Source organism: Paramormyrops kingsleyae, chromosome 4 (assembly GCF_048594095.1).
Source record: "Paramormyrops kingsleyae isolate MSU_618 chromosome 4, PKINGS_0.4, whole genome shotgun sequence".
Classification (NCBI taxonomy): domain Eukaryota; kingdom Metazoa; phylum Chordata; class Actinopteri; order Osteoglossiformes; family Mormyridae; genus Paramormyrops; species Paramormyrops kingsleyae.
In genome coordinates this window covers 31,931,278-31,992,225 of record NC_132800.1, presented here as the reverse complement: position 1 = coordinate 31,992,225, position 60,948 = coordinate 31,931,278, and the positions used below count along the sequence as shown (strand labels likewise).

At 45.7% G+C, this 60,948-nt stretch overlaps 1 protein-coding gene and 1 long non-coding RNA gene across 4 annotated transcripts; one reads left to right on the top strand and one right to left on the bottom strand.

Annotated features, from left to right (window-relative positions):
- Positions 1–533: 533 nt before the first annotated feature.
- Positions 534–12,347, bottom strand: LOC111845897 (uncharacterized). Of its 2 annotated transcripts, none has more exons than XR_002838765.2 (3): positions 12,207–12,347; positions 11,915–11,978; positions 534–3,685 (listed from the first exon to the last, which is right to left on the bottom strand). It is a non-coding gene; the product is annotated as an uncharacterized lncRNA (long non-coding RNA). The 2 variants fall into 2 exon arrangements; XR_002838766.2 differs by having other exon boundaries at positions 12,211–12,347.
- Positions 12,348–12,443: 96 nt separating this feature from the next.
- On the top strand, positions 12,444–53,875 carry adcy8 (adenylate cyclase 8 (brain)). Of its 2 annotated transcripts, XM_023815597.2 has the most exons (19): positions 12,444–12,513; positions 12,657–14,436; positions 24,987–25,136; positions 27,460–27,590; positions 28,181–28,292; positions 30,555–30,682; positions 31,377–31,535; positions 33,327–33,597; positions 40,085–40,282; positions 42,070–42,170; positions 43,053–43,254; positions 44,042–44,131; positions 44,901–45,073; positions 45,612–45,693; positions 49,541–49,699; positions 51,033–51,179; positions 52,688–52,780; positions 52,907–53,021; positions 53,292–53,875. In XM_023815597.2, the coding sequence occupies exons 2-19, from the start codon at positions 13,567–13,569 to the stop codon at positions 53,777–53,779; spliced, it is 3,669 nt and encodes a 1,222-aa protein (XP_023671365.2). In that variant the 5' UTR covers positions 12,444–12,513; positions 12,657–13,566; the 3' UTR covers positions 53,780–53,875. The 2 variants fall into 2 exon arrangements, with proteins under 2 accessions (XP_023671365.2, XP_023671366.2); XM_023815598.2 differs by lacking the exon at positions 40,085–40,282 and having other exon boundaries at positions 12,478–14,436.
- Positions 53,876–60,948: the final 7,073 nt, after the last annotated feature.

Genomic DNA, 60,948 nt, shown 5'->3' with positions numbered 1-60,948 from the left:
CTGGAGCGTGTACAGAATAAACCCGGAGCGTGAATAGAATATACCCGGAGTGTGTAGAGAATAAACCCGGAGCGTGTACAGAATAAACCTGAAGCATATATAGAATAAACCCAGAATGTGTACAGAATAAACCCGGAACATGTACAGAATAAACCCAGAGCATGTACAGAATAAACCTGGAGCGTGCACAGAATATACCCGGAGCGTGTACAGAATAAATCTGGAGCGTGTACATAATTTGCCTGGGCGCATGTAAAGGGTGATCATTCCGGAAAATGGAGTCTGCAGGTCAGGAGGCGAGCTATACTCCTCAGCAGGAGGAGCAGAGGCTGCGGAGTAACCGTGTGTTCGTAACGGAGGTCCCACTGGAGCCGGGTGTTCGTAACGGAGGTCTCGTTGGAGCCGGGTGTTCGTAACGGAGGTCCCGTTGGAGCCGGGTGTTCGTAACGGAGGTCCCGTTGGAGCCGGGTGTTCATGACAGAGGTCCCATTGGAGCCGGGTGTTCATGACAGAGGTCCCATTGGAGCCGGGTGTTCGTAATGGAGGTCCCGTTGGAGCCGGGTGTTCGTAACGGAGGTCCCGTTGGAGCCGGGTGTTCGTAACGGAGGTCCCGTTGGAGCCGGGTGTTCGTAACTGAGGTCCCATTGGAGCCGGGTGTTTGTAACTGAGGTCCCATTGGAGCCGGGTGTTCGTAACTGAGGTCCCATTGATCACGTGACTTGTTCCTCTGAGTGTGTTACCCGGATAATAATGGCTGCCCGCGGATCATATTCTTCACCAGCACGACGCACTCGCTACCTGCTGGTGAGACAATAGCGCGACTCTCGAAATGGAAATCCCATCTTTCAGAGTGCGGAGCCGCCATGGTAGCTGCGAGAACGCTGCCAGCTCTCGGGGGTGGACTGCGTGGCAGAGTCACAGCTTTAAGCAAAGCCCAGAGTCTACGCTTCCTGTTAACAAAGCCAAGCATGTCCAAACAAACAATGAAGTCTTTTTTCATTTTTTTTTTAACAAATTGTATGTGGATCATAACCTAAAAAAACAGAAAGCTAGTGGAACACCTGATTAATAGATTACTTGCACACATTCCTACTAGCAGAGTATAAAATTCATATTAAATTTCAGCCATCTGTCCTTTGACCACTTATCCGGTTGTGGAGAGCCGGGAGCCAATCACAGACAGCAGAGCTCATCGATCACATGACACATGCACATGGCACAAAGTATGGGCCACCTGGAGACACCTATTCACTGAATTCCGTGTCTCTGAGCTTCCAGAACACCCAGGGGAAACCCCGACAACCAACAATGGATATGTTTGGGCGGTTTCTCACAAATTCCATTATTACTACTTTTATATGCTGAATACTAAGAAAACATCTTACTCTAAGAATACTTTTATATGCGGAATACTAAGAAAACACCTTACTCTAAGAATACTTTTATATGCTGAATACTAATTAGTCACATACTACTAGAATACTTTTATATACTGAATACTAAGAAAATACCTTACTCTAAAAATACTTTTATATGCTGAACACTAAGAAACCACATTACTCTAAGAATATTTGTATATGCTGAATACTAAGAAAACACCTTACTCTAAAAATACTTGATGAAAACTCACTGCATTATTACTTTACCGAACGCTAAAGCCCAGCCTTCCTCTTATTGTTTATTACTGCCTTCTCAGCTTCGTCTCACAGCACAGTGAAGGTCACTCCCCCAGTGCAGGTCTGCTTGAAACTTTGCTACTTTCATTAGAATTGCAGATGGAGTGGGGAAAGGATTATAAATAATTTGTGTATCTGTCTGCTTCCTCACAAGCGTCCCTTTAAGCCCTTTTTAAATGTCCGTTATGTCAATACGCCGCGGTTTTTAAAAGTGTTAATGCTTCCAGATTGTTGGGATATGGAGGAGGTGCAGAGACTTTGAGGCCAGCCGAGGCTGGGGAATCAGAGGGGGCAGAGTGGCTGAAATCTTTATCTGTCATCTGCTCTCCCCCCCCCCCCCCCAGACTGCCTTGGCCACACAGGTCTGAATGGCTATTTGTCTCCTTTAAATGGGAGAATCCCCCTCTCCCAGTCAGCTTTAGGCTGAAGGGGAGGGGGAATTGATTATTTTTGGCTCTTGGTTTAGCAGGGGGGGCAGTTTAAACAAACCAGTTTGAGCACATGGCTCACTGGCCAAAGCACGGATTTGGTCATCTGCCGTCACTCTGTCCAGGGATGAATGATACACGCAGAGTCCACACAGCTGGCCGATTAGCCAAGATCAAATAAATGTTACCTGTCTCCCAGAGCTGTTTCGTACCTGGTAATTATATGGACAGCTTGTTAAGTGGTGATCTGTCACTTTGGGGGTCAACTAAAATTCTTCATGATGTCTAAACCCAAAAAAGGAGAACTCGAAAAAAAATATGTGTGATAAGTGTGTGTGTTTGTGTGTGTGTGTGTTTGTGTGTGGTCCAGGTATACCTTACCTTGTGAGGATCAAATGTCCCCACAACGTGATGAATACCCGTTTTTCTTTTTACCTTGTGGAGACCATTTTAAAAAGCTGTGACTGTAATGAAAAAAACTAAAAATGCAAAAACACTTGCATTTTGTTTGGTTACTTATGGTTATGGTTAGGGCTGGGTAGGGGTTAAGGTTGTGATAGTTAGCGTTAGCATTTTTCCCATAGAAATTAGTCAGCGGTCCTAAAAAAAAGGATGATTACACGACTGTGTGTGTGTGTTGAACCAGTGCTGGAGTGGACAAACCATGCCTGAAACAGACAGCACAGAAGCAGGTAGATGTATTCACCATGTTTCTCAGTAAAAAGATACTTTCACAGAGCTAATGTAGCAAAAGCAGCAGCTCACTTAGTACCAGATTACTGGTAACACATCACGTAATTCCCAAAGATTAACCAAGAGTTGAACATTTATCCAGGAGACAGGTTCGGAATGGCGAACGTAGACTTTACTTAAGGCACAATGTATGAAGCATGCAGGTCACATGGTTTGCATTCAATTTTATTTATAGCACATTAAATTTGTAAGTACAGACGCTCCTCTACTTATGAATGAGTTACGCTTCGAACGGTCGTTCGTAACTTGAAATGTTCGTAAGTAGGATTTTAGGGGTATACACAAGTACAAAGAACTTGGATGCTGGGAGTACGCACGCTACGCTGCTGCGCGGCGGGAGTAGCGGCCAGAAGGCGTACTAGGCGGAATTGGCGCCCAGAAAAAAAAATTGATGTTGCGGACAGGAAACGGGAGCCTAAGGAACACAATTTGGACTTACAGTCCTCTTCATTCATATGTCTGAAACTTTGTAAGATGGAAGTTCGTAAACAGAGGAGCGTCTGTATAAAAATTCCAGAACTGCCACAGCTGGTAAAATTAAAAGCAAAGTTTGACAGAAGGAATTAACTTTAAATGTATAAATGCCCCCTTAACTCCTTCGACATGCCGATATTCAACTTTCACCTCATTTGCCTGGACAGAAGGCTTTTCCAAATGAGCAAACAGCAATAAGAGCGGACGGAATGGACCAGGAGCGGAGGATTAATTCAGCGTTAGACCCCTTACTTGGAACTGATTTAATCTTCCACCTGTGGTTGTGTATCAGCAGTCACTGTGAAATGCACTGCGAGACTGGTGCTGAAATAGCAGTTCATCATTCCACAGGCTCTGTAAAACATAAACACAAGGAAGGATTTCAATTAGACGGCCACATGGACCTGACCACCTTAAACAAATGCGGGTATGGCCATTGCCCTCCCTCTATTCGTTTTTATTTGGTCTTTCTGCCTATTCCAGATAAAACATCCCTGCGCAGTGAGAACATGGTGAGGCCCAAAGTTGCAAGAATCGATGAAGAAGATGAATCCACACTATGACTTACAATGAGAAAATGATGGAAGGTACGGTCTTCCTACGTGACATTTATATGTGAGGTACAACTGCTTCTCTTAAATCAGAAACAGCAATAAAGATATTGGAGCAGAATTTTAAATATTTACATAGCAAGATTCACTTTGATTTCGCGAATTAATTGCCTGTTTTAAATTCCTTTCAGCTTCATAATTACGGCGGTGACTGGAAATGAACTGTTTAGTCATGCATTAAAACGGCCGAGAAATATGTTAGAGCATTAGTCTTTAATGCAAAAGTGAGAAGATGGTCGAAATAAAAGAGAAATCAACACTGCAGAACCTAACAGATGGTTATAGAAAAAAAATCAGGCAAAAGGCTTTCAGAGTCCATGAAATCTGTGAGAATTAACCTTGAAGGAGCATCTACATACAGCACACACCGATATACTTTATGCAATTCTTTACACTATATACCCTGGTTGAGCCACTTTGAGGTCACATTTTTCATATGGGATATCATATAATGTGTATGCTGTAGGCCAAACAAGGTACTGCCTCTATTGTTGACATTTAATTGTGAAAAAAGTAACTTCGAAATAACTAATTGCTAAAATGTCATTGGCGCTTAAAAATCCGTTTTCTTCTTTGGGAAAAAGTTGCTGTTGTCAACGTTGCCGTAATTTTGTATCGTCTAACGTCCCCGATTAGTTTTTGTCCCCAGCTGCCACTGCGGCAAACAGGTGACACCAGCCAAGAGGGCTGCCTGCTTCCTTATACAAACTCAAATGGATCTTTTTCATTTGATTAGTAGCCTAGAGGCCTGCAGAACCTCCTGACCTAACCCTTATTGAACACCCCACTAATGCTGATTTACTGTCATGTCATTGACGCTCTGTAGAGATAAATACATCTAGCAGCCATCTTGGGAAGGACCTTGCACAGGAAGTGTTACGAGAAAAGCAGCAGGCTGTCTCGGAATGTTAGGGACCGTGTCATTTTCTCTGCGTTTTTTACTTTATTTTATTTTGTTCTCTGGCAGTCAATGGCTTAAGAGAGATTGATATTGGGGGACACAATTGGACTCAACACTGGGGGGGGCAAAGTCCATAATTATAATATACAGTATATTGGGGAGGGACATCACCCCTGGTATATATTATAATTACGGCCTTGATTTAAATACAAAGGTCAGTTTATTGGGGGGTGGGTGAATGTATCCAAATTAAATATTGTTGGGGATACATCCTCCCAGTCCCTATTCCCCTGGTGACAGTGCAGGCGAAATGCAGCTCTTTGTGAGACGCAGATGATGGCCAGTTAGCGCTGGCATTCCTTCATTATGAAGCACGCCTAACCTCCCTTAGGAGAAATTCACACTTATTTAGCAAATGTACGTTACAGAAATCAGGGTCAGACGGTCCCTGGAGCAATTGGTGGTCAAGGGCCCAGTGGTGATGTCACTCTGCTGACTCTGGGATTAGAACCGCTGATGTTCCAATCGCAGGGATGAAGTCCTAACCTACATAGCCACTCACAAAGGTCGCACTCGTCACACTGGTCCTTGTTTCACGGGGCCACGGAGCTGACCCGAGATTGCTCTGGGGCCAATTCCTCCCGAAGCGGAGCATCCAGGGACGTCCTGATTTTGCCGGGTTCGACATGTCCCTGGGTCAACAAGGCAAGGGCTTGCTTTTCACTTCTTTAACCAATCACAGTCTTCATTGTATGACATCACCAAATTTGTCCATTTTTTTTTTCTGACTTTCAAACCGAGCCTTCAAGCCTCATTATTATTATTTTTATTATTATTATGCAATAAAGGCATGTGCTTATATTGCTCGGTACAGCCTTTGAAGATAAGCAATGTTCCTTTGTTTCGTATCTATGACATGTCCCTTAACAAAAGCCATACACAATTAAACTGGTACTTTATAAATCTGCTCACCTTGCCGGATAACAGAAAACACTAGTTTTAATTAATGTGTGATGTCGTACGATGAAAACTGTGATTGGTTAAAGTGAAACACAAGCCCCACCCTCGTTGAACCAGGGACATGTTGCGATCAGGATGTAGAAGCATCCAGCACGTCTCGGACCAACAGGACTTTGCTCTCCGCTGCAGAAGGGGGGCTGCGTCTTCTCCGAGGATGCCCCTCCACACTGACTCAGTCCCAGGTCCTTACTGAGTGAGTCCACAACAGATGGGCTATATTTAGCACAGTTCGCTAATTAATAACGCAGACCTGCAGAGGCATGAATTTTGCATGAGAGGGGATCCCAAGCTTGTTATAATATTGGGCGTTTCTCATCAGTCTGAGCTATGCTGTTCTCGTCGTTCTTTATAACCTGCATGATGATGGTTTACAAAGGTAAACATCCTGGATAAAATACGTGCTAATTGCTCTTTTTGTGTTAATACAGAAACTTAAATTCCGATATTGTTCATTGCAGAAGATGCACACTGTGAATTTGCATATTGGAAACAACTATAAATAAACTCTTAAATAACAACTTGTTTTTACGAAATTGCATTCCAAGTGACTCAACTTGCTATTCTTCCAGTAAGCCTGGGGGTATGAACGGCCCAGTTCGAAAAACCGCTGATGTAAAGGAGAGAAAAGTGTGGATGTCAGGTAGTCTGGGGAGAAACACACAGAAATATCTCCTAGCGGGGAATCCCGCGCTAAAAGCAGCCCAAACTGGGCATCTCCTAATGTGCCACCATCATTCTCAGCCATGGGGATCAGGAAAGCCAGGGGGGGCAGTTAGTCCCTATTAGCTATTACACTGCAGGCATGTACAGAGTGGGGGGGCAGTGAGTCCCTATTAGCTATTACACTGCAGGCATGTACAGAGTGGGGGGGCAGTTAGTCCCTATTAGCTATTACACTGCATGCATGTACAGAGTGGGGGGGCAGTGAGTCCCTATTAGCTATTACACTGCAGGCATGTACAGAGTGGGGGGGCAGTTAGTCCCTATTAGCTATTACACTGCATGCATGTACAGAGTGGGGGGGCAGTGAGTCCCTATTAGCTATTACACTGCAGGCATGTACAGAGTGGGGGGGCAGTTAGTCCCTATTAGCTATTACACTGCATGCATGTACAGAGTGGGGGGGCAGTTAGTCCCTATTAGCTATTACACTGCAGGCATGTACAGAGTGGGGGGGGGCAGTGAGTCCCTATTAGCTATTACACTGCATGCATGTACAGAGTGGGGGGGCAGTTAGTCCCTATTAGCTATTACACTGCAGGCATGTACAGAGTGGGGGGGCAGTGAGTCCCTATTAGCTATTACACTGCAGGCATGTACAGAGTGGGGGGGCAGTGAGTCCCTATTAGCTATTACACTGCAGGCATTGACAGAGTGGGGGGGCAGTTAGTCCCTATTACAGTAGCTATTACACTGCAGGCATGTACAGAGTGGGGGGGGCAGTTAGTCCCTATTAGCTATTACACTGCAGGCATGTACAGAGTGGGGGGGCAGTGAGTCCCTATTAGCTATTACACTGCAGGCATGTACAGAGTGGGGGGGCAGTTAGTCCCTATTAGCTATTACACTGCAGGCATGTACAGAGTGGGGGGGCAGTGAGTCCCTATTAGCTATTACACTGCAGGCATGTACAGAGTGGGGGGGCAGTTAGTCCCTATTAGCTATTACACTGCAGGCATGTACAGAGTGGGGGGCAGTGAGTCCCTATTAGCTATTACACTGCAGGCATGTACAGAGTGGGGGGCAGTGAGTCCCTATTAGCTATTACACTGCAGGCATGTACAGAGTGGGGGGCAGTGAGTCCCTATTAGCTATTACACTGCAGGCATGCACAAGTAGAGCAAGAGCAAAAAAAAAAAAAAAAAAGCAGGCATGACTCATGCTGGTCTGACGTGCTCCCAGGCTGGGGGGCTATTTGGAGAAGCTTTTATTCCCCAAGACGATTGTTTAATATCCATTCAGTGGGGCAACAACACGGCATCGCTTAGATTCACTTTCCCCAGGAATAATTCCAACATTAAACGGCACGTCGCTGCAGAGAGCCGCTTCACGGAGACCCTGTCCAGCCGATCCAGCCGACTCTCGGCAGACGTTACGCTGCCAACGGGAAGAGGAGAAGGGGAGGCTCGACTGGGAGTGCACACGAGAAAAATTAATAGCAATGGAAAATATCCCACAAATGCTTGACGTCCATCCTCACATTTGTGAAATCGGTGCAGTGGATTCCTGCGCAGATCAGCCCTCATAATCTGCATTTCCTGGAAAAATTCATCTCCCAAAGATCTGCTGTCTTCAGACTCAAGTAAGGATGTGTAGCTCAATGGGTTGGAGGTTGCAGGGTCAAACCCTTGGGTTGGTAGAGTCATTTCACTGTTGGGCTCCTGAGTAAGGCCCTTAACTTCAACTGCTTCAGAGACAGGTAGGCACCGGCGGGCACTGGTAGGCACCGACGGGCACAGGTAGGCACTGACGGGCACAGGCAGGCACCGCCGGGCAGAGGCAGGCACCAATGGGCAGAGGCAGGCACCGATGGGCACAAATAGGCACTGACGGGCACAGGTAGGAACTGACGGGCACAGGCAGGCAGCAATGCCTTTGCCCTTGTGGCATCCGCCAGAACCAGTAGTGCTCGTGGTGCCAGGTGGATCTCCCAAGCCTTCCTGTCAGAGGTCGCTGCCATGGTATCAGCTAAAACCTGGCTGGACTTTGTGGCCTCGGTTCCGGTGTTTAGGTGTGAGATACCGCTTTCAGCTCTGTGAATATTCAACTGGTACGACCAGCTGCCACAGCTGAGGACCGAACCTGAATGAAACAACCTATGAAATACTCTCACATCATTATGAATCTATTTTTGTTATAGATGAAGGCTATGGGTGTATAAATAAAATGTTATACAAAGCAGTGCTTCATTTTATCTTCCGCGGGATTCAAATGGCTCAGGGCCAGCGAGTGAGCAGGCTCACGGGCCGAAGGCCGTTGCTGGGTTCAGATCCCAGGAAAGGCACTGCTGTATAGTAGCCTTGAGCAAAATGATTAACCTAGTGGGCTGCCGTAAACACCCAGCTGTACAAATGGGCAGGAGCTTATATATAGACGGAGGCCACCAGGATAAAAGTGTCAGCTAAACGGTGAAATGATTAAAGAAGCGCTGCTTCATGTTTCCATTCACCGCGCTTGAACCCTTTCAGCATCACTGAGTGTGCTGTTCCTCTGCCTAGAGAATATTCCAGAATCTCACAAAATAAAAACGCATCTGCTAATCTGGCAACGATAACAGAGCAGAGAGAGCAAAAGACTGTCGCTCTGATTTGGATTTTGTCTCTTCATTTTTGCTACCATGAAATCAGCCACCAACGGTACCAATACTGGTGTGAAGCTCCTATGATGTCGGCATACAAGCTCCGGGTCTCATGTCTTACACTGGACCTGTGGACGTGAGGCAGCTTCACTGTGAAAAACATAACAAGCAGGCAATCAGGCATTGGCATGACCTTTGACCTGCTGGCCGGGGGTGTTCCCCATGTGTTACTTGCTGTTATGAGTTTTAACTACTCAGCATGCATACCAGCCTGACTGATGACCTTGAAATGTCCTTTGTGTGTGTGTGTGTGTGTGTGTGTGGGGGGGGGGGGGGTATGTTTGTAGGGTGAGTACTGGGGCACCGGAACTTTAACTGGATGAGAGCTCGTGGGTAAAGAAAGATGTGTCAACTTTCCCAGAAACCCCTGCAAGAAAGTGATTTGTTAAGCCTATTATTATTATTATTATTAGAATGACCAACAATTAAAAAATACTTCAGAGGGATGGTGAAGGATGTACTTTCCCTGAACGCTACTGTGTCAGTCCTAATGCCTTTGATTAACGAGGCACCTCACATTTGCATACCCTTTTGGAAACATCCGGGCTCCACAGTAATCCCTTTAATAATTAGCTGCTTGGATTTCCACGGCCCACGACATCGCCGTTTCTTGGGCGAAGCGTGACGAGCGTCAGACCCGAGACAAAACACCACCAAAAATCTACGGATTTTCAAAAGCGGCCGGCTTTATACTTTCCCTGTCATTAAAATGTGCAAAATTCAGAAACTGTTAATTGCTGCAATTCTTCAGTGGAGAGACACACGCGCACACGCACACACACAAAGCACTCCGATAACTTTCCAAATATAGCTGCTTTTAATTGCAATCTACCAGATGGAGCGACGCAGCTCAGCCGCTAGCTGAAGACCCCTCTACCTGGGGCGCGATAAATAAATACTGGTGCAAAAGAGCAGCTTCTCAAGAAGTACAAAGTGCTTTTAACCCTCAGAGGCGTCTTTTCTCCTAAGCAAGTGGGACATCTTTAAGGCGATAGGAAATCAAAGCCAGGTCCTATTCGGAAATGCCTCTGGCGTTGTCTGCTAGCTCTTCCCGTCACGGTGGAGGTGCATTTGTCAGATGCACGTCCTGAGTCTCTCCCTCAGAGGGAGGTATCCATTTCTTTCAGAAGCGGGAGGCCGTGACATCCGTCTGGCCGAGTCTGGAGGGCCCCACGCTGACCTGGAGAAGCACAGGAACCAACTCCTAGACGCCGCGCATCTGAGGAGGCATTTGCAGAAGAATTCTGTTGAAATATCACTGGAGTTCAACTGTCAGCCCCATTAAACACCTGGCCTTCCTTGACTGCCTCCTTACCAAAATTGCTGCCTGCACGGAATTTCAGCCGGAAATACTTAGCTGTCCATTAAGATACTAAAAGTTTTGTTCAGTCACTTATGACTGACCATCCACAATGGCCCCATGTAATTTGATACTGAAACAATTATATGTGATGGAGAATGACAACCGTCACACTATTCTAGAGAGAAGGACCATCACATCACGGACACAGCCATCTCCTGCTAACATACAGGCAGCCATGGTGAACCTGTTTACCCCCAAAGGAATTCAAACCATGAAACTTCCTTTTATATATATATATATATAATTTTTTTTTTTTTTCATATTTCAAGATCTGATTTAATTTAACAGGTGTGTAGCACCACATTTTTTTATGAGAAGAAAGTTCAGACAAGATGTATTTTTAGAAAAATAATGATGCTGGAACAGAGCCCCTCTGCAGATAAGAGCGAGAGAGCTATTCCTGTAAAATTCTACAAGACAAACGGAAAGGCTACACCAACTTCTGAAAAATGCTTCTAGGTTTTTCCTTCAGTTCCTTTTTCTGTTTATTAGTATAACATGCCTTATGTACTAATTAGTTATGAATATAATTAATCCATCAAAGAAAACTTCATAGCAGTTTTCAGAGGATTACAAAGAACGTTGGACCGTTGAAAGACATAGGAAAGACAAACCTAAAGTGGTCTTTCTTTTGACAAGAACTTGGTCATGTGGAAGATGTCCTTTCAGTGACACGTGAAATGGATCGCAAAGAACGATCAACTACTTGTCTTAGGAAAGAAATAAGACAGAAAATCGCTGGGGCAGCCATACAGGCTCGTTACCCGCTGGTCCAGTTAAACCAGCACACTATCGCGGCCTGCAAAGGTTTTTAACTTCCATTTTGAACGGTAACTCAAGATGAGACAAGCAAATGTTCGTTATTTCATTCTTATCCAGCAAATTATTTCCTGTGCATATGTATTCGACATATATGTAATGTCGGGGAAAACAAATATAGCAAATGCTATTTAATTAAAATTAGATCAGTTAAATAGCCATACGTTACACTGAATAGAAGAGAGAAAGACACAGGTGTCCCTTCCCAAGGAAAAAGTTTAGGCATATTTATGACTTTCGCATTTTAAAGAGCTGTGATGAATCTTTAACCGTTACTTGATAGGAGCAGTAGAATTTGTGTGTGTTCACGTCTTTATTTTAGGCCCCGTTCATCGTCTGCTGGGGAACCAGTTTCGAGAAGCAACCGGCACTCATCTCGCAAGTAAACCAAAAGGGATCATGAAAAAAGGCACGTCAAAACAGTAGTGAAACTGTATACATGTCTTCCCAGTTGAAGCAGCACAAGAGTAAATACTCCTCCCCCCCCCCCCCCCAAAAAAAAATACTTCACCTCAAAAAGAAATTGCGGGGGTAGGAGGATGAGTCACTCATCCAACACGTCAGCCCCTCAGCTCCTGCAGAAAGTAGGAATCTATTAAAAAATAATTTCAACAAAGAAATTCGAGCAAAAGTGATACGAGCAAAATATTTTAACTGGGGTGAGGCTTGTGTCTATAATACAATGAAATCTGTTTTATTTTAGAGCGCCGCAGTTTGCAGTGAATCTGGCTCACTGGTTATGAAGGATCTGACAATTTAGGGATGTAGGTAAATTTCAAACTTTTGTTCATTTGGATACTCACGTACATCCGATTTTTCTCGCCTTGATGGACATTTGCCCCCCACCACCCCCCTCCCCAACTCCCTGTCTTATCTATCCCTCTCGGTGCGTCTCTCTCTCCCTCTTTCTGCGCTCCACTGCGCTCCGCGTCCCGTGGTGTCATTTGCGGCAGTGATGAAAAACAAAAGGAAAGATCGGCTTAAAAAAAAAAAGAGGGAATGACGTCAGACGGACCCAGCTGACACCGGTCGCCCTGCCTCCTCCGATCGCGGCTTCACTCCGCAAAATCCACTCCTCTCGGCGCCTTAAAACTAACTCCGATCATCGCGGTGAGGGAAGACGGCAATCGCCGCGCACTTACATCCACAACAGACCAGGCAGTGAAATGCAGACCATTACTCTACCGCCTGGTATTATATGCTCCTTTTAGTTTTATTTTACATATATGTGATTGCACTGATCGTAATTTCAGGATTGATTTTTCATCTGGAAGATTTTTATGGGAACGGAAGGAGCGCTGCCTGCTCGCCGCTGTCCTGGGTCGCTGGGCTGCGTCTGACTGTACAGCCCCAGCCGCAATTTCACCAGGTGAAGCGATGATCCGTCACGCAAAATGAGGTGGAGTCGCAATGCGAACAAGGTGCGGGGCACTTTGCACCTACGGCGTCGCGCCCTGTGATAACAAGACGGCGACGGAGTCAAACGTCCACTTGTTCAAGTTCAAGATCCTTAAACCCGCCAGAAAAATCGTCGTTTCTATAGGTTAATAATGCTGGTATCGTAGAGAAGACCAGCACTTGATGACTGTTTTTTTATTGTTATTATTTATTTGGTCGCACGTTGCACAACAAGAAAACTGTACAAAGACAAGTTGCATCAGCGATGACACGGAAAAATTACGGCATGAATTAACACGGTTGATTTTTTTTTATATGCAAACGTTTATGCACTTAGTGGTGTCGTTTCGCGATTAAAGCAAATCCTGAAGGTATTAAAGGCATCATAGCTGGTTTGCTGTCCGTCGTTAAATCTAAGAAAAATGTAACAGTCAAGATGGAGCACACGATCGACACATGGTCTTTGGAATAAATTTACATTTACTGTCATACCAGATTGGTAGTTCACTGAAAAGCAATACCTTTATCGTTAATCATGGGAGACAAGCGTTTTTCGCAAAGTATTGATGTCAGCCGCCAAATTAATAAACGCTTCTTTTTTATTCTGTAAGAAAATGACCCGCGATTTCGCCGTTTCGTGTCTGCTTGACACACCCCAAGGATACACAGAGCTCGTCCTTGGTCCGGCATGGCAAGTAAACAGCTCAAAACAAACTCTCACCGTTGACATATAAGGCAGATCGGATCGAGAAGAGCTGGGAAACGATGGAATTGTCCGAAGTGCGTTGCTCGAGCGCAAGCGAGGAGCTCTACACCATTAACAAAACTCCCAGCAGCAACAGCAGCACCAGACCCAAGCGGCTGCTGTGGCAAAATGCCGTGAGGCACATCACCGAGCAGCGCTTCATCCACGAGCAGAGCAGCGCAAAGAGCATCACTCCGGAGGAGAGCTACGGGCAGGACCTGCGCAAGCAGTCGGCGGGGAGGACGTCAGTCAGCGACCGGCACAACAACGGGGGGACCAAAGTGTTTCCCGAAAGGGCCAGCAGTGATCTGGGATTCCTCCAAATCGACTGCGCCCCCAGCAATTCCGACTTTTTCCTGAACTGGGGATACACGTACCGAGGTGTCATCTTCCCCACTTTGCGCAATTCTTTCAAATCGCGGGACCTGGAGCGCCTGTACCAGCGCTATTTTCTGGGTCAAAGGCGCAAGTCGGTGGTGGTCATGAACATCTTGGACGTGGTGACGAAGCTGACTCTGCTCATCCTTCACCTGACTTTAGCTTCTGCACCAATGGACCACATAAAAGGCATGCTCCTGGGCTTCTTCACCGGCATCGAGGTGGTGATCTGTGCCTTAGTGATAGTGCGCAAAGACACGACCTCACACAGCTATTTGCAATACAGCGGCGTGGTGACCTGGGTGGCGATGGCCACGCAAATTTTGGCAGCCGGGCTGGGTTACGGACTACTCGGAGATGGTATCGGATACGTGCTTTTCACGCTCTTTGCCACTTACAGTATGCTTCCATTGCCACTTACCTGGGCAATTCTAGCTGGATTTGTCACGTCGGCTCTTCACATTGTTGTTCAGCTGATAATCCCCCAAAGTGCACAAATATCTACAAATCAGGTATGTCGAACCCGTTTTTTTTAGCCCCCGCTGACAGACTGGTTTTTTTTGGACGGTAATAATGAAACCCGTGACGTCGATAGACGAGGAAAAGGTGAGAAAATGTGATGTACGGGAGCGATGGAGTGCACAACGCGCTTGTTCGACAATATCCCAACCATAATACATCATACGCAACCGTATTTGTGAGGGTAAATTTCGACTAACAGTTTGTCCTTAGAAGATGTTTTTCATGCACAAGAAACCCAACCGAGAGGTGTCGTCTTAAACCTATTACTATTTCATGATGATGATCTGCTGTTATTTTATGCATTATTTAAAATAGAATGTTATATGATGTTACTACACTGACTAGTAAAAATGTGGGAAATATAGAAAAGTATTAGATGAGTATATGCAACTCATTATGAATGCTGTTAACCAAAGCCAGCGTGTCTAAGCGCTGTCCACGTGAAAGGTGCTGAAAAGTCTTTTCCTCACTCCTTGTTTGACTCCCCCGATTCCGATAAATGCGCAGCGCCCCCCATCGGCAGCTTTATTAAGCGCTGGGCGTAGCTGCGCAAAGGACGGGGTCCAGATTCGGGGTCCGGACGGGAACGTTTTCCTCGCCGCTCCGGGGGCGCAGTTGAATGGTCTTCTGAAATAAACGCAATTGCTCTAACTGGTGTATATTTCTTGTACATTCCGTATTTATTATTTAAAAGTGTTAATGTGCCCCGTCTTTGCAACCGGGGAGATGAGAACTTCAGTCTGGGAGTGAGCTCACATTCCACACTTTGGTTATTTCGAGTGAAGTAGGTGGAGGGCGGGTCTTTTGCATAACGATTGGCTGTAGATGCACCTGAGGGCACTGATCTAAGACCTATACTAAGGTAATAACCGTGTATATATATATGGCAGTCGTATCAACTAGAGGGTAATAATATAGTCCTATAAAAAATCCCACCAAAGCGGCTGCACGTTGCCTCGTTTTGATCTGTTTTTTTTTTATTTTTAGTTATTTTTCTTCGAGGCTTGGAGGTTTTTTTTTCAGTGATAAATGGTGCCTGTATTTGAAAAACCCCTCAGGGATCCCTCAGTGCGGTGCTGCTCTAAGACAAGACAGGAAACAAGATGTGGCAGCATGAATGAAGGCGACGCTGCCGCTTAGGAAGCGCGACGCCGCGGCTCGTCCGCCGTGCAGATTCGGGGCTTCGGTTACCTGCAGTTTTAACGCCGGATATAAAGGGCCGGATCATGCCGGAGTCAGATGCGGAGCGGCGTGTCCATTCTGCCAACATCTGGAAGAATCCGCCTAAAATGAGTCACCAGCTGCATCACCGCGCCCCTGCCTTGTGGGTGGAGGAGGTATAGCTGGTCGATACGGGCATTCTGACAGGGCAGGACTGCCAGAAGGGGGGCAGGGGGGGGGGGGGCAATCGCTTCCATCCAAACGGTTGGAGACAGGCGCCTGGGGCTTTCTCAAGTCAGGCGGCATTCCTGCAGGCGGACTCGTTAACGGAGCGGATCAGGAAAACCCAGGATAGCCTCGCTATGGGATTCACAACGATGGGGAAGGGCGGGGGGATGCGATCGAGGGGAGTAGCGTGCTGGTATAAGGTCCCCGTAATGTGAGAATATCCCACTAAAAATGTGCTCAAGGTCACAGATAAGAGACTTTGGTCTATTAAACATCCAATACGATAAATACAATTTAGTCTCGAGGAAATGCTGGATTTAACTGATAAAAGGATGGTTTCAACTTTAAATACAAACATTATAATATTCATTATATCCATTATAGGGTAATGAAGAATATTTTAAACATAAATAGGCCTATATACATGCAGCATAAGAATCTATAATTATTTAAAAGGTAATTTGGCAACAGCAGATCCGATGCTAGGAATGTTCTCTCTCATCTGATGTTATTGCAGTGATGTTTATCAGATGTTAGCTGTGCCCTTGAGATACTGAAAGGTGTTTGGAAAAAATCCACAGAACCCCAAAAAGGTTCATTATTGTATAGATATTTCCAGCTGTGTAATAAATGCCCCCCCGGATCCCAAATTCAATCTGAGTTTTGAAATTGATTTTGTGTCGTATAAAATGGTTCACTTATTCTGGTGCACATTGTGGTAATATTAGCATTAACTGCATCATATATTATACAGTATAAACTTGTGAGCTGGAGAGAATGCTAAATTAGCAATAGGACTGTTATGGCGTCTCCCTGCATTTGTCCTCCTGCATTTTTTAATCACTTCCATCTGCGGTCCTTGCAGCCATGCGACGCACGTGGTTCTGCTCGGCGCAAGTCTGGCTGGGTCCAGCAGGTGCCGTTTGCAGGATGATTTATGTTCAGACGCAAATAAAATTCAGGGTCAATCCCGGATCAGGCCCCCCAGCGAAAACCCCGCGTTGTTGCTGTGATTTTCCCAAAAGCAAGTACTTTCAGCTGCACCCGTTTGCTCTCCCCAGGACGAGACCGCATCCCGGGTCCATTCAATGTGCTCCACTGGCTCTCCGAGCGAATCTCTGCAAGATACCGTGCTACAGTAATTTGGTGACCTTGCCCCATTTGTCTAGGCCATTGGGCGCAGTTTAATTGCTGTCAAATGGATGAGGCCACTGTGTAATTATGGATATTGGTGGGAGGCTATGTACAAAAGCTCCAGATGGTGGGAGCACCCCAGTGCAGCCCCTCCCCTGCCTCGATTGGACACGCGGCGGTGCCTTAAGAGGCTCGCTGATCAACACTCGGGGGGATTCAGCTCCAGTACCTCCTGGTTCCTAACTCAGGACAACACTTCAGAGATCTGCTAATTACCTTTCCCCCACCGGGAAGTGATTCCTGAAGGACAAAGCATTTTCACCTTTATTGATGTCATTCGTTGGGGAAAAGCTAGGCTTGCTTGGTGGGTGGCATAGTTGCCTCAACCCTCCAGAACTGTGAGTTTGAATCCCACCTCGGGATTGTCTGTGAGCTTTTCACAAGGGTTTTCTTCCACTGTACAAAGATGGGCAGTTAGACATCTCTAAGGTGACCATAGAGTCATCTTGTATGTGTCTATGGCTGCATCCCAAAACCTTTGTTTGTGTCCTCCTCCCTCAGCGCCTTTCCTTCCCCTCAAAGTTTTTCCGAAATTCCAGATGTTGAAGTGCTATCTCAATACCTTAGGGATCGCGCCATCAAGGGCCGACTTTTGCTCAAATCACTTTGCCAGGGGCCTGTGGAAGTCTAGTGAGAGTTCCCTTTGCGGGAGAGAAATTCACCTTTGGTGACACCCATCCATGACGTAGCATGAAAGCTTCTATTTCTGTGATGACTTCATACATACAGGTGGAGCCTGGTAAGTCACCGAGGACGCAAGTGTGTCCCGATACCGCATTTTATTCGCATTACATTCCTCGTTCACTCGTTCCTTCCCTCATCAGCTTCATGAGCTTTCAGTTTTAGACAGTGAGTCATCGAGGGAGGAAGCCATCAAACAATCAGTTTTGGGTTGTAGCCTATCTGTCCTGCAATGGACTGGCATCCCATTGAGGTTGTACCTCAGCCTTGTGCCCTTTGCTGCCTGGGTTAGTTTCCAGCCTCCAGCCCCCACCACGGTGACCTTGACTAGGATATGTGGTGACAAGATGAATAGACCTATGGGTTTTTGTGTATTGGCAATATTAGTGGTATGATCTTCTTAATCCATGTGATGTGATGCATTACTGGACAACCAGAACACACCAAAACAAAACATTTAGTTTTGAATCGTCATTAAAAGCTTTGATAATGAAGAGGACGTTTATGCTGGTTTGGAATATGCACAGAGGGGGATTGTGGAATTGTGACAGTTTAAGATGAAGTGTGTATCTGGGATATGGCACACTGGAGCACAAATACCTTAGATAGACATTTTTTGGGTCACTCTCTCCGTCAATATCTAGGGGAAGGCACCTTTCGATATGTGTGAAATGTTAACAGCAGGCTGTCGTGCTAGAATACTCACAAGCTGGGGGGGGGGGGGGGGGTGGCATTTCATCTACCCGTGTCCCGTTCATCCCGATTACTGGGCTTGTCACATGCCCACCATTTCTGAATCTTTCCATTTCCAGACTAGGAAGCCCCTGGGATTGCTAAGCTACCTTTTAACCCCCCCCCCCCCCACCATAAAGTGGTTGTTTGTTCAAAGAAATGTCCCCCGGCCATCGCACTTTAAACCAGCCAGAGGAAATGGACCCCCTATCCCAGGAGGGGCACAGTGATGCCAGTGGTCGGGGGGGCTTTTAAGTGAAACTGAGTAAAGAACTTTCGTGTTAGCGGGTGTGCATCAAGGCACCCAACAGGGCACGAGGCATTTCTGAGGTGAAATGCCATCTAGAAGACAACAGGAAGTGACATGCTACTGAACACCAGGACTAATTGCCTCACATCTCATTCCGAATTGAAGTTAATTAAAAGACTACATTATACACCGGAGGAGTGACTCTGCACATATAATTCTTATGTTGATCAAATTAGTATTTTGCAATTTAATCAAAATGACCCATCGGCAGTAAGCAAATGTTAACCTGCAGGCAATAATGGGATCCCTGACCCCAATGACGGCCCAAGCCTGCCCCCCCCCCCCCCCCCCCCCCCCTCCATCCCTGGGAAGCTGTTGACATGCTCGCTCTGCCAACAAGATCAGATGCCTCAACTCATTTGTGGTGGATGTCAGGACTGATGACAGCCAGGGGAGGTGGGGGCCCATTTTATTAAGGTCTGCCTCTTTCAACTCTCTCCCCCCCCCCCATACAGGTTTACACAGATTGTGATCAGGACTTGGATTTCATCCAGTTGCCGATTCATAGTTGGCCCACGTCATAGATCTGCCCGGAGGGTCAGTGTTTAATGAGATTAGTAGGTAGCTTGGAGTTTTTCTCCAGGGTTTTGCTGGACCACCTGCTGACTGAGCGCAGCCCCCATAGGAAAACTGACAGGAACATCTGCGATTTTGCAGGCTGGGGACACCTTCAGAGTACAACACACCAGCAGATCCCTGAATCTCCAAATCCTGGACAATACCTGCCTTTTATTTAATTTAAATAAACCATTTTCCAGTCAAATTTCAGACCATTCCCCTTTTGCTACGAGACCTGCTCAGGAACGGTTCAAAGGTGTCATTTTTACTTGCCAGATTTAGATCTTTACAAATGATGACATCAAAGTGCTTTTTTTTTTATCAACAAATTCATTGGGAGGAGGAAGGATATTTGATCATAAATGAATCCCTTTGATTAAAAATTCAGTAGGGTAATAAATAGTACGGCTGGAACCCTGAGCGGACGGAAGTTATCTGATAAACAATTAAATGATATTGATGAGGAGGGCCGCGGCTTCTGGGGACGCTTGTATGTTTCAAAGACACAGCAGCCCGCACACGCTATGCTAATTCCGCTGCTTCGTGGAACAAAGGGAAGGACATGGAACCAACAGAGGAAAGCGAAGGTCTAGACAGGAACCAACACAGGAAAGACGCAGTCTAGACAGGAACCAACACAGGAAAGTGAAGGTCTAAACAGGAACCAACACAGGAAAGCGAAGGTCTAAACAGGAACCAATACAGGAACGCTAAGGTATAAACAGGAACCAACACAGGAAAGCGAAGGTCTAAACAGGAACCAACACAGGAAAGCGACGGTCTAAACAGGAACCAATACAGGAACGCTAAGGTCTAAACAGAAGAAGTCTGGGGTTGGTCAGGTTTAACCGGAGAGAGGCCAGAATAATATCAGTCAAACCTTCTTAGTGGCTGGCATCTGACTCTAGATGTTGCCAGTGATTGCTAGGGGTTATCTGTTAGCTAGTACTGATTTCCAGCATCTATCTATCCATCGATCCATCTTCCAACTGTGTCTCTAGTATTGGGTCATGGGGAATGTAGAATATAACCTGGCAACTCAGGACACAAGGCAGGAGAACACCCATGGCGGAAGGCCAGCTGGCTTTAGGTATGTGAACGTTGAATCGTTTCTGGCAGAAAAGCAGTTAAACTCAGGGGCATTTATGTAATACAGGGCATCTAGCTTTAATGTTGCTGGTATAAAATGGGGTGATGTCGTTGGAATTAACACTACATCTTGGGTGACTGAGGATCTGGGTGTTCCTTGGCTACCTGGGAACACCATGAGCATGTGACTTACCCAGGGAGTGCCAGCCAATCCCATCGCAGTATTCCTATGAGGAAAGGGGTCAGATCCCAGCATTGAAAAAGGCAGTATTGGACTCAGATTAAATGAATGGCATGAAATTAATTAGTACTAAATGGATGATGCAGCTCTTTTTTGCATATAGTAATATGGCTGTATTCATTTTAATATTCATACTTTATTCATGCAATTTTTGTGTACAATTCCGCCATATTAACTATTCTGCTTTTGAAGTGTAACGTCCAAAAACCCCTTTTGAACCCGAACATCAAACCCAAATGAGTTCCGTGGGACATCTCCAGCAGTCTGGACACTTCCCCCCCTCTGGCTGACACATCCCCAACGGGCCTTCCCCGGGTCTCATAGCAGGAGCTCGCTGGAGCGTGAGCAGCCGGAGGTATCGCAGGTTGACTTCCCTCTCCAGGGAGACTGAGAGACACTGTAAAGTTATACTCTGGGGATTGGGCCTTAACGAGGCAATAATGAGGCATTTTAGATACTAAGGCCTGGGCCTGATCGTTACACTGCGAGGGACATGCGTTTGAGTGCCGCCCGAAATTGATTTTCATTTGCAGTTGTGCATCGTAACAATGAAAATGTATAGTTGCATCCTGCAGGCAAATTGTCTTAATACGTGTGTATGTTATGCACCGCGGGAGCCAAGATTCCAGATCTGTACATGCGTGGACAATAAGCACATCAGACCTTGTTTTGAAATGGCCGCTTTTGATAGACAGATGAGCTTTGTTGAGAGTGACGTGATCAGAGATTACCAGTGGCGTGGTTTTGTATTTAATAGAAATGTGTACATTTTGCAATGCGAATAGCATCAAATTCATGCCTTGAGCTGCCCTATACATAAAACTGAAGCTGACGGAGCACCTGTCCGAGTTTTTAGCGTGTCTGAAACCTGACACCTGCTGTTGTTGGAACCTGAAAACCCAGATGTGCTGTTGTTGGAACCTGAAAACCCTGATGTGCTGTTGTTGGAACCTGAAAACCCTGATGTGCTGTTGTTGGAACCTGAACACCCTGATGTGCTGTTGTTGGAACCTGAAAACCCTGATGTGCTGTTGTTGGAACCTGAAAACCCTGATGTGCTGTTGTTGGAACTTGAAAACCCTGATGTGCTGTTGTTGGAACCTGAAAACCCTGATGTGCTGTTGTTGGAACCTGAAAACCCAGATGTGCTGTTGTTGGAACCTGAAAACCCTGATGTGCTGTTGCTGGAACCTGAAAACCCTGATGTGCTGTAATTGGAACCTGAAAACCCTGATGTGCTGTTGCGATTGTGCTCTCCCCTCCCCCCATGCATCTTGTGAAAATTAATTAATAATGTATGTGACCAGAAAACTGTTCCAAGCATGGTGGGAGTATTTCTGCCTTAAAAACATGAACATGGCCTGACCGGTGACTGTGACTGTTGGTGCATGGCGTGGTTTATTATGGCTAGATATCACGTCACATGTTCAACCAGGTGTAGAGAAGGATCTATTCTCTGGAGTAAGTTGGCAAGAAAAAATCCAAAGGTGAATGGGAATGTCTATCTCGCCGTACTTTCAAATAGATCTGTGTGAACACAGAGGGTGTCGATGTTCTGGGTGAGGGTCAAAGTCCCCTCGACTCACCTGTAAGTGATTATTTTGAGCGTAAAGCAAGTTTCAGAGCAATGGCCTGACTCTCGTGGTTGCAGGTTCGATTTTCAGAGTCAGAGTGCCAAACTGTTTTGTGCATTGCTGGGTCTCCTGCCTAACACATCCTCCATCCCCCATACCTCATGTCATGCAGATCTGTCCAACATCAAGAACAGCTTTTCGCTCTTTACACCAACATATGATATTAATGATATTATTAACTTCTGTATTACAGGATGTGACACAAACGCTGCATTTGTTTCACTAACCAAGGCCACTATACATTGTAAGGTGTGGAGAATGTCTTCCTATTGTAGTCTGTTAACACGCCAATGAAAGGGATCCTTTAGATACACATTGTTACTCTATCTAAAGGCCTCTAGGCTTTGCCTAGTGTCAGGCTGCACCTTTTTACATCGGCTTTTACATACTTGTTCGACCTGTTAGTTTATATTACTGCAATCTAAGGGATGGCTTTACTGAGACAATCTGCCAGATCGATGTCATCAGGATGGCGAAAAAAGAAGTGAATGATGAGGAGGAACAGAGTAAAGGACACCACTGAAATATTCATGGCCAAAGAATGACTGAGCTCCTTGCTGGAGTCTGTGACATGTGCCGTCAGGACATCTTTGTGAAATGGGCAAGCAAGCGCTTAATTATTAATGCAGAAGTCGCTGGGCCGTAAGTCCGATGCCACGGCAGAATCAGAGGGCAGCCGTGGGCGGCAGCGGGTGCGGGAGGGGCGGTGGGTCGAGACCGACCCGACGCCTGTAGGAAGCGAGAGGCCGGGCCTTTGTGTGATTGGGTGATTCATCAGGGACTCATCCTTCGTTCCAGAAAGCGCCAATCTGCCCATATTTAAAGAGCAGCGGTAGCTGTCTGGGGTTCTGACAGGTCAGCTGCGGCAGCCTCCGTGTGGTGAAGACGTCCACGTCGGTTGCTCGAGTCCGCACCAGGCATAAAGCGCTGAAGAATCGGCAGCAAATCAAATCAGCTGTCGCGCTCCCACCCACCACACCCCCCCGAGACTCCCACATGCAGCAGTTTGCCACTGCGAGCGGTGAGGTGGGCTGGGGAAAGGGGGGGGGGGGGCTATTTCAGTCCTCATTACCAGCTCAAATTGTCAGAAGGCCCGCTCTGTACCCCTCCAATCCCACGTGGGCGTTCCGCTAATGTCCACCATGTGGACAGGAGAGCCTCCTTCGATGGAGCGAGCAGCGCATCCCAAAGCGTTCCGGCCAAAAGGGCGTAGTGACAGCCCGGGGTGCGAGCGGGATTCCTCATCGCAGCTTGATGGCGTTTAGCGAATCGCCACAGTGCGCTGGGAGCACGTCAACATCGAGAGAAACCCTCCAAAAACGATTACTGAGGCGGCACCCCGGCTTCCGTGACGCCAAATACCATCCGAGCATTTTCCTCCGCGGCTCCAGCAGAAACGGCCCTCCCTAGCACCCCCCAGCCGCTCTCCCCCTCCCCCCCGCAGCTTGGCACGCTCCCTAATGGACTCATTACGCTCCAGATATATACTGTTACCGCACTTGTTTTGGCCCCAGTTACGCCTTCACGCGTGCTGCCATTTTTGCCGCTGCGCCGGGGTCGTCCGGGCCCTTCGGAGCCACATGCGGTGCCAGGGGCCCTCGACGTGTCCGGACCCGTCCCTCTGCTCTTCCCAGTGGAAAAACCCTGAGTGTGGGGGACCACATGACTGCGGGCAGGCGGACAGGCGGGGGGGGGGGGGGGGGGGGGGGTTGGGGCATGCTGACGCAGATCTGTGGGCTTTGTTAGGAAATTCCCCCTATTTTCAGGAACAGGGATGACGAAACTCGCAGCAAACACCAAAATGGACTTATTTTGCTGAAATCCAGGGCTGTGCCCAGAAACTGATGCCTGTCTCAGGGGCAGAGCAGCCATATTTAATGCACATGGAAAACGGAGGGCGGGTGGAACATGTTACTAATGATTGCACATGTTACCTGACTCTCTGGCTACAGAGCCAGGTGTAGACTCCGCCCCCCACCGCCCCCTTCAGGTGATGCAGTGTAACTGCACGCACTTGATAATAGTCTCCTATAATTTCACCCCTCTGCCCCTCCTTATCCTATTTCTGTCATTTTTGTCTCTCTACAAACACGTTGCAGTTCACTAACATGGGTGCTGTGGAGCTCAGCGGGTTAAGGGACTCTGCCCAGTAGGTTGTGAGTTCCAGTCCCACGGCCAGTAGAATAATTGCATCAGTGGCGGGCCCTTGAGCGAGGCCCTGAACCCCGATCGCTTGGGAGACCCCGTCTTACCCTGATCTCTGATCCTCACTTGTGTGTCACTTTGGATAAAAGAATCTGCTCGATAAATAAAATGTGTCATGAATGCCATTGAATAGTAGCTCCTCAACAACCTGCACATTTACTACAAAGGCAACAGCCTGTTAGTGGCAACTTACAAATAACCCATAAGACACCGAGTAATTTGTATAAAACAAGTAATTATATAAATATGTTTCATACCTTCTTGTTCATGACTATGTGGGTAAATCAGATTAGTTTTGATGAAAAACTCAGACCTGTGTGTTTCTGCTGGTAATGTGATGCTTTTAGATTATTATTATTATTATTTCTCTGTTTTTAATCGATCTCAGTCCATACTGCCTGGGGTTCTGACCCAGGACAGTTGTGGTGTGGCAGTGCAGGGAGCACCGAGGGACTGATCATCTCCTCTGTCGCCTCCTCCCACCTCCCCCCGTCTCCTCCCCCCCAGCTGGTGGCCCAGGCCGTGCTCTTCATGTGCATGAACACGGCGGGTGTGTTCATCAGCTACCTGTCGGACCGGGCTCAACGGCAGGCCTTCCTGGAGACGAGGAGGTGCATCGAGGCCCGACTGCGCCTGGAGACCGAGAACCAGAGACAGGTGATGCTGCGACTCGGGGGTGGGGGGGGGGGGGGTGTCTTAATTGAGCTCCTATGCTTGTGACCTGAAAATGCTGTGAGATACTAGGCGGCCATGTTATAAGATACAGTTATAAGATAGAGTAGAAGCATCCAGTGATGTTTTGGTTCTGACATTTTGACCGTCTGAAGCAGCATATATATCCCAGTGGCAGACAGACTGGTTAATGGAGGGGGTGTCAGCCTGCTGTCTCACCCTGGGGGGCCTTAGAGCAATGGCAAGCCTCAGGGCAGCATCACACCGTCCATGTGTGCATGGGTGGCACGGTCGGGGGGGGGGGCTGTCATTTACGGTGCCACGATGATGTGTCTCGTGTCTCTCAGCGGGCGGGAACACGTTGAAAGCCGGAAAGATCTGTAGCTAATGTGCGCGAATGATCGTCTCTCCTAATCGTGGGGGGATGGGGGATCTGGCGAATAGTCGTGCCCCCCCCCGTTGGCGTGCAACCCCCCTGGCCCACCAAACACCAGCCGCCACACGGGAGCAGAGTCACCGCGGCGAGTTTCACGGAGTCGCGACGACTGAACGGAGACGACTTTCATACTCCCGACAAATTCAAACAGGGTGCAGCCCCACGTATGTGGAAAAGACAGAAATAATGACCGAGCCATCATGGTTAGTCAGGAACATCACTAATTATGACATGAAACCAAGCCCTGTTTGCCGACTGCAACCATGTAGGGGGGAGTTTGATATTGGGGGGGAGGTGGCGAGGGGGGCACCATTTAAATTAAATACAAAGGTCAGTTTATTGGGGGTGGGATGAATGAATCCAAATCAAATATTGGGCTACATTGTAATAATTTAGTTTTAACATCTCCCACTATGCTGTCAATAGTCAGCTATTTATCCAGAGCATTTTGGGGGGTTTCAGGGCCTTGATTTTGCCTAGGAATCAAACATTCAGCCCGTGAATAATCGAGTACGGCGTAGAGTGAAGGCCCTCGGATTTAGTAACACACACTGTCACCACTGTTTATTCTCACAGCATAAGACACATTAACCCTGTGAACAGCAGGCTAACAGTGTTAGTCACAGGAGCGAGCTGTCAGCAGCTGACCCGGAGTCAGCCTCGGTGCTGATTTATAAGCGACGGCTTGGACTCGACTCGGGCGTGTGGCAGCCCCCGGAGAACAGACCCGTCGGGTCACATGGCTCCCAGCTCAACACCTTGTGACTTACCGCTCGCCAGAAGCATCCAAAGAGACTGTTTTTGTAGGCCTCTCCAGGAACGAGGCAGCCCTCCAATCACAATGCAGCTTTGCAAACATCTGGGGCTCCGCCTTAAATCCCAGAAGTCATTACACGCATTTTATAAGCCCTCGTGGCGACACGCGCTGTAGTGACTGGACGTCTTTGTGTTGAAATGGGAAAGGGGAGACGGGGACGATCTGATTTTGCCAAGTTTGACGTGTCCCCCGGTGAACAAGGGAGGGGCTTGTGGTTCACGTTAACCAATCACAGTCTTCATTGTATGACGTCACCGCATTGGTCACCTTTTCTCATTTCTCAACTCAAGGCTTTCAAAACGCTGGTTTTAATTAATGCAGTGATGTCATACAGTGAATTTCGTTGATCGATTAAAGAACTGAAACGCGAGCCCCTCCCTTGTTGACCAAGGGACACACTGAAGTCTTCAAAATCAGGACGTGCGGGAAGAACGAGGGCTCGACCTGGCCATTAAACACGCACCCCGTTCTGTAATCGCTGTCCGGCGTGGGAGCATGAGGTGTGATTTCACTAACCCCCACGGCTCCATCCCGCTCTCCCCCTCCTTCTAGCACTCTCAGAGTGAGAGTTCGCACGGGACACTCGCAAAACACCGTCCTGTCTCCTGGTTTTACAGCGAGTCAAGCGAGGCCAGCATCACCGCGACATGTACTGCTGTTGTTTGGGCGGCGGCCAGGCCTTCCTCTCGGCCTCTGTTCCGGGAATAATAATAAAATAAAGCAGGATGACTACGATAATGCTTACTTGGCAGGGCGTCCGTCTATTTTTAGCAAGCTTGTTGCGGTGAGATAAATTCAGAGTGAATAGTGAACAAAGCATTAAAGGTATGGAACAGGTATGAGGTTATATTCATCAGATCAGCCCTGAGTTAAAAATAGATTAGCCTATTATTAGATTAACAAATATTGCCATCCAGTCAGTTGTAGTAACCTTTCTCCATCTGGAGGTGCTGGTGAGCATTAGCATGTTTTCTGATATTCACCTCCAGGGCTGTGTTGGTACAGTAGTAGCAATGTACAGATGCTAAGATTTTTCTGGAATCCCCCGTCTGTAGGAGAGGCTGGTGCTCTCGGTCTTGCCCCGGTTTGTGGTGCTGGAGATGATCAATGACATGACCAACGTGGAGGACGAGCACCTCCAGCACCAGTTTCATAAGATCTACATCCACCGCTACGAGAACGTCAGGTGAGCGTCCCTGTTGCTGCTCGCCCATTGGAGTGTGTGAGATGTTTCATTCGGGCCAAGGGGACAGGGTCTCGGTCAGATCAGTGGTCCAGGATGATGGTGCCACCTCTTGGCACAGTCTAACGTCCAAAACATCACACGTCAAACTCATCCCCACCACAAAAAGTTTCACAACCCTGCGGAACAAATGTACCTCTTATAATTTTTAAAAACCCCACATTTCATGACACACTACTTCGATTTGCAGTCACGTGATGTAAACAGCTGCCTTTCCACACGTAAATAATTCATCGCATTTAAACATGCGTAAAACGTCCATATTTTCTGCTTAAAGTTATTTACCACAGACCACTTAAAATCCTTTGCGCGAGGGAGCGGCTGTGACTATGGACCGTCTCTCTTCCATTGTCGCGACGACACTGTCGCTCGGCGTGAGGCAGTGCCGTACACGCCCGTGCGTTCTTGTAATTACGCTGACGACGTGTAATGAGGTCATGTGACTCCTGCCGCTTTGCATTTCCCCTTATCATCGGCGTGCAGCTGCTCCAGGGGACCCTGCAATTAATGCGTCGTCTCCCTGCTTTATGCAGCATTCTCTTTGCAGACGTCAAAGGCTTCACCAACCTGTCCACCACCCTGTCAGCCCAGGAGCTGGTCAGGATGCTGAATGAGCTCTTTGCCAGGTTTGACCGACTCGCACATGTAAGTGGGGACCAGTATGCACACAGTAGTGGGCCAGAATATGCTGCCAGTGGAAATAATGTTTATATGATCTACAGACTGCTGTGATATTATGTCAGTCAAAACCTCTCCCAAAATCACCCCAACAGTTGCATGAAACATTCAATGAATTTGTGGATTAGCAAACCATGTTTGGTACCTAATCAAATTATTTAACTAATGAAACTAATTAATTAAGTGAGCTGATGGTGAAATTTAACAAATACATGGAACGGCTGAGGTGCCCCTGAGGAGAGGTTTGGGAACTGAACATTGTTCATCTAGCCATCCAAGAAAATATGTCGCTTTTGGGAGAACATGAAAAATTCTTGAAAAAATTAGATTTTATTGTGCTACTGTAGATTTGTGTATATTCTGATATTAAGTTGTGGTTTTTCTGAGAAAATATGCACTTGCTACCCAGAAAAACGTCTTTTGCACAAAATTATACATAAAAGGCATTGTGAAAGTTTAAGTGATTACACCTGATAATAATGCATAATAGCATATTTTAATTAATAAATTCATCTGTACAGACCTCCTCAGGAACGACACAGTCCAATCACGAGAGTAGATTCTTGAGTTGCGAATTTCTGGTCTACCTCCGAAAATAAGGCCTTTATTCATGAAGCGTATTTGAAAGTGTCAATTAATTCCCGGCCGGTATTTGTTAATTACCTCCATTTTCCCTTCTCACGCAGCTTTAATTGTCCAGCACAGAAGCCACAATGCCTTTCCGTAATAGGGACAGGCAATCTACATAGATAATTACATACTGCATTGTTTACCCTTACATAATAATGACAAATAATGGCAATAATGTAGCAAAAAAACAGTCATTTCTAATACCATGGCAGTAAATATGAATAAATGCATGTAAGTGAGTGAAGGAGGATGTGAGGGGGGGATGCAGATGACGGGGGTCCCTCGAAGACTGGGGCTGCGGAAATGTGAAAATACCAGGCTGGGGCTAACAAAGGCTAACAGAGCACAACAATCCGTGCAAAACACCGGTGGGGTAAATCAGTGCATTTCATAGCAGTCACATGCACCCCCCCCCTCCCAAGATGGCCACCGTCTTCGTCACTCCACCCAAAATCCATTTTACTGGCAACTCCATCTTATTCCTCCCTGCTGATCTTCTCACTTTATCATAGATGCATTAAGGGCAGTAAATAGGCTTTGATGGCAAGCTTAGATTACGGCGCTGATTGACCACAGGAAGAGTCCCAGACGCCTAAGTGTGTAAGCCTTCATTGTTTCTCTATGAAGATACCGACGCAGCCTTAAAATGATCACCCTGCTTTATTTGCTATGGCAAACGCGAGTGAAACAGCCTTTTAGAAACACAGGAAAGGCCCCTCTGGAGCCTGTACCCTAACAATAAATTCACCACACAACCAAACATACTGAGAGGCACAATGCCTCTGTCAAAATAATATCGTTTCCAGGAATATTTCCAGTTCTTGGATAATGCCATATTTTATGCTCTCCTTATTAATTAAAACAAGCATTGCATTGGTGAAGAATCAGAACTTTGTTCATGCGATGAATCAAAGTGAAAGACAAAATCGAGCGTGCCCACAAGTTTACGACATCACGGGATCTGTCAATGCCTGATTTTGTTGGAAATCACGTCAATGCTTTGAAACGCATGCATCGGCCAACCGACGGAAAGACGTAAACAAAAATCCCAGCCGGAGACAGTGACTGTCTCATTAGCGAAAACATGCAGGGATCGTTAGTTACTGGGCTTATAAATTTACATAATGAGGAACTTTCTGTGTCATTTCTGACCTGAAGTTAGCGGCCATTTGATTACGGCCTGATCTTAACATGCCTGCTGGTTCACTTTAATTGCATTTATTCTGATTTTATTGCCTGGTACACGTAGACACGTTTATGCGACGCTTGGCCCATTTATAAACCTGGATTATTTTTAAAAAGCAGTACAGGAGAGGAGCTGGACCCCGTTCCAGACGGTGATGTCAGAGTCTGTTCTGAGACTAGAATCTTCACTGGCTGCAGGGTCACATGCTTCAGTATTTGGCAAACTGTTCGTTGTGCATATAGGGCTGCCGATACAGGAAATGCATTCTCCTCGGTCGCAGGAAATCTTCTTCGGTTGCAGGAAATGCATCCCCTTTAAGTCGCAATACGGGTGTGAGTAGACTGCGCATCCCATTCTTGCACTAATGTGTTTCACACCCCCCCCCCCCCACCCCTCCTGATCTGCGCCCTCAGGAGCATCACTGCCTTCGGATTAAGATCCTGGGGGACTGCTACTATTGCGTGTCGGGCTTGCCGGAGCCGCGTCAGGACCATGCGCATTGCTGCGTGGAGATGGGCCTGAGCATGATCAAAACCATCCGGTGCGTCGTCCTGGACCAGTGGGCTCAGAAAGAGGGGCGGGGCCTTTTCAGAGGGAAATCCAATTTGGCACTGCAGAAAAAGACATAGCTGCATGCTGCAGGAGCTCAGTAAAGGGCACCTGTAGTCCAGAAGGTTGCAATTTAGGCAAGATGAGACTGTTGAAATGTGTGTAAGCTGTAGCTGAGGCAGGGCGTCACCCAAGAACCTGCCTCCGGAAGGTCTGAGGCCGGCTTTGACATTCGAGTAATTTGTGACATTAGGTACAAATCCGACGCAGCAAAAAAGTGCATGTGCATCCAACTCCGATTACATCCGGGCAGCAAAGTCTGCAGCGCCGTTCCTGTAAGACGTCCGGGGCCTGTGCAGAACCCATGCTGCCCGTCGCCACCTGCTCAGCTAGCATCTTCTATGCAAAACGCATTTCAGAATGCATATGGTGCTCCAAATCACAAAAGCCTGAAAGATTACTGCTAAACTGCCGTTTGTATGCATTTATGAATGTGACATTTAGTTGCTAATGACTTACGAGTGAAAAATCACATCGCCGTATTGTTCCTTAACAGAAAAACAAATAGATGCTTGTATAAAATTATACTGGTGCATGAACATTCTACCACCCTATCGCGATTCCTAAATTCAGTTGCAGTTTCAGTGGTCCATCCCTAGCACTCAGTTCCTCTCTCGCGGCTGCAGCTACGTGAGGTCGCGGACGAAGCACGACATCGACATGCGGATCGGGATTCACTCCGGCTCCGTCCTGTGCGGGGTGCTGGGCCTCCGCAAGTGGCAGTTCGACGTCTGGTCCTGGGACGTCGACATCGCCAACAAGCTGGAATCGGGCGGGATCCCGGGGTGGGTCTCCTGAGCGTATAGTGAGCTCCAGTGGCTCAGCGAGTCACACCGTGTGATAAAAATGCAAAGGATGTAGGTTCAAATCCCCGTGAGCCCCCCTAAGAAAGAATCCACAGCCCTTTCATCTCCTGCCAATTGCTTTGGATGAAAGACTGAGATCGATGAATTAAAAGGGCTTCCGTGATAATTTCTTTAAAGACTATCTTGATAAGATTTAGTAGCATATAAAAAATAAACTCCACTATTTCCGATTAACTTGTTTCATTACAATTTATCGCCGTTTTATCTGACGGGTGGAGAAGCATTTGCTACTTTTTTTTTTTCTTTTTATATCTATCTCTCCCTCTGCAAATAGTCCTTTAATTGTCTCTTAAATAGATGGCGTCATAACCCTTAGTAACCTCATTCTACAAAAACACCCCCCCCACCCGCACTGGTAAGTGAATCACTGTGTGTCAGGGGGGACAGTAACGACTGGCCCTTGGTTATCACTCACAAACAAGCTTTAATTACTGTTATTATTGGTGTGATTTCCCCACGGGGCCTCACTTTCCCCGCACCGAATCCCACAATGCACTGCACGCCAGATGGGCCACACGCTTCCCTGGGGTCAATAACGACGCCACAAACATTTGCACGTGTCTAAGAGTCCACCAGCCGTGATTCTTGGATAAACCGCAGGATCTGCCATTTCCCAGTCGCAGAGCAAAGTGACTTCAGAGCCCGTAAGGTGATCTCCTGGTTGGCACGCCAAGCGTTAAGGCCGGAATGGGAGACCCGCTGTGGAAAACAATTAGTAAAAGGTTAGATGATTCGTTGAACACAACCTTTCTTACTGATGAAATCCACGCGCTGGAGGCCGACCAACATAAGCAGGCTTTTGAGAAACACTTTTACCCCAATTAGTTTCAAATGACAATGGATATGATTCATTTTACCTACACAAGTCATTTGCTCTTTTTCCGTCCTTTAGTTAAATTAAAGTGAATTTGATGGTTCATTTTTTAAAGTGAATGAATCTCCTGGACCCATTTTTCAGCAATCCTTTGCTTTTAAGTGAATCAAATTGAACTTATTGTAGTGGGATTTCAGTCAATTTTAGTCCTCTGTTGTGATCCAAGAATAATAGGTAACGTGTATTCAAGCTCTAGGTTCTAGAATTCTGTGTTTTTTTACAGGACTACCAATTTTAATGGATAATGACCGGTTTGGGGGTGTTTCCTATACACTGGTTAAATGTGTTTGCATGTAATATGACCTGGGGAATCTACAGCTCTTGACAGGCAGATGTTGGTCACCAAAATGGCAGTAATATAGCACAGAAGCTCATATAGAAAGCAGTTCAATTTGGTGTCACACCGGTGATGTCAGTGACCTGATTGCTGACGGTTTAACCGGGGCTCAGTTTAGCCAGACTTACAGCTACAGCTAACCAGAAGTCGTTCAGTTAAATCGTGGCCACTCAAACGATTGATGACACCAACCAAAACCCCATGAAATACATCTTCACGACTGTTTTCAAGCTTGTTGGAAGCTGTTGTTGCGTAGCTCCTGCTCCAGTATCGCTTACACTGGAAGCTCAGCAGTACTGCACTGACTCCCCAATAGCCGTAAGTTTGTAATGTGCTCTTTGCCTCACTTGCACCTCACTTTGGAGAAAAGCTTCTACTAAGTAAAATAAATGTCAGAAAAATTCAGGCCGCATTGATGGTCGCATGGCCCTCGAACATCGCTGTTGGCGACACAGCAGGCCTGTCCGTCACGCAGCACGTTTGTGGCTTACCCCCCCAGGAGGATCCACATCTCCAAGGCGGCCCTGGACTGCCTGAACGGCGACTACGAGGTGGAGGAAGGCCACGGCAAGGAGCGCAACGAATTCCTGCGGCGCCACAACATCGAGACGTACCTGATCAAGCAGCCCGAGGAGAGCCTACTGTCGCTGCCCGAGGACATCATGAAGGAGTCGGCCAGCGCCAGCGGCCGCAGGAGCAGCAGCGCAACCTTCACCGAGGGCTCTTGGAGCCCCGAGCTGCCCTTCGACAACATCGTGGGCAAGCAGAACGTAAGCACAGTCCGGAGCCGCCGCCCCCAGCACCCCCCCCCCCCCCACCCCGGCACCACGCGGAGCATGTATGAGCATGTGTGAAAGCCCCCGCGTAATGAAACAAGCCCCCTACCGCTCACCTCACTGCCATCTTCCCTTTCCTCGCTCTCATTTTGCTCCATCCGCATATCTGTTGACCGCTACTCATTGTGAGATATTTGTTATTAACCCCAAGGGGAAATTCTTTTGCATACAATGACGACTTACATAAGGGGCACAGATACAAAAGCATGTACAATATGCGCTTTATATAAACAAAATACAAAGCCAGTACATATAACACAAACGATATTGTTTAGGAAATAAATAAACGTTAATAAGTTGACGGGCGGTGCATATGCAACTTGCATAATGGAAATCCAGCGCAATCTGTTTAAAATTAAATTAAATGCTGATTTGACTGTAGAAAATGTGGGTTGGCGTTGGGATGCGGATGTTGCGTATTGGACGGTCAGGCTGGTTTGCTTACCTTGCTTGCTTCCTACACGAGAATCCAGCTTGTTTTAGGGGGGTCTGGGTTTATGGCGTAACGGCAGGTCATCAAAAGGTGTTTCAGGACTGCTTCCAAGAGCCAGTAAGCGTGAGAATATCAGGACACCAGACCTTAGTTTAGATGCCGTGTGTTTTGCAGTAGCTGGATTAAGGTTAAGATAATTTCCCCTGCGAAAGAACACTAGCAACAACTGCTTTAAAAAAATGGAAAAGGCAGCTACCCGTCACTGCGGAACCTCGGGCCATATGCCACCCTCGATGACTAAGTTAAAGTGATTCCTCGTGCCATTTGCCTTGCTTCAGGCTAACCATCTGCTCCAGCCCAGCGTAAGCATTAAATGTTTTGGCTTCATCACTGTAAACCACCCCACGCATTCCAGTGAGAGAAGAGAATCATTTTTTATTTCAACCCTTAAACTACGCAGTGTCAAGCCATCACTTGGCATTAGATATGTCAATAATACCCCATAGTCTGGAACCTTTCATTTTTGGGCATTGCGTTCCAGGGACATGCTTTAGTGTAGCACACACCTTTCCCATGTGTCATTTTGCCAGCTTATTGGTTGAGACAGTTTCCAAACTGGCTTCAGAATAGAAGAATTCTGATTGACGTAGACCCCAGGCAATATGCAGTACTAATCATCTGTTTTGTTGAAATTTTGTTGTATTTGGATACTTAAGGAAATCAGGATGAATAAGCTAATGGACAAATAATGCCAGAAGTAATGGAAGGACTAATTACACATGTGGCCTTTGCAAAACATGAACAGTAGGCCTTTGTTACTTTGTTTAATGACTAAAGCTGACTTGATCCTTAATAGCCTAAAATGGTGATTGCTGCTTGTTTCACTCTCAAATGATGGAATTGTAAGGACTAACCTGCAGTCACTGTGTCGTTTTATATCTGTCTCCTTCCTCATGGGAACTCGCCAGGACTATAATTAAAAATGCTCAGTCATATAAACCTCCCCCGTGATCACGGCACATTTAAATGAGCCTTTCAGGCTACTGCTGTGGAATGGGACCCCAGAGGGCGACGGCGCCGCTGTCACGCCCCCAAGCTCCGCGCAAAAACGTGGAAAAAAAAAGAGCAGAAGGTGCGTCGTGTCCTTGCCTTTGTACTTTTGATTATCTGATGCTTGGATGATCTGAAACGGTTTGGCGGATGATGCCAGATTTGGTCCCTCTGCGCTTGGCTATCCGATGCTGTAAATACTCGCATTGTGATCTTAGTTATGATTTCAAATCCCTAGGACATAAGAACACTTGCGGAGGGGAGGAGACCTTTCTCATTTGAATGCTAAAACTTTATTCAATGTTGACTCCAAAGTTGTGACTTCAGCTACCCCGCTAGTGAGCTCATCGCACTGCTAGTACTAGCTTATCTCTATTTTTTTTTAGATATAAACAAGTTCTAAGCCATTTTCCATTTGTGACCTTTCCATGACTGTGTTGAATTTCATTATTTTACTGAACATCTTAATATCGCAAAATTATAAATGGGTGCTACTGTAGTGGCACCTTGACTTTTAACATCAATTACTGTTTTCATTTCTTTCCAAATTATGTCGCTGAAGAAACGCAATGCAACAGTGAGGAGCATAGAGGGATTCACGTGGAAATGGTGGCAATCCTTCCAAGGCCTGGTGATATTTGCACACCTTGTTTACTCTGCTTAAAGCAATTTGGTTTCAAAGACCAAGCAGATGTTCAAATCACCATTGTGGACAGAGGTGACACTGCTAACAGAACCTACACGTGTGTCAGGGAGCTGAAGCCCTTTGGGTCTTCTGGTCTTCTGGTCTTCAGGCCCTGGGGTTCTTGCAGATCCTGCAGCCAGCCTTCGGGGGGCTGGTTCTCATGCAGCACTTTCAGCATCATTAGTGACCTTCCTTAGCTCTTTATCTCTATCAAGCCTCATGCTTCTAAAAAGTCTTTCATGCCACCTGCCCATTCGGAGGATTTTCACTTCAAAGCCGCTTCCCCGGATGCAGCCCCCCCCACCCGCCACCCTGAGTTTCCGCATCAGTGTCAGTCAGACAGCCTGGTGTTTGTGGTTGATATAATAAGAGCACAATTATGAAGAGAGAACTTGTTTATATAGGGAATATATACTCCAGGGGCTGAAGGAACTGCTTTGATGGTGACACCTTTACGCTGGGCTTAGAACCAAGTTATGGTGCAGAAATAGTGTCTGAAGCTCCACGCATCTGAGTGCTTTGTTCCTCGTGTGTAGAATGTACCGGAACTGGTTTTTAGGCAGCGTTACCAATCATTGCTCATGCTCAAGCAAACTGTTTTTTTAGACAGCTATATTCTGCGGAGAACTCATCTCAGTGAAGCGATTTATCCTGTTCAAGTATAGATAGCGTGAGGTCTACTCTACTGGAAGACTCTGGGCATAAGTTAGCGGACACCTGGGATACTCACCGGTCTGTTACTGGTCACACAGAAACCACCAGAACCAGTGATGTCTTGGGGTTATGGAAAGTAAGTGAAGTATGTATAGGAGTAGATATGGAAACCACAAGTCGAGAGTTAAGGTCAGAACTGAATCTACCGCCCTAGAGGCTTTCAAACTGCGCAACCCACGCCTACGTGTTTCCTGAAACAAGAACAGAAAAATATCATTTTCCTGATTAAAAAATGCGAAATCCTTTCCAGCCATAAAGCTAATCGTTATACCCTGAGCATGGCTGAAATCCTGAAACCGGTACAGCTATCCAGCATCCACGACAGAGCACTTCTGCGCATTAATTTTGGTGTTTGATGCTGGAAAATTCTGTTTCTCGTTTAGCCTCAACGAGTAGTCTGATAGTCACCCGAAGTGGCGATCCCTGGCTATCATGCCCTTAACAAAGCGGCGCGTTTCGGATAATGCGGCTCCTGCCTGCGCACCGCGATGACAGGTTGGGAAGCAGGAGCGGCAAAGATAAGCTTTTCTTTCCCGGCACTTCAAAGGTGCTGCCATTTTACACATAACATGCTGTCAGGTACTGAATATTCACGTCGCTTTAGCGCTGCTGTGATTCCTATTCCCACGTCGCGAAGGACGATGCGGCAGCAATGCGGTGTTTTCTGACAAATAACGCATTTGAATATCAGTGTTTTTCTAAGCCTTCAAAAGTCATCACAACAGGCTGAGGTGTATCGCTTATTCTGCCTATAAATGTTTTCTTTAATTTTCTAATCCCCGAATCGTGTACCAAAGATGAAAGGGATAGGGTTATTTGAAGGAAAAATATATAAATAAATTACATTTAAATTAATAAATAACTCTGGTAATTAACTCCTGTATGAATACTGTAGTAATAATTAGTTATTATGTTAGTGCTTTTTTAAGGCAATTATATCAGACATATATAAGACGTACTTATAATGCTCGATAAGTACACCTATAAAATCCGGGAGTAGCATGGCGCAGTCATGCTGATTCTCTAGCTGGGGTGTAAGGTACTAACGACTATATCAACAATGGAATATTCTAGCGATTAATGTAACGATTCATGTATTATATTATATTATATTATATTATATTATATTATATTATATTATATTATTATTATATTATATTATATTATATTATATTATATTATATTATAAAGCGACGGTGTGCGGCGACACCACGACCCACCGCGCCAGCCTTGGGTGAGGTGCAATGTGCCGACTCATGCATCTGCAGGGGTGTCAGAGGAACAGGGACACCCTGGCAGATTCGGGGGACCCAGCACTAGACAGGGGTCCTTGAATACATAAAATCATACAGAAAATTGCCTGGGGGGGGGGGGGGGGGGGGCGAGGTGACATTTCATCAGATGGCCCAGAATTTAGTATAGAATAGAATACTTTTATAATATACTTTTCCCTTATCGTTCAACCCTAAAACACACAATACATTAACAGAACAATACTTCTACTACTACTACTACTAATAATAATAATAATTATTATAATAATAATAATAACTAGTAATAATATATAATTATAATAATCAAATATCACGTGGTTATATATGTACCACGTGATAAGGGACAGGGCTAACAAGTTTTAGCAGCGATTGATTTGATATACATAAATCATGGAAAGTAAATTAAGCAAAATAATTTAAGTGAAGGTGATGACAAAGACAGGTAAGGATACTATGAGAAGGTCAGTGGCACGTACATGTCTATACATGGCTAACCTCGCATTACTGGGCGAGTCCATCGAACCCGATTGTGTTCTTTAAGTTGTATCTGCATTGCGGTCTTGCTGTGGGGATATTTATGTTCCAATCTGCAATACTGGCAGACGACTGCATTTTCATTCACTTTTAATGTTACTTGCTTCCATAGAACTGCAGCTTTCACTCTTTATTTAGACCCACATCCGCTATGTACCGTCTCCCTTCCACCAAATCGCCGAGAGATCGGGAAGGGAAACTTTAATTGATGCTTTTTAATAATTGAGTAATCGGATTGTAATTGAATAACTGTGACAGCACTACTGGGGTGTCTGTTTCCTAGAGACTATTTTTAGGATGACTTTGGGTATCATATACTGTACATGCAATCATGGTGAATCACAAGTTTGCTTATATCAGAAAGCAAATACGTGCACCAGTGATGCATATCCGGGTAAAGTTATAGCATTAACGCAAATGTATCAATCAGTCCTTTCTGAAATATCGAAGACAAAAAACAAAGGCAACAAGAATGTTGCCATTACAGTAACATCCGTTTAACTATTCTGTTAATAATTTCCAGGGCAGTTGCAAAAGGTGGGAATCCATTTTAGTGCGTCGTTAGGAATAAAACAGGAAAGCAAAAATAAAGAAATACTTAATAACTACTCCATGTCACATTGACAAGTATCCAGAGTACTACAATACAGTCCATTACTGAATTTTTCCCAGGTGACTTAATTTGAGCTTTAACACAATAACAAAGCAATTAAACTGATGGCAGTAATTAACACCGATTGTTTCTATCTTTAGTAGAAAATCTGATCACCTTTGTGTGGTATCTCATATGTAATAGGGTCTTCTCAATTTGATCTGTAACATACATGTACCCCAGGAAGGCATGAAGTCATAGCCCGTAGGGCAGGGATTGGAAGAAAGTTACAGGTACATTTGTGTATCAATGGTCAATTCATGCATGGAATATATACAGTATGTATTTTTTTTCCTGGAGAATTGGGCTGGTTAAGACATTATACACAGAACCCCCAACATTCATAGTGGAATGTATTTTTTAATCACCAAGCACAGAGGTGGTAACCAGCCTGATAAGACCAATTCAGCATCTCAGATCTGCACTAAAGGGTATTATATTCCTGAAACAAAAAAGCTAAATTAACACATTTCTGCCAAAAGCTTTCCTTGGATTTCAGTAGCATTTCAATTGGATTTTTAAGTATTATTTTTAGCAGTGGTAGAACTGGAAGCAGAGGTGTCTGTGATGTGCATTAATTGTATTTTCTGCCTTCAGAAATGTGGATTTCCATCGATAAACACCGGGGCCCCGTGTGACTGAGTAGCCGTGCTGAATGGCTACGCTAATGAACTTAGCATGTGATCTCGTTCTTGCGAGAATTTTCAGATGGCAACTGCGTGTCACGCGGTTTCAATCTAGATGAATAGATCTTCTGTCCGTCTTCAAACATAATCATACAATATCATTTATTGTTATTTTGTTATGTCTTTGCTTGCTACCATTAATGATCATTAACATTATTATTTCATTTGTGCATATATACTTTTTTTATTTGAGCGTTTGATTGATTGCCATTCTTACCGTAATATTGAGTGAGTAAGTATTTCCGCCATCAACTGCGTCTCAAAGACCCTTGAGTGAATGGTTGGGATTTGCATGCGATGCCATGAGCGAGTCTTTGATCTAGAGCGTTGCCTTGTGTCTGTCCTGGATGGGGACAGGCAGGTTTACTCTCTCTGCATGTGCCTTCCCCCCAGACTCTGGCTGCACTTACGAGAAACTCAATAAATCTGCTTCCAAACCATCTCGCACAAGCTTTGCATGTCCAGTCTGGTCCTGAGGAAATTAACAAGCGAATAGAGAACGCCATCGACTTACGGAGTGGCGATAAATTGAGAAGAGAGCATATCAAGCCTTTCTCACTGATGTTTAAAGATTCCAGCCTGGAGGAAAAGGTAGCTGGGTCTTTCTCTATAAGATACAAAAAAAAAAATCTCTATATATAATATAGAAGCTTGAAAAGAAGAAAAAATTGTCTACCATACTTTTATCATGAGTAAGCTGAAGGATCGTCAGACTCCCAAAATGATCAAATGCTCTTCCAACCTAAACAGGCTCTTCTGTTATGACACATGAAGGCGATTCAATGCGCAATGCAAATACCTCAGATATCACACTTGCTATTGACTTAATTAAACGCATTTGCGTGCCAACATTTGCTGCAAAAATAGTTCACCAAATGCCTGTCGAACATTCCAGAGTAGTTCCAAAATCATTGATTTATTGAAAGTGAGAACACGCACGTCGATTTCTGGACCATGAAGGCTGTGTATAGCAACATTCAGAAGAAACAGACAATTTTTTTGTTTTCTTTTTGGACTCTTTATTGGAGTTGCCACATGACACAAACCCAAACAAGGAAGATTGTGAACTGAAATGAAACTGAAATGTAATGTAAATGTCAATGAAATGTAAACTGAAATGGCAGGTTCTTCCTCAGCACCCAGAAATAACCATGAACCTTGTGAGGGATCTTGCCTGCTGACCTTCTCCTGGGCGGTTCTCCTGGGCGGTGCTCCTGGGCGGTTCTCCTGGGTGTTTATCATGATAGTCACAAGATGCACAGGCAGGCAATACAGGGAGTCAGAGGAATTTCAGCATAAAAGTAAACACCTCATTTCTCAATATGTAACACTGAGGTTTACATTTTGGAATGCATTTGATTGGTGGAATGTGATCATTGCATAGAACCATTGAAATGTACAATTATACATGTATACATAATACGTAAACCAAATGGACTTTGATTTTGAAATACTAATAGTCATTTTTGTTCAAATTGTAATGCTTATTGGATGTTTAAGCGGTACAGAATTGACTTTAGTTTACTCATGACCAAACGTATGCTGTGGACTCGATGTCCTACAAGTATTGTTGAAAAAATTTCAGCTTTTTGAAATTCATTTTGTTTCTTTGCAGTTTGTTTCCCCTTTTTGTTAAACGAGTGAGTCTGTTTGCACCCTTATATTTTGATTTGAATTGACTACTTCCTGTTTCCTTCTCTTGGGTTACCCATCTCAAACTGGTTTTCAGCCCCCATCTGGTTTGGTTCTGCTTAATGTCCCGCCACTTGGTGTTCCAGTTCCTTATTTTGGCGTAGCTGTTACTGACATATCCTCTTGCTAATTTCCCAGTACCCTTCTCTAAAAGAGGCAGAGAGCGGGGCAATACGGGCTGCTGAGGATGGCAGTATTTTTCGGGATGTCCGGTCCCGATGAGATAAACCTGGCCGACACTTGGGTCGTTTCTCAATGCGCGCACTTGACCATACTTGAGCTCTCGCATTCCCACTTGATGTCGTCTCCCATTTCCAAAGACCAGTTCCAATACTAAAGAAGTACTCGGAAATATGGAAGAAGGTAAAAATCAAGGATACGTCGGTTGCATCCTCGCCAAACGAGACCAATCCCATGATGCATTGCACCCCAAGTTAGTTCTTGGGAGGCAAGTTAGCAGGCCGGGACCGCAAGTACGAGCTTTGCGTTCTCGGTATTGGGAAGCACCCCTAGCCTCCTGTGCCATCCTCAAGGGCCCAGAAATGCCCCACACTCTCTGCACCTTTGCCTGTGGACGTAGCATGTCCGTGACTGTGTGTTTGTGGGATGCGGGTGGCCGGCGGCTGCCTCAGCCTCTCGAACCCGTCTTGTCTGTCTGAATTCTTTCCCCCTGTCCCCTCCCGCAGTACTCCCAGATGAGAGATGAGGTCTTCAAGTCCAACCTGGTCTGTGCTTTCATTGTTCTCATATTCATCACGGCCATCCAGAGCTTGCTTCCCTCATCCAGGTAATGGAAGTAGTTGAGTGGGAAGAGACTGCCAAATCCCAAACTGGTTTATGGAAAGGCCCCAGCTTCCCCAGTTAACGTTCCCAGTATTCAGAGAATACGCTTTGCTCCATTATTTACATACCAAGTTCATGGCGATGATTGTTTCTCCGAGCAGACATCCATGAACATCGTATATATAACTTAAGAATTGATTACATTGACTGAAGTATTTTCGAGAAGCCATAGGAGTCTTTCATTGCATTTTCACATCAAGTACACCTACCTATGAAATAAGACACTTTTAGTATTCTGTGTTTTGTTTTTCTGCTTCGAACCTGGTAAGGTCATATGTGAATATATCAGAAGGCCCTTCGTTACTTCGGTCTAATTTTATACTGTAGTTTGCTGCTGAGAAGCAGGGGGGGGGGGCTATTGCCCTCTCCTGGAGCGATACCCCCCCCCCCAGAGCTTAGGTGCAGCCCTAATTTAACACACCTGATACAGATAATCAGATCCTTCAGTACTGAGATACTGCTGAAGCGCCAGATTATCTGTATCGGGCGTGTTAGATTAGGACGGTACCTATGCTCTGCAGGAGCAAGAATAAGCTGCTCTGCTCTACAGGATCATTTTAACGTTAAAAAATAAATAAAATTAAATGTTCTTTGGTGGAGCATTGATGACGGTAACGGGGAGTTTGATACTGGTTCATTTGATTTGAGTGGCAAAGCACGAATTGTGTGTTTTTAGTTATAGTGGATGTAGTTGTAGATTATTTGGCAATTTGATGATTGAACTTGACCCTAGTCAATCTTGGATGAGACGTATTTTTTACGTTAGAGCAGATTGTGGTGTCGGCAGTGTATCTGACCGTACTTCATATGTTTCACGTGTCGACAGGATGGTAACCATGGTGATCCAGTTCTCCATCCTCATCATGCTGCACTCGGCACTGGTCCTGGTCACCACAGCGGAGGACTATAAGTGTCTGCCCCTGGTGCTTCGGCAGGCCTGCTGCTGGATCAACGAGGCCTACGTGGCCCGCAACGTCATCATCTTCGTCTCCATCCTCATCAACTTCCTGGCTGCCATGATTAATATCGTAAGTGGGCTGGACGGTCAGTCATCAATGGAAATTTGCAGACTGATGCTGGCAGGTGGCATAAGGTGTTAGTCATCATTTATTTTCCAAAGAATTTTCTGATTTATGCATGCGATTGCAAATCACATTCGCAGGTCCAAATGTAGATACTCTCAGACATATTTATACTCCTGCTTTATAAAGTCATGTAATATTTGTTTTCAATGAAAGGGAACAGTGCATTTTACTCCACAATTAATATTATTAATATTAATATCCATACTGAACAAAAAACCTTTCCAGTATCGAATTCCTGAGATCACAGGCTACCAGAGTCAATGGCTGACATCGATTAAATCTCAATATAGTTTCAAAACATAGGAACGAAATATCAGATTGCAGCATTATCATTGGGCTGTCTGTCAGCACAGAGCACATAAGGAGGGACCAGGCAGCCGTCAGAAAAATGCCCGTCGTGAAAAGATTAGACTTAATCCCTCAGCTCCTTCACATCAGCGTTTTCTTTTAGTAGCGGGAGAGAAAAGTCAATTTCCTCCAAATCACTCCAATTTTGCATGGTCAGCCTGCATTGTTAGCTCTGTCCTCCGATGGGCGCTGGGCAGAGCGCCTTTGCCGGTAACCGCTGATCGAACACCTCAGTGTACGCGGTTCCACTCCGCGGGGGCCCTCTCATCTCAGGGGCCTGTGATCTGCCGGCCGAGGCTCCCGCTAGGCGACGCCTCGCTCCCTCCGGCTTTCTCTGAAGTGTCACCGTCCAACCCGTCCCCCTCTCTCCTGTGACGTCCAGCTCTGGTGTGACTTCGACAAGTCTAGCACGTTCCGGAACCAGACATTCAACGCATCAACCTCGATACCCGACATCTGCTTCTACCCCGAGGTACGGCCAGCTGTGTACAGGTCAACTGATGACTCTTGGTCATCTCCTACTTTATTTGAGTCACAGGAATGACAGAAGTACTTTAAAGCAGATGACTAGGTCTCTGTTCTTGAAGATAGTCTTAACAGAAACTTTAAAGAAAATGGCTTTCTGTTTTTTTTTCCCAAATACAATCAAGTTCAATGTTTCGGGTTGGATTTGTTTCACGAAAAACATATTTCTGTGATATTTCTAATAGTACTATCAAGACTGTCCAGTGAGTCATAAAAAAAAATAAAAAATACCTTTTTGCAATGACATTACGTTGTTAATCCAGGTCACAACCTTTCAGACTCATAATCCAAAAATGTTGTGGGCCCTGTTACCTTGATGCCAGGGTCTGGGTTACAGCTCCATGCCCCCTTGGAGTAAGCAGGTAGACACGAATCACCATGCAGGTGCAGAATGAGGCCTACTCCTTGAAGCCACAAACCAAAAATCGCCAGTATTTCATTTTAAACCTGAAACAGCTGCAGCTGGGACCATGATGTCATAATTTATGCGGCTGCTTCGCCTCCTGATTGGATGCAGCTATATCACACCGAGTCTTTAATTGGATGACACCCATGAGGTCGCAATCACAATAGCCTCTTTTCCCAGAGCATGCGGACTCTCATTGAGATTTATAGTGATTATTCACAGCGTAGTATTCCTGTGATCATCGATTTACCATGGGAATCATGAACCACGCATCCTGTTCACCTTCGCCATTTTTATCTTTGCCCGCCAGTACTTCGTCTTCACCGGGGTACTGGCCATGGTGACCTGCGCCGTGTTCCTGCGCCTCAACTCCGTGCTCAAGTTGGCCATCCTGCTCGTCATGATTGCCATCTACTCGCTGCTCACCGAAGCCTTCTACACCTCACTCTTCGTACGCTACGACACCGTTCACCACAATGGCGAGTGAGTTTTGTGCCCCCCCCCAGCATTGCCGTGACAGGATGCCATTATCTCCCTAACAAACAGCTGCCTGCCATTTATTACCGCACGACAAACCACAATGATGCCCCCCCCCCTCCATTTACCCGGCGAGTTGCCGCAGGAGACGATTTCTGGTCGTGACGAGAACAGCTGGTGCCCCCAGGTCCCTAAAAATACACAAATAATCACTGCATGTGTCTGAGAAGCAGTCCGAATGCAAACATCGTAAATATTCCTTCACGTCTCTAAGGAGCTGTAGAGGATTTTCCACTCAATAAATCGCTTTCAGAACAATGAATGATCTTTGTTACTTGGCCCTGTGCATACAGCTCAGCATGGGGAAACTTTTTTTTAACTACTGACTGACATCTTTCTAGAAATGCTTCCTCAATGACATTTTATGATAGACAAAAGATAAACAATTGCAAAAATTAAATGGCTACTACATTAACTAAATTTGTGCAGCAGTTTCTTGACTATGAGAAATGTTAATGTGCATGGCTGCCTACATTTGTTCCAGGAAAAATTTTCTGGGGACCAAGGAAACCTCCCTACTTTTGATGGCAATGTTTCTCCTGGCTGTGTTTTACCATGGACAACAGGTACGGCTACAGCACAGAAGGGACACGGTGTTGCTAGTACGTTGGTGCTTGGGTTCTGGTGCAATGAGCACTCGTGCAGCGTGTGGGTACTAGTGCAATGAGTGACTGTACAGAGTGTAGTTGTTTTTGCAGTGTGTGGGTACTGGTCCAGTGAGTGACTACAGTGTTTGGTTGTTTTTGCAGTGTGTGGGTCCTGGTGCAGTGAAAGATTGTATAGTGTTTGGTTGCTGGTGCGGCGTGTGGGGCCGGTGCAGTGAATGTGTGTACCGTGTTTGATTTTTGGAACTACGTGATGGTGCTGGTGAAGTACTTGTAAAGCGTGTTGGTGCTGGGGCAGTGAGTACATGTACAATGTGTTGGTACTGGTGCAGTGAGTGATTGTACACTGTTTGGTTGTACAGTGTGTGGGTGATGTTGCAGTGAAAGGATATACAGTGCTTGGGAGTTGATACAGTGTTTGAGTGTTTATATATCACCCTCGCTTGGGATCACAGAACAGTCAGCACTTCTCCTGTGATGGATACACGATACAGATATTATATATATGGTGCATTGTTTTTGCATTACCTACTGTATGTTCTCTGCATTGTGCTGTATCTTTTTTGTTAGCTATTGGCTTTCTATGGTTTTCTTTTTTAACTTATGTTTTCAACTTCGGTCTGCCTGAAATTTAAGGGAGAACCTTTGGGAATATATCTCGTTTGTTGACATGATGACTCGAAAATGATTTTGACTGACAAACTGGCTCTACGTTTCTCCTGCGCAAGGCCAACAGGAGAGTAACAGGGCAGCTTTACAGCTTCTCTTGCTCTCAAAGAGAGTCTCTGATCATTCTTGAGCCTTTGCTTGGTTCTGTGCTCAGATAATTAGCGCACGGTCACAGCACGGTCACGGCAAACCCGCTTATGTCAAAGATGGGCCGCTCCCGTCTTGCTTTTGAACCTGCTGGGAGAATAAAGAAGAAAACCAATTATAATTTTTTTTTTTTACTTCAGTATTTAATTGTATTTTAATTACTTTTTATTGAAAAACTTTTTAAAGACCATTAACACACTACAGTATTTTCAAAATGTCAACATTAGTCTTTGATTCCAACAACCAGCATAAAATGCTTTATACCGAATTTGCATTTTGATTAATTTTATTAGATTAGATTAGATTAGATTAGATTAGATTGACTTTATTAATCCCAAAAGGCAGAAAGGATCGATGCTTGGTTGTAGGCGTCCAGTGCTATGGAAGGACCTTCTGAGCCCACGATTAAAACAGCTACATCATTACATGATGCTGCCATCTCATCCCTTCCAAGCTTCAGTACCTGCAGAAGATGACAGTAACCAGTGCTCAGGAATCAGTGTTGACGCTGGTGGGTTGAGACCCTGAAGCCTTTTTCAAGAATATTTTTGGAAGGTGTTGGTATGAAAAGTATGAAGTAACTAAACGTTGATATTTGTGCAGTCATTTAATGCCAAAAATCAGACGTCACCGTGAAATTCTCTGCCCGTGCGTATCGCTCCTGCTCTCGGGCTCATATCGTAAAATGTCATCAAGGTGGGGGCCGGGGAGCGGTGGAGTACCTGGGGGCTCCGGATGGAGAGTGGGACTTATATGATAAAAACATATTACTATGAAATGTCACCAGCTGTCGGCATCAGCGCGTCCGGTGCCCCCCCCCCCCCCCCCCTTTGGATTCCATCTGGCAATGAGATGAAAGTAATTGGAAAAAGAAAATTCCGAAGAAATGGGAAAAGCTAGCAGTCTGAAGTATCGCACTTTATGCAACCCTTCCTCCATCCATCGATCAGCAGGCAGTGCAGCTACGTATGAGAGCTTTAATGGAGGTTAATGATGCGGGGGGGGGGGGGGGGGCTTTTATAATGACTGGTCCGCGGCTCTATTGTGGTCACGCCATTTTGATCTGGTGACGAGACATACAGGATTTACGATATTAACGACACAGAGATTAGCGCACATTGTTTACAATTACTGTGGCGTCCAGAGGCGTTGGCACCATTAAGGGATTTCTCAGCGTTAAACCTCTCAAGGTGTCTCTCGACTCCCCAAACCGCAAATGGCGTACATCTCAGACCCCTGAGTCAACCAGACAGTTGGGCTGGAGCCTTTGTGACTCTGGTTAAATGTGTCTGCTTTTCTGCTCTGCAATTTAGTTGTCTCTGGAGCCCATGGATACGGCTGAAATGCTGAAACGACTGGATCGGTGGTAAATTACACGTTATGCAAAGAGCTAAAGAGCTAAGTAACTGTTTCTTGTCCACAGCCCGGCGAAGCGGCTAAACCGGGGCAAAGGTACAGCGTGGGCACTGAAACGTGGGTTAGGCGAACCAAAACAGCTCTGTCTAAAATCCACCGTCCGTTTTGGTGCTGCAGATGCACATCTCTTTCTCATGGAGCGTGTGTGTGTTTTTCTGGCGTGGGGTTTGCTTGTCAGATGCTGCCGATAGGTGCAGGCTGGTGGGTGATCAGACGGCACTCTCAGCGTGGGGGTGGAATTGAGGGTGGCTGCAATGAAAGGTGTTTGACTCAGTGTCAGGATCTGCTTTAGTCCTGTCACACGGGGGCTATGGGCAAACGTAACCCTTTGAAACAGACACCCAACCAATTTTTAGCCTTTTATTCCTCCCATACTGTCACTTTGAGTACCCCGGTATGGAGGATTGACACCTTCTGAAGCCCAGGTCTTCACAGGCAACATGTGGCAATATTGTTATGGATCTATGCTCTGTGGAATATCTATGCCCTATGGAATTATGGGGGGGAAAAATGAAATGCATTAAATCTGTGGATAGTGTGTGGCTCAGTGGATTACGATGCTTTGCTTGTGATCAGAAGGTCACTGGTTCGATTCCCAGGGTTGGCAGAGTGATTTAACAGCCAGGCTTTTGAGCGAGTCCCTTAACCCCCAACTGCTACAGCAATTGGCTGACCCCGTGTTCTGAAAAATGCATGTCGCTTAGGATACAAGCCTCTGCTAAATAAATACAATGTAAACACATCGGACTGCGTCGACGTCTTCTAGTCTGTCTGCTTTATCATGCCTATGTAAGGACTAACAGCATTTTGATCCATCCATCCATGTTCCAACCACTTACAGAGAGGTTTAGCGCCTATCCCAGGCAGCATAGGGCTAGGTGCTGGGGATGGTAGTCATTCCATCCACTGATACATCTCCCAACCACGGTTTATGGTTGAGTTTGGAGGCAATCCCAGGTGACACAGGTCACACGTATTTTTACCCACATGCCCAGGGAGAATGCAAGCTCCACATGCGTAGTGGGGACAGTATTCAGACCCCATGAACTACAGTCCTATCCACCGAGCCACTGCGCTGCCCACGGTTACCTTAGGAATATTACGAATTTCTGAACGCCAGTTTCGGTAAATATCCTCGTTTAATCCAAATTAAAATTAACTCTCACATGAAAAATATCAAGGTTCAAACTTCTTTATTTATTGAAAACAATCCAGCAACATATAATTGTTTTTTTTCCAGTTTCGGGGCTTTTCTTTTCATCATAAGTATAGCATTTCCTATTTAAACACCCTATCACTTGCTTTTAATGTAACTTGTTTTCATTGGTAATCATATTTTCATTATGCCTTCATTTGTTTAATCCAGATTAATCCTAAACCCATTATTTACTGAATTTAATTAAAACTTTGACAGCACAGCAACACTTCCATTGTGATATATTTGTTGTTTCAAACTTGATTTGCATTTGTTAATTGCTAATGCATTTTAAACGTTGCTAATAGCATAACTAATAGCACAAGATGACACTGAAGACAAAAATTAATTTTGTACACGTGTGTATATATATATATATAGCTGGAGTACACTGCACGCCTTGACTTCCTGTGGCGAGTGCAAGCCAAGGAGGAGATCAACGAGATGAAGGAGCTGAGGGAACATAACGAGAACATGCTGAGGAACATCTTGCCCAGCCACGTGGCCAGGCACTTCCTCGAGAAAGATCGGGACAACGAGGTAAATGCCCGCGCACTATGCTAATGAGCAGGAAGGCTGAGCATGCGCACTGGGGACAAATCCATGTGGACAGATTTCCGTATTGGGAGCATTTTACCTTTTCGATTAACAGTATGGTGTTTGCGCTTGAGCCGCTGAGTTAGCTCACCGTCCCCCTTTTGGCTGTTTAGATTGTCATGATTAATGAAATGATACATCACAGGGTTTTTTTTTCATATAAATAGGACAGTTTTGCGCTAAGTTATGTGCAGCGTCGAGATACCGAAGAGAAATGGTTCCTTTGTTGCCGTTCAGAAATGATATATTGTGCCAGTTCATCGCAGGTGCAATATTGTAGATAGCCCGAATTAATGGTCCCATAAACCACAAAGAGACATCATACAATGAACAATAACTGGCCTTCGGGCGACTTTATGTGTAAAGCGGAGCGCGGACAAAGTGTTCTCTCAGTGTTTTTCTGGCCATGGATGTTTTCCTCTTTCTTTAAATTCACGAGTTCGCCATCAGGTGACAGGCACACTGCTGGGACGCTCAAGGTCGCCCATTGACGGAGGCTGTGGGAATACTATAATCAGGCGGTTATGATGTGTATTAATCACACGGGAAATGGCCGGGGAGCCGGAGGGCGCGCGTAGAGACCCTGCGCCAGCACAATGCCCGTCAACAGTCAGGGCTATTAAAATAAAACCGCGCAGAGCCTTCAACACCACTCCGTGCGTCATCTTAGCATTTATAAATCCATAAAAAAGCACACATTTGCACTCTCCTGGACAAAGAACGGAAGCTGACGGATAAGTGGAGCATTCAGGGCAAGCACATTACTGACCGTTTAAACTAGAGAGAAAATTCCATCAAAAATCTTAGTAATTAAAAATTATTATTGAATATAAAAAATCACTGACTTCTGAAACACAATTTTTTTGTGAGAACTGATAGCAATATATAGAGCACACCATCTTCACGTCGTGTTGTGTGCAAATTTTAAAAAGTGGAAATTTAGGGTTTTATGTATTTAATGGCAGTAATTGTTATTATTTACATCCTTCAATTTGCTCTGGTTCTTAAAAAGCTGTATTTTTCATGGTTTAAATGCCTAATTATACATGCAGCCACAATTAGTATAAGAAATTTTGCTAATTTTGACACAGATTACAAATTAATCATTAATAAGCCAAAGTAGAACATTTCTGTTTGTTTGTTTACTGACAGCGGAAGAAAAACATTGCCCTCTGCTGTCTGGATAATGCCTAGCAGTCCAAAGTCTGTCTCATGCGATTTTAAAAAGGCGAACATTGGAAACATGATGACGATGAAAGTCTTGTCCTCTTCCTAGGAGCTGTATTCCCAGTCGTATGATGCAGTGGCGGTCATGTTTGCTTCCATCCCTGGATTTGCCGACTTTTACTCGCAAACGGAGATGAACAACCAGGGCGTGGAATGCCTGCGTCTCCTCAACGAGATCATCGCCGACTTTGACGAGGTTCTTCCCCCGTACTAAAGCTTGTGTCTTTCATGAACGATATCTAATTATAACACGTATAATATGTAATTTCATATAAAAGTGTATAAGATATAAGAAATATATAGTATTTTAATAATGTATAATTTTATAACATTTAATTTGCAGTTTAATAAATTTTTGAAAATCCATTTTATTAGATGTTTAAGAACGTATCGAAAATACTGAGTAATTGAAATATTCAAGCAGTATCAGGCTTGACCAAATCAATGAACTACTTTGATTGAATATTATAGCTGAACAAGCCTGATTGAATTGATTCACTGTGGTATGTACTGCTAAACCGGATCCGGCCGGCTGTCGGCCCCCTGGACCGAGGATAGGAAGACGATATCATCGAGGCTAGTTGAACTTATATCCGCAATATGTAAGAGTTAATGGTCTGAACGAAATGTAGTAAAGTGTGGACAATGAGGAGATGATATCTAAATCTCCAGAAAGCATGAGTTTGATGAATCTGTGCTGTCCGGTAAAGGGCAGGATTCTGCTGGATTCCCGTGAAGCGTTTTCAGAGGCAGCCAAGGCCGGATGGTTGACATGGCACTGGCTCTTTTTATGCGTTGCAGCCAGCTCCATATTTTATGGGTCCTCATCCCGATCAGCCAACCTGTCTATCCTGAGCTGTCCAACTACACGGAAAAAAAAAAAATTAGCATGTAGCATGCTATAGCTGCTTCTTATTCAGCAGCAGTCGATTTAGATGACTGTCACTTCACAGACTTTTTTTGGGCTCAATTACGAAAATAAAAATGCTAAATCTAGTCTTTGGATATGTCAGTGTGGATCAGCAGAGGGACGTGCCCAGAGCACATTATGTCCCACTGTCTAGCCGAGGCAGTAGGGCCCTTGCCAGGTGACTTCCTGATAGCAGCGATAAACTCCATCTTTCAACCCCTTCAGCTGGCTGGCCCATGAATGCATGGACCCGCCAGATTCAGTTCTCGAAAGGCACTTTAGATTCAAGAACACAGTCTGAGACCATCTGCCACTGAGCCGGAAATCCGTCATAAGGACAAAATGAGCCGAGAGTCAAACGGTCCCAGGAACCTGATGGCCAAACTTAAACCTCTTGATTTATGGAGACTGCCACCCCCAGCATGGAAAGGCTGTTATATCCTGTTGCAGTTCTCAGGACAAAACCAGCACCATTCAGATCTCTGGAAGGAAAGGAAATCGCTGTCAAAAGCAAGAGGGGTGGAGTGTATTATCAGAGCCTGGGCCTAATCGGACAATGGCCAACTAAATGTGGACTGATATGCTTGATGTCTGAACCTACCTAAAAGGAATGGTGACCAACATGAAGTTCTTCAGCACCTGCTTCATGATCTGATCCATATATTATCGATGTGCCATGTCCAGTATCTCCATTTGCATTGTTTAATCATTATTTTTGAGAATATTAGAACTCTCCGGTTAGCCTACTGCCTTCTCATTACTCATCCCTTCCCTCGTTTCCTCCGTGTTCCCAGTTGCTCGGAGAAGATCGATTTCAAGACATTGAGAAGATAAAAACTATCGGCAGCACATACATGGCAGTTTCGGGTCTGTCCCCTGAAAAACAGGTGAGACGGCAAATGAACGAAATAATATATCAGGCATAATTTTGCTTGTTTTTCGCGGTGAAAATGATGTTGGGCCCCCTAAACATAAATCATTCTTCTTCCCCTTATCTTTCCATTGTTGGGCAGCAATGCGAGGACAAGTGGGGCCACCTTTGTGCCCTGGCAGACTTTGCCATTGCTCTAAACGAAAGCATCCAAGAGATTAACAAGCACTCCTTCAACAACTTCGAGCTGCGGATCGGTAATATCCCAACCGAAAGACTGCTCGCTTTTGTCCGAGAGACTGCACGCATTTGTCCACATGCAGTCATGATTCTGCATTTTCATCCTGTTTGTGACGTACTTGCATTAAACATTTTGTGTTGGGGAAATTGGTTCATAGCTCCACTTAGTGTGAAGTCAAGGATAGATTGAATTTCACATCAGTGTCATCCTGCTCGCTCTGTGTATTTGTTGAGAACATTGTTTGGTCACATGATCTGCGTCGATGTCTCACTCGTCCTCTCTTCAGGCATTGCACACGGGTCAGTCGTGGCGGGGGTGATCGGTGCCAAGAAGCCCCAGTATGACATCTGGGGCAAGACGGTGAACCTGGCGAGCCGCATGGACAGCACCGGCGTCAGCGGCAAGATCCAAGTGCCTGAGGAGACGTTCCTCATCCTGAAGGAGCGCGGCTTCGCCTTCGAGTACCGCGGCGAGATCTACGTCAAGGGCATCAGCGAGCAGGAGGGCAAGATCCGGACGCACTTCCTGCTGGGCCGGGTGCAGCCCAACCCGCTCATCCTGCAGCCACGCAAGCTCACGGGTCAGTACTCTCTGGCCGCCGTGGTGCTGGGCCTGGTGCAGTCGCTCAACCGGCAGAAACAGAAGCAGATCCTCAATGAGAACAACAACTCGGGGATCATGAAGGGACACTACAATCGCAGGACGCTGCTTACGCCTGGGGGGCCCGAGGCCGGGGCCCTCGCCGAGGCCCCCGACAAGACTGAGCTGCCATAGGCGCTGCTCTTTGCATCCATTCCATTGTTCTTTGCTTTCCTGTGTCAATGTTTCTGTTTTGTATTTCTTTTATATATAAAAAAAAAAAACACAATAAAGGGGTTTAATTTTTTCATAACCAGGTGGAGTGCCGTGTCGTGTTGTCGCAATGTGCTTTTGGGGGAACCCCAGTCATGAGGCTTGGAGTATATGACCTGGGGTATATGACCTGGGTCGCCCCACATCTAAGGGGTCCCTCCAGATATATACATTTCTTTTCAGGATCTGTAGGTATCACATTTCACCGTGAAGCATACGCCCACCGCTTAAGCATGTTAATCCTAGCTCCAGTCTGGGTAATAACCCTGAAATATGCCACTGGCAGGACACCAGCCTCTTAAAAGCAAGAAAAACCCCCCTAACAGCATAATCAATGTTGATCGACGATGCATCAGGATATGGCAGCCTCAGAGGCTCAAAAAGAGTAGCAAGCTTATTCCAAAACCTACAAAGTGCTCCCTTTTGTTTGACAGATATGGAAGACTGTCTGAACCTACCAGTTGTAACTCCTGCAGTACTGGCAACCAGTCCTTCCATTCACTTGGTCACAGAGCTTACAGAAACCACTGCTGCAAACTGCTAAACTGCTAAAGACGACTAACAGCAATGCTACAAACAGCAGATGCTGCCAAAGCAATAAGAGTTAGGGCATCAACAAGTAACATAAACACCCTTCACGTAACAGGAAAATCAATGTGAATGTATGTGGTGTTCTTCTGCCGGTTGACAATTTTCTGCTGTAGAAAGCAAGCTGTCAAATGACAAGCAAGCAGTGACCCTGATCTGGAGGGTTCTTAGCATTTTTCTGGGCCTTGAACCAACTCCAGCAGCTACAATCACCTTGGCTGAACCACGACAATGTCATTACCCAGCTCTAATCGACACAAAGCAGCATACGTTTCCATGCCAAGTTACCAGAACCACACAGCTTGCTGGGGGGGGGGGGGGGGGGTGGGAGCCAAATGTACACTGAATTCTTGATGAAACAGAAGCTGTGGTCTGACAGCCAATTCTGGACAAAAGACCATTTCCTAAGAACTGAAGGTTTTTCTTTGAAACTCTTGTAAGTAACGGACCCTCATTTTTACAGTTTCCGTGACAGGGCCCAATTACTTAGTAACAAGCCAGTTACTACTGAAGTACAAATCATGGACTTGAGATAAGACGAGTCACGATTCATTAATGATGAACAAACATGAGAGTATTTCACATGTGTTATTCATGACTTGTTCTTTCAGCAGTTACTTGGTAGTTCCTTCAGTAGTTCACAAAGGTCTCATGAATTAACAGATATAGTAATAAACAGTAACTGCTGTCAATTAATGTGTTACCATAATCTTCATATGGAGACTGACATCTCTAGTCTCTTTTTTGATCTACACACCTCACCACCTATTGCTTGTACTTCAGTCTAGCCATAACAGAATAGCATAGTCATGCTGTGTTGAAATTGTCTTTTCACCCATGTTGCTGTCCAGGAGACATAGATACATGAGAGCAAGCTTGAAAGTTTCCAGTGCAGAGTCAGCCAGGGCCTTGCCTGAGGACCGAACGGCAGCATCAGTCTGGTTTAGGGCCTTGCCTGAGGACCGAACGGCAGCATCAGTCTGGTTTAGGGCCTTGCCTGATGACCGAACGACAGCATCAGTCTGGTTTAGGGCCTTGCCTGAGGACCGAACGGCAGCATCAGTCTGGTTTAGGGCCTTGCCTGAGGACAGAACGACAGCATCAGTCTGGTTTAGGGCCTTGCCTGATGACTGAACGGCAGCATCAGTCTGGTTTAGGGCCTTGCTTGATGACCGAACGGCAGTATCAGCCTGGTTTAGGGCCTTGCCTGAGGACCGAACGGCAGCATCAGTCTGGTTTAGGGCCTTGCCTGAGGACCGAACGGCAGCATCAGTCTGGTTTAGGGCCTTGCCTGAGGACCGAACGGCAGCATCAGTCTGGTTTAGGGCCTTGCTTGAGGACCGAATGGCAGCATCAGTCTGCCAGCTAGGGGCATGGATACCCTAATACATTGAATGGACCCCAGGTGACATTTTGTCAGGGGGACCAGACCTTTTAACTATATCCTTGGGATTTGAACCAGCGACCTGCCAATCACAGCCACGGAGTCCAACCGCAGGAAGCCACAGGCTTCCCACTCTTCAGTTAAATTAACCATAAAAGAGTGGAAGATATTGTGACCAAATCCACTTCTAATGAGTGAAGAGGCCTAGAAAAGACCAGCAATAATGCACCAGCGTAGTGACACAGGTTAGTGTCAAAATCGCGCCTCTGTGACCCTAATGTGACGACTTTTTAAACGGCACCTGCGAGACTCACAACAGAGTACATCACATGACGGCTGAATCTCACGGTTAATGTTACTGTTAGATAGATATTCGCCTAACCTCTGTCTACACATATAGTACAGCAGAATAATATATGGGCAGCAGTCTGTTAATTTGCTTCATTCTCTAAAGAATTGTATGAATTGTGATTACAGATGTATAATAAATGGTAGGAATTATTAAAACAAACAAAAAAAAACAGCAAGCAGCTGGTTTTGCAGATGTTCCAGTGACGCAGAAGTTGATGTTTCTTTGGTCTCTACTGCCCCCTTGTGGTTATATATATTAATTGAGATTCCTCTTTTTTAGTTTCAGTGAAGAAATTCAGCTGGGTATAAAGGCCTTAGCCCAAGCCTGGGATGTATATTCGAGGTCTTGTTTCACTAGAATGTGCTGGTCACATGACATGTAGTTGCAACATTTGCAGCGTAATGGTATTTATTTGATTATGGCCGTGCCATTCAGTAGGATGCGTTTCTATATTGAATTACTGTAGCTGGCAGCAATACTATGGATCTAAAATCTCCATTCCCTGCTCACTAAGAGGTTTCTGGGGAAGTAATCATAAAATGTACAATATTACTGTATTCCAGCAATACTGGCTGTTTATACAATTGTCCTGCTCAGCCTTCACTGTGATTTCATTTGAAGAGTTTTGAAAAGATGGCAACTGTGTTTGGATAAGCGCACATGTTGTGTGCAATGTGGGGGTATATTGTACCAGCTATTTAAAGTTAACTGCATTACAGGAAACAGCACAAAAGAGTTACATCACCCATATATCCATTTTCCATAACTGCTTATCTTGTACTGGGTTGCAATAAGCCTGCAGGTTATCTTAGGAAGCAAAGGTCACAGGGCAGGAACACCCTGGATGGGATGCCAGTCCAGCACAGGGCACAGGGCTGGGGGACGTTCTGGGTAGGATGCCAACTCATCACAGGGCACAAGGCAGGGGACACCCTGGGTAGGATGCCAACTCATCACAGGGCACAAGGCAGGGGACACCCTGGGTGGGATGCCAGTCCACCATAGGTCACAGGGCAGGGACACCCTGGATGGGATGCCAGTCCACCACAGGGCACAGGGCTGGGGGACGTTCTGGGTAGGATGCCAATTCATCACAGGGCACAAAGCAGGGGACACCCTGGATGGGATGCCAGTCCACCACAGGGCACAGGGCAGTTCATCATGGGACACACACTGACACTCGATCGCAGAGCGATAGAGAGTGATAGAGAGTGATAGAAAGCCCTATTTGCTTGACGATGTATTTTTGGACCGTAGGAGGAAACCAGCACTAAGACAGGGAAAGCATGCAAACTCACACGCCCAAAGAGTGAGACGGGGACCACACTCAGAGTCCTTGCAGTGCGGCACAGCACTGCCCACACGTCACCAAAAAACTGGTAAACATCAGATCAACCATGTGTGTCACACAGCATCCCTGCCATACCTGATATGAATGGCCGAGTGCCCACCAGAATGACTGTGATGACCTCCGTCCAGTCTAGTCATTACTGTAGCCACAGATACAGACTGCGATTAACTTCCACTTATTTCCCATTCTGATGCTCCACCATGTCAGGCAAGGGCACTTTCGAGTTCGACCTATCTTAGCTTTGTGGATGAATGCACCTGAAAATGGCCTCGTGCTTAACAGACCTGGCCTCCAACGCATCCACGCTTCAACACAGTCAAAGGCTCCATCTGCAGTGCAAGCGTGTAGCTGATGACATGCATTCACAGGGTGCAGTTAAAAGCATTTCACTGTGTAGTTGCTTTATTTAAAAGAAGTAATTGTTTTGCAAAGCACCATCTATATGCCCTTAATTAATTTGTTTCAATGTTTTCATAAGAGCCAAGCACACGACACAAAGGCCCACTCAGAAATGAAGGCTATGGTCTCCGCAGGTCTTTGGTGGCCATTTCTCTGCTGGTAATGCATTTACATTTGGTTTGTGCTGGTCGGCGTCCTCCGCGTGTCACCGTGAGAGCTTTGCGTTGCTAGGTAGCAGGTCAACACAAAGACAGAACTTTCGGAGACCCGGGTTTCTGAAACAGTGTGAGACAGATTCGCCTTTCGCCTCTTTTGTTGGGTAACATTTCAGTCTAGTTTTGTCTTTATCCCCCCTATTCTGAACAATCTCTTGAAAACAATAACAGACATTTTTACTATTCGTTTTTAGTCACTATATTTATTCCACCCTGACAGGTTGGATCGTGGGACTTTTACTTACACAAAAATGTTCTGAGGGCAGAAGGGAAAATGATTGGTTCAGAGAGGTGGGTCCAAGCAACTAGAGGAGGCGGGACCAAGACATTTGATTGGGTGGCTCCTTCAGTATTTCACAAATGTCTACAGAGTTAACAGATATAACAGAGTAACTGCTTGAGATGAAAGATACATGATGATTCATTAATGATGAACAAACATGACATCAGTACTTAACTTGTGTTATTCGTGACTTGTTGCTTCAGTAGTTCCTTCGGTATTTCACAAAGGTTTACAGAATTAACAGATATAGTAACAAATATAGTAACTTCTTGACATAAAACATGCGTCACAATTCATTAATCATGAATTAACATGAGATCATTGTGTAGACTAAGTTTGTGGTTAATTAATGCATAAATAATAGCATAGTACTACATTAATTTGTCCCCCATCAAATAAAATGTTATCCAATTTCATAGATTCGACTTGTTATAAAACAACCTACAGAACGGAGTCTCTCAGAAGTTATGATAGCTATGGATGATAGCTATGGAGGCCTTCTGCAGAGAGCACCCGCGGGTGACTAGTGATGTCACTCACAGCCGTGTGCTAAAAAAAAAAGCACCCAGCTTCCTGTGAAGCATATCTGCAAGCAGCCTTGAAAGACACTTTGTGATCTGCACTCCTGTGCAACTCAGACTGGAAGACCTCCGGCTTCCGACGTGAGGCACATGAACGAAACGGAAGCACACCGACAGCCACGTTGACGTCAATAGCCAGGGACGGAATGCGATTCCTGCAAAATTTAAAGCAGAATGTGTTTCTCACGCCGAGCCCTGAAGATCCACACTGTATATTCTTCTGCCTTCTGGCTAAGGATCGCGGGCTGGGAGTTCATCAACAATGTAAACAGACACCGGAGTCCTCTTGGGGACGGTCCAAGCAGAGAAGCTCCTTCTCAGCCCATGGGGTTGCAAAGCAGTTGGAAGTCTCATCCATCAAGTTCAGCGTAAGATAAGGTTATTCATGGGTGGGTGACCTCAAAACGCCCCCATATCATGGAGAAGAGCTCACACCAGGCTGAGGTTTCTAATGCCTGCTTTAGGAGAGTCTTGGAATTACAGTAACACGATTTACTGCAGTATTTTGAGTATACCTTGGAATTTAGAAGATCAACAAAATCAGCTGGGGTGGGCTGCTCCCCCATGATAACATTTGCCCCCTGCTCCCAGAATAGTCACAGCACATACCACCTCAGCTGACCTGTTACCTTAATTCATTCTGCACAATAAGAATAAAGCTGACTTTTAATTTCATGTCTGTACGGCTACAGCCACGCGGCAGTGGAAAACAGAAATACTGTAGAATCTTTCGTTCATAAAATTGGCATAAAAGCGTTACAATTGAGATTTCTGAAAGCTGTGTAATATAAATTGATGGTTTCTGTCCAAAGTAATTTATGGTATTTGACCATTTATGCAGCTGGACATTTTACTGAACTAGGTGGCATGTTAAAGGTTAGTAGAGAAATCATCAAACCAGCAAGCTTCAGGTTAAAAGTCCAGGACCAAGTAGCTCTTTCCTTATTTAGAGAAACTGACACAGCCCAGTGCCTCCCAGTAGGAGACTGAACCAGATTCCCTCAAAGCTGGACTCGAGCCCAGACACCGAACTGCTGATCCAGCTCAGTTCATGCCCTGCCAGACAAGCTCAAATCCACAGACACGCGTTCGAGGTGGCCGGGCCAGCTGGAGCTCTGAATTACACGGTTCGAAGAGAGGGGTTGGGCCAAATGGAAGGGGGGGGGGGGGGGGGCAGAGCCACGAGAGGATGATGTGAGCCAGCCCAACAATGAGCTCTGGAGGTGGCAGAAGATGAGATGGAGAGGGGCGGCAGATGGACAGGCAGGCAGCACGAGAGAGGAGGTCCACCACCCAACAGAAGAACATCTACAGGGACCTGCGGATCCTGACTGGGAGACACACTAGTCAACAGAACTCCATAGCCCCATAGTCCACCAGAACTTCTCACAAGCCCATTCCGAAGGAATATATCCGAACCAAACACTCCCATCCGTCTCAACACTGTCAACAGTAGCTGACTTATAATAAGCTGTTCTTCCATTGTGTAGGTATACCATCAGACTCTGGCGGGCGTCATGAACTCAGCGTGAACTCTGACGGATCTTAGACAGTCGCTGACACCATACAGGGATTAGCAGCCGCCGGCCCAGACCCCGGAACTCTGGAAAAAGACCTTTGACAGGCAGTGGGCCGACGACAAGAAAGCCAGCATAGACAGACCACAGGGCACAGCAAATCTCTAAGACACTTTAATTCATTTAAGGTAACCAACTTTTCCAAGATTCTTCACTTATTGCAGACTTCACAGATCTAATCACCTTCATCATGATGGGCAATCATTGTAGTACTAAACGTCGATATCCTGAAATTAATCAAGATTAACATATTCCTCAGCCAGAAGGTATGTTATCTTTCAGCCCTGCGACTGGTGGCATTTTAGGTCCTAATACAATTTATTTAACTTTCTAGGTAATCATCAAATGGCAGGACATCGAA

Bases quoted from the DNA above. Each gene is read 5' to 3' on its own strand.
- adcy8 (XM_023815597.2), top strand. From the start codon at position 13,567: ATGGAATTGTCCGAAGTGCGTTGCTCGAGCGCAAGCGAGGAGCTCTAC. The intron at 30,683-31,376 runs GTGCGTCGTCCT...TCGCGGCTGCAG, and splicing joins AGCATGATCAAAACCATCCG to CTACGTGAGGTCGCGGACGA. The intron at 52,781-52,906 runs GTGAGACGGCAA...ATTGTTGGGCAG, and splicing joins GTCTGTCCCCTGAAAAACAG to CAATGCGAGGACAAGTGGGG.